At 50.2% G+C, this 72089-nt stretch overlaps 1 long non-coding RNA gene across 1 annotated transcript; it reads right to left on the minus strand.

The window, feature by feature from the left end:
- Nucleotides 1-19128: 19128 nt before the first annotated feature.
- LOC129393887 (uncharacterized) lies at nt 19129-57359 on the minus strand. The gene is made up of 3 exons (XR_008620996.2): nt 56434-57359; nt 24142-24247; nt 19129-23056 (listed from the first exon to the last, which is right to left on the minus strand). It is a non-coding gene; the product is annotated as an uncharacterized LOC129393887 (long non-coding RNA).
- Between the last annotated feature and the right edge of the window lie 14730 nt (nt 57360-72089).

Here is a 72089-nt window from a genome sequence, read left to right on the forward strand (position 1 = left end):
CGTAGCATCCATACAAATCTTCAACTATATTTAATCTCCAATAAATACAATCCGATCACAGTCCTGCCTAATCTGATACAACTATCGTACGTACAACCAAAAACACACTCATTCCTTCCCCAAAAGAGCTGGTCAAGTCCTTGAGTGATAGTCACTTTTCTCCTGATGTCCCGTAACATAAAAACCAAGATGTAAAATTAACAGCGTTTAAATACTGATACAAAGTTGTTACATTTTATGCTACATGCTAAGGAGATAACAGAGAAAACAAATATATTTGGTTAATATATGTATATATTCACACAAACATATAAGTTACAAAACGAGGAGGACATTCTGACAATGACAGTCCTTATTTCTCCCACCAGTCATGTAGTTGTCACTGGTATTAATAACCCCCTTCTTCCACCACCCAGTCCATATCCCTTTGCCCTTAGCAAGCGCCGCAGCTGGCCATGGTTCTTTACTGGTGGACTGACCCAAAACCTTCATTCTTGAAGGGTCTGGGCCACTAGAGGTCCTGCCTGAATTGTATTATTGTGGTTTCCAGTGACTTTAATCACAGAGCATGGCAGTGCCAAGACATGCCTGAGGATCTTCTGCCTCCCAGACACACTGTTCCTTCCCTCCATGGTGGAGTGCAGTCCAATTTCCCTCAGTATTCCAATCACCCCAGCCAGCGCCTTTATTCCCCTCTCAGCCTGCTGACTCTTGAGGCTTGAGGGTCCCAAAATGGCATACTAACTTTCTTTTTTTTTTTTTGAGACGGAGTCTCACTCTGTCACCCAGGCTGGAGTGCAGTGATGTGATCTCTGCTCACTGCAAGCTCCGCCTCCCAGGTTCACACCATTCTCCTGACTCAGCCTCCCGAGTAGCTGGGACGACAGGCGCCTGCCACCACACCCGGCTAATTTTTTGTATTTTTAGTAGACACAGGGTTTCACCACGTTAGCCAGGATGGTCTCGATCTCCTGACCTCGTGATCCGCCCGCCTTGGCCTCCCAAAGTGCTGGGATTACAGTCGTGAGCCACCATGCCCAGCCCTAACTTTCAATTCAATGGGATCACTGTTGTGCCTCCTGGTTGAAGCATTTCTGCCTCTGGAACTAAGACCCATAGGCCAGCAGAATACAAAGTTGCAGGGAGCACCTGGTCCCAGCCCTGCAAGGTATTGCCATCTAGTTGGTAATTGACCTTCAAAAGGCCATCGCATCATTCTATCACACCAGCTGCTTCAGGATGCAGCATGAGCATTGTTGCACTTCTTTGGCTGTGAAGTGAGTTCCTCGGTGAGAAGCAGTGCGGGGTGGAACAGCGTAACAGTGGGTAAGGCATTCTGTAAGTCCATGGATGGTGGTTTTTCCAGTAAGGACAAACCTCTGCCCCTTCCATGCTGGGGACCATTCAATGTTATCAACCTGCCCCAGGTAGCTGGCTGATCGCCTGGGAATGGTGCCATATCAAGGGCTTGGTGTTGGTCTCCGCTGCTGGCAGATTGGGCAGTCAGCAGTGTCCGGAGCCAGTTAGGCCTTGGTGAGTGGGAGTCCATGTTTCTGAGCCCATGTACTACCTCCATCCCTGCCACCATGCCTGCTTACTTTATGAGCTCATTGGGCCATGACGGGGTGGCTTGGGCAAGAGGCTGACCAGTGTCCACAGAAGGAGTCATTCTGTCCACTTGATTCCTAAAACCCTCCTCTGCTATGGTCATTCATTGCTGACCATTCAGATAGGACAGACATATCTTCATGATTTTTGCCCATTCTAAGAGGCCTATCCACATATCTTTTCCCCCAAATATCTTCTTCACCAATTTTTCCAATCCTTCTTTCCATGTTCCTGACCATCCAGCATAAACATTGAGCACGGCCCATGAATTAGTCTATCACTGCACAACTGCCCACTGCTCCTTCCAAGCAAAGTGCACAGCCAGGTGCATTGCCCGCAGCTCTGCCCAGGAGGACTTCCCTTCCCCACTGTCCTACAGGGATGTCCCAGGAAGGAGCTGTAGTTCTGCAGCATCCACTTTCAGATGGTGCCTGCATATGGAGCAGAGCCATCTGTAAACCAGGCCTGAATCATCTCTTACTCTGTCAAATGATCATGGGGAGCTCCCCCACGAGGCCACAGGCACAGGCTGGGAGAGAGGATCTCAGCTGAGAAAGGCGGTGGAGCAGGGGTGGGGACCGTGGGCACTTTGGCCCCTTCATGTAACCTACTTGAGCATTCAGGGTCTGGTTGGACCCAATCACATACGTACCACTTCCATTTGATGACAGAGTGTTGCTATGCATACATAACCATGTGGCTTGGTGGGTCAGACAACACCCTCTGACACACAGACGTCTCACCAATAAATGTAGAGTAGTTGCTACTTCTTGCTCACTAAGTCCAATCAGCACAATGTCATCAATGTAATGCACCAGTGTGGCATCCCATGGGAAAAGCAGCCAAGATTCCTGCAGACTAAATCATAATGTAAGGCTAGAGAGTTGATGGGACACTGTCCCTGAGATGGGACAGTGAATGTGTATTGCTGGCCTTGCCAGCTGAAAGAAAACTGCTTCTGGCTGGCCTTCTGGACAGGGATGGACAAAAGGCATTTGCTGGATCAGTAGCCGTGTACCAGGTAACAGAGGATGTGTTAATTTGCTCAAGCAATGAAACCACATCTGGTACAGCAGCTGCAATTGGAGTCACCACCCGGTTAAGCTTGTGGTATTTCAGTCATTCTCCAAGATCCATCTGCGTTCCTTACAGGCCAAATCGGAGAGTCGAGTGGGAATGTGGTGAGAATCGCCAGCCCTGCACCTTGCAAGTTCCCGATGGTGGCATGATCTCCACAGTCCTTCCAGGAATATGGGATTGTTTTTGACTTATAGCAGTCACCGCTTATCCCTGGTTTCACTTTCCACATTTTAAGTGACCTGTTGCACAGTACAAGATATTTTGAGAGAGAGAAATCACATTCGCAGAGCTTTTATTGCAGCATATTCTTCTAATTGTTTGATTTTATTATTGTTGCTAATCTCCTACGGTGCCAAATTTATAAATTAAACTTTATCATTGGTATGTAAGTATAGGAAGAAACATAGTATATATAGGGTTTGGTGGTTTATTATATGTCCATGGTGTCAGGCATCCACTGGGGTCTTAGAACATATTGCCTGCAGATAAAGGGGGACTACTGTATTATTTTCCTAAGCAGTTGCAATGGCTTCTACTTGGTCTTCTTCACTGTAATAGTCCTTACTCCACAGGTCAGGGACCCAGTGTGTAGATGCTACCAGCTCCTCAATTACGTCTCTTCCAATTATGCATTCTGGAATGGGGAAATAACTACAGGATGGGTTTGGGGACCCACTGGGCCCACTGTAAAATGAACCTGAGCTAAAACCCCATTGATCATTGAGCTCCATAAGCCCCTACTCTGCCTGGATGGCCACAGAGACCTTTTCAATCTTCTGGAGTCAATGTCAGTGCAGAGCCAGAGTTCAGCAGTCCCTGAAAGGTCTGAGTATTTCCTCTTCCCCAGTGCACAGTCACCTGGTAAAACGTAAGGTAGGTCCCTTTGGGAAAGGCTGGGGAAAAGATTAAGAGTATACATTTCGGGTAGTGTACAGAGTTGTTTCCCAGGGGGACACTGTCGTCCCTTCATTCGCTGGTTCTGAGTCTGTAGATTGGCTCAGGTCTGAGAATTAGTTGAGGGGCCATGACTCTGTGCTTTGAGAGTCATGATTTTATTATTTGAGTTAGATTTTTGTTTTTAGAGACTGGATCTCATTAGGTCATCCAGGCTAGAGTGCAGTGATGTGTTCATAGCTCACTGCAGCCTCAAACTCCCAGGCTCAACAGATGCCCCTGCCTCAACCTCCTGAGTAACTGGGACCACAGGCTTGTGCCACTATGCCCAGATTCGACTTAGACTTTTGTTCACTTGACCTAAAACTTTCCTGCTTATACAGATCATGTAAGGATTTAGTAGGCTTCTGATCAAATTCCTTTCCAGGAGCCCCATGATAACGGGCCAGAGCCATGAGTCTCATGAGCCAGGTTGTTCTGATTGCTGCTGTGCCACTCCTGCCCATTGCTATGCCTGCACCCACCTTGCCTGTGGGCTCCCCCACCACAGGATCCAGTTGCTCCCCTTGCACTTAGGTCTCCAGCTGAGTGGCTGTGGTTCCCACCATAAGGTCTGACCTACAGGGAAGAGTTATGGCAGAGCTCTTCAAGGAAGCTGGGACCCCCTCACACAGTTCTTTCTCGAGGTGTTGGTGAAAGGCCAGTCTTCCAGATCCCCGCGTGTGGGCAAGTAGGTCTGAAATGACAAACCCACTCTAACACACCAGCTTCCCTGAGCCCTTTAAACCCCCTCTACATTAAACCAGGGGAGTTTGGATCTTTCCAGTTTGCTCACGGCAGGGCAGACTATCTTTTGACCCCTGTTCAGCCATCCAACCAAACTGAGTCCTTTCTAACTCGTTGACCTGCAACATTAAATCCAGAATCATTGCTTACTGAGCCCATATCAATAAATTTGGCCTGATCCAACTTTATGTTCCTTCCACTACCATCCCACACCCTTAATATTCATTCCCATCCATGTTCCCTGGATTTCTGCTCGTATAAATTAGAAAACCTATGTTGTTCTTTTGGAGAGCAGCATACCTTCTCATGGGTCACAGTTTGTCCCTCACCTTCAGGGCCTACTGGGGTTTGGGTCTAGTTATAGGGCTAGAGGCAAAGAGGGGCGGTGAGGGTGGGTCCCGAAAATAATCAGCATTGTCCTGCTTGGCCACCACCTCAGAGGAAGATATTACTCAGGATGCAGAGGACTCCTTCAAGTCAGGTGGAAAGGCTACACGACTGTTGGCAGGGATGCTCCTGCCACCAGGGATGTGAAGGCCACTTTTGTTGAGCGTGGGGGGACCTCTTCCACTGGCAAATAATAAACATCAGAATTTAGGGGCTTGATACCCCCAGCTTCATCAGGGTCTTCCCACATGTCCCCATTGCAACTTACAGTATCCCGTTCTTTCCCAGTCCATTTCCCCACTCAAGAGTAGACATTCTAGGAGGCTGGGAGCTCAACTTGCATTGTATTAATAATTTGGCCAATTGCAGGATGAGGTCCTGAGTTTGATTTTCAGAAACTTCAGCCCTGTGGTTGTATGAGATAAGGCTCCTGGGGCAAACATAGAAACTCTTAGGTCATTTTTGTGGCTCTTGAGCTGGGAATTTGAATCCCTGAGCTCGTCTTTTTCTTTTACCACTTTGTCCAATGACATTAGAAGCAACCAATGTGATTATATTCCTCAGTTTTCCTAAAATGTTCAAAAGTATCATATACAGAGTCATGTAGCTCCTCGCTTCTTACAAGTAGTTTATTAGAAGGATCCAATGCAGATATTTTGCGTATCTCTATAGTTTGTGCCATGGATGATCAGTGCTGTCTTTACTACCGGAAATACAGTCATTAGTGTCTTCACATATAGTCAGATTAACGAGCCAATTCCAGAAACTCCAGAAAGAATTCAGAAAACTCGTCCTCAAAATTCTGGTCTTCTAGATCCACTCTTGGTACCAAAATCTATATTAGTCAGAGTTCTACAAAAAACAGAATTAATAGAATATGAATATATATATATACACATATATATGAGGAGATTTATTATAGGAATCAACTTATGTAGTTATGGAAGCCAAGAAGTCCCACAATCTGCCATCTGCAAGCTGGAGAACCAGGAAAGTCAGTGGTGTTATTCAATCTGAGTCCAAAGACCAGAGAACCAGAGGCACCAATGGTCGAGGGCAGGAGAAGATGGATGTCCCAGCTAAAGAAGAAAGTGAGTTCACCCTTCCTCAGGCTTTTCGTTCTACTCAGGCCCTCCTTGGATTAAGTGATGCTTGCTCACTTTGATGAGGGCAGGTCTGTACTCAGTCCACTGACTCAAATGTTAATCTCTTCCAGAGACACCTTCAAAGACACATCCAGAAATGTTTTATCAACTATCTAGGCATCCCTTAGTGCAGTCAAGTTGACACCTAAAATTAACCGCCACAAGCAGGGAAGATGGTGTGGGAGGTGAGATGTGTGTCTGTGAGCAGAAGCTGGGTGGGTCTCTGCGTGAACATGTAGAGAGCAGAAGCTGGGTGGGTCTCTGCGTGAACATGTAGAGAGCAGAAGCTGGGTGGGTCTCTGCGTGAACATGTAGAGAGCAGAAGCTGGGTGGGTCTCTGCGTGAACATGTAGAGAGCAGAAGCTGGGTGGGTCTCTGCGTGAACATGTAGAGAGCAGAAGCTGGGTGGGTCTCTGCGTGAACATGTAGAGAGCAGAAGCTGGGTGGGTCTCTGCGTGAACATGTAGAGAGCAGAAGCTGGGTGGGTCTCTGCGTGAACATGTAGAGAGCAGAAGCTGGGTGGGTCTCTGCGTGAACATGTAGAGAGCAGAAGCTGGGTGGGTCTCTGCGTGAACATGTAGAGAGCAGAAGCTGGGTGGGTCTCTGCGTGAACATGTAGAGAGCAGAAGCTGGGTGGGTCTCTGCGTGAACATGTAGATACGGGTGCAAGCATGTGGTAGCTGTTGGTGGCAAAACTCAACAGAAGCAACTCGTACTTAGGAAGTGAATCGAGTGTCCCAACCTTTGGGCCCCATGACATTTCATGATATGGAACAATAACAGACTCTTAGAGCAAGATGTATAATAAAAAGCTAAATTTTCAAGTATGGTTTTTGGAAGAATGTGACTTCTGAATTTTAACAAAAAGCAGAAACAAACACTTTCTTTCACACTTAAGAATTGTCTGCCAGGCTTCTGGAGGCACCCGGGCCGTGTGGGTTCACTGTGGTCATTCAGGGAATGGATGGACAATGGTGAGTTTCTGGAGCACGGACATGACCTTTGGGGTAGAGGGAGGGCTCCAACACCAAGGCCCCCAGCACACATTTCACGAGGAAAAATGACCATCAACTCTGCTGAAACTGAGAAGGGAATTTTTTCTAATTAGAGGCTTCACATTAAGCATGCATTGGCTTCATCTGGAGTGTGCAGTACAGAATGATTCTCTTCCCCATTCCTCACCAAGAACAGTAATTAGAATGCAAGGTCATCTCCATATAATGCATTATGACTTTAATATCAGTAAACTCCCCTTACGTATTAGATGCAGTGAGGAAATATTAGTTAAATTATCACAGACTAGTATGATCAGTTTCCTCTAGGATAAAATGTGATAAACGGGTTTTAATAAACTGAGGAGAATTATAGGCACCATCTTCTTGGTTGCTGTCAATTTTATTTAGAGTAAAATGCCATTGCGATAATTAGTTGGTTTTTACTGTGTTCATTAAAAGCTTTTCTAACGACCGCTTGAGGAATAAGTAAAATTAATTTCTTTCTTGAACGTCGAAGGAATTAATCAAACAAACAAAAAGCAAACTTCAGGGATTGTGCGAGACGGGATGAGGGCCGGTGGTTTTCCGTGCCCACTGTGGGGAGAGCACTTTCCCGCCGTCTGTCATTGGTGTTGCAGCTCCAGGCCATTCCCCCGAGCTGTGCTGATGGAGAGGGATGCAGGCCCCGGGGCAGAGGCCCTGGCCGTCCTTCTCAGGTGCCATTGAGCTGTGACTCCCAGGCCGCCTCCTCCAGGCAGCTTTCCTTGACTGCTCCAACTTCAGGGCTCTCTTCTGCCTGGCCCACACACTTGAGCTAGGGCTCCTCAGTCTCAGAGGCTGAGGCCAGGTTCTCTCTCTGCCTGTGGCCCCTTGGAGTCCAGCACAGGGCTAGGCACTCTAGAGGGTTCAAGGGCTTGAGCCTGAGATCCTGGCCTGTCTCCTCTTGGACAGGACTCCTCGGGCCTCCCGGCCACTACCCTATGTCCCAGCCCCTGCAGTGCTTGCCCAAGCTCAGCCTTTGTTCAGCACACCAGCCCTGTGAACCACACTGTCCCTGGAGGGACTGAGGGATGTCCAGGGGTCGTTGGTGGCATAAAGGATGAAGCCACTGAAACGCGGTGGGTGGACGCAGGAAGAGGAGGGCTGCCCAGCAAGGCCACACCTGGCCTGGCTCGGAGGATGCCAGAAGAAGTCTCCAGAAGGCAGGCGTGGCCAGAGGGGCCGCGGGGTAGCCAGATGGAGTCTTTGTGCTGACCCCACAGTCCACAGGGAGGAGCAGAAAAGCGGGTGAGGCCTGCGGAGATGCTATCACCTGGCTGGGGGTACTCAGTGGCGAAGGGAGAGACAAAGCCAGACACCGCTCTGGCTAGTGGGAAGAGCAATGGTCCTTCTGACCTCCTGTGCCAGGTACAGCACTAGCACGGGCCTGAGAACCTGGCTGGTGAGCACATCCACCTGCACCTGTACCCATCCCCACTCCCCACACGCGCCACACACACACACACACACACACATGCTCATCACACACACACCTGCACCTGCACCCATCCCCACTCCCCACACACGCCCCCCCACACACACACACACTCATCACACACACACCTCCACCTACACCCATCAGCACTCCCCACACACGCCACACACACACTCATCACACACACCCATCACACACACCACACACTCATCACACACATGCTTATCACACACTCACACACCACACACACGCTCATCACACACACCACACACACGTTCATCACACTCACACACACACCAAACACATGCTTATCACACACGCTCATCATACACACACCTCCACCTGCACCCGTCCCCACTCCCCACACACATCACACACACCATTGCACACACACCACACACACACTCATCACACACATGCTCATCACACACACTCATCACACACACCAGACACATTCTCATCACACTCATCACACACCACACAAACTCATCACACACACCACACACACACTCACACACACCACACACGTTCATCACAGACACACACACACCAAACACATGCTTATCACACACTTGCTCATCACACACACACACCTCCACCTGCACCCATCCCCATTCCCCACACACATCACACACACACTCATCACACACACCCATTGCACACACACACAATCACACACACACCTCCACCTGCACCCATCAGCACTCCCCACACACATCACACACACACCCATCGCACACACCACACACTCATCACACACATGCTTATCACACACACCACACACACGCTCATCACACACACCACACACACGTTCACCACACTCACACACACACCAAACACATGCTTATCACACACGTGCTCATCATACACACACCTCCACCTGCACCAGTCCCCACTCCCCACACACATCACACACACCATTGCACACACACCACACACACACTCATCACACACACCACACACACACTCACACACACCACACACACGTTCATCACAGACACACACACCAAACACATGCTTATCACACACTTGCTCATCACACACACACACACCCCTCCACCTGCACCCATCCCCATTCCCCACACACATCACACACACTCATCACACACACCCATTGCACACACACCACACAATCACACACACCTCCACCTGCACCCATCAGCACTCCCCACACACATCACACACACACTCATCACCCACACCCATCGCACACACACCACACACATCACACACATGCTCACCACACACACTCATCACACACATCACACATATGCTCATCACACCTGCTCATTACACACTCATCACACACACCACACACACAAACTCATCACACATACACCTGCACACAGCCACACACACAGGCCCATCACACAGACACCATGCACCACACACACACTCATCACACATACACACAAACCCAACCACCTCACACACCCATCCCCCCATCACACTCACACCCTCACCTCTGCTGGATGGAGCCCCACCATCCTTCAATGCCCGGTTGACACCTCATCGTCCTTGACGCTTCCCCACCCCACCGTGGCCTACTCTGCGCCCCACCACACTTCCCTCTCCCGCCCACAAGGACCTCGGTAATGTCGCCCCTAAAACTGCTGCGGAACCTGCAGCCGGCTGTGACGCAGAATTGGCATCCCAGCTCGGCCCCTGCACACCCGATGCCCGGAGGGGTGCCTTAGTCCTGAGACTCCCCTGGTTCTTCTCCCTCTCCAGTGAGGTGAGAAGGTCAATCCGGCCCTGTGGGGTATGTTGAGGGTTGAGACCCTGGTGCTCATGAAGAGGCCAGGCAGGTCCTCTGGGAGTGCCACAGCCCCAGGCTTGTGCAGCCAGCTCACGGAGGCCTCCCAGGCCCTGAGCACACACAGGACAGGGCTTTCTTGCATTGCCACCTGAGTGACACTGCTAGGGGGCTGCTCTCTGGATGTCACTGCGGCCGGGTGCCGGGACGGCCGGCTGCTTGACTCCAGGACTCAGAGCTTGACTTGGCCTTTTAAGCCTCTGTCTCAGTGCCCTCGGGTCCCTTCCGCCCCCTCTGTGGCTCACCTACCTGTCCCTCGGCCTCTGGGGTGGGCTGGCAGGGCTTGTTCTGGGACCCAGGTGGGGTGGCAGCAGTGGCTGTCATGGTGTAGCACCAGCTTCCCAGAGTGCCCGGTCTGGGGATCCCCAGCGAAGGCACCGAAGCTCTCTTCTTGGCTCCCGGGCCTGTGAGGCCCAGCCAGCTCCACCCCAGCCCCACCCACCCCAAGCCTCACAAGGAACCCCTACCTGGCAGCTCAAGCCCAGCCCCCTTTCCTGGGGCCCTGGGAGTTCCCACCACCACCTTGTGGCAATCAAAGGTAATGTGTGGGCTGCTGGGCCCTTGGTCCCTGTCAGGGTCACTCAGAGAGGCCCGGGTGGACACGAAAGTTCAAGTCTAAGCCGCATCCAAGCCAAGACTCAGGAACAAGCAGGGACCCTGCCTGTAGCGCCCCCAACTCACAAGCAGCTCTCCGGCTTCTCATTCCCCTGGCTCTTTCTGGCTGAGGGGGCTTCTCTGTGTAACTCGGCCAGGTCCTCTTTCCAGCCTTTTTATTCTTCCTGCAGTCAGAGGCAGGGGCAGAGGGGGCCTCTGGTGCCAGCTCTGAGGCCTCTCTTGAAGCCCAGCCTGAAGGTGGCTGACCCCACCGGCTGCCACCCCCACCCTGAGATGGGGGCTTAGCGCCTTTGTCTTGGTGGCTTGCCCTGCTGGGACCCCTTCCTCTAATCTCAGAATGGCCGACCCCTCGCCTCCCTCACGGTGCCATTTCAGAGCTACATTCTCACCCAGACCCCCGGCCTGGCGCTCCTAGTTCGCCCACCCACCTGTGCTCCGTGTTCCCAGGCATCCACCACCTGCAGCAGGCCACCCGGTCACGTCTCCCTCCTGGCGTGCTTTCATCCTCGAGCCCCTTCTGGCCCCATCCTCCAGCTCCCGCCATGTTGCTCAGAGCAGCTCACGGTGGGCACGAGGCGACTCTGAGGGATGGGCGTTCCCACAGCTCCCCGGCTTCCATGACGGCCATGGCCGGCTCTGCAGGGCAAGCTGGCCTCTGCAATCACCGTGCAGTGGCCCCTCACAAGTAGCATTTTTGCACTTGGCAGTCTACACGCTTTTTCATTTTCAAGGGAGTTTGTCCCTGGTGTTTGAGAAATATGCCCAAGAACACAGCCCTTCTCAGAGAGTCTGGATTCTTACAAGGAAAGCTCTTGGTTACACAGGGGAGTCCACGGTGGTGCAATGTCGGCTGAGGCATGGCCAGCGCAGGGCAGGAGCTGGGGGACTGGCGCCTCTGAGGACAGGGAGACACTCATCGGAGCTGCAGCACGCTGCTTGCACCTATAGAGGCCTCAGGCTCAGCAGAGCTGCCCTCACGATACTGGTGATTTCGGGAGCTCTCTCTAGAGGGCCGGGAGATACTGCAGCCTCAGAAGTGGCTGCCAGGAGTGGCTCTGGCAGATTTAGACGGTGATTTAGTCGGTGATCCTGCTGCCGTCCGTGTTCATTCTCCAGCAGAAGCCACACCTCACTCTCTCCTTAGAGCGAGGGAGAGATATGCTCAATTAAGCTGGGGGCAAATGGCGTCTGCACAGCCAGATCCAGGGGCCAGGAGGATGGGGGACTGCCCGGGAGGAGTCTCCACGCCATGTGAGTCAATCAGGGAACCCTAATTGGAAAGCAGTAATAAAAAGTAATTGAGTTTAATACATAATTTAGATCGTTACCCGTTAAGCTAATGCCTCCCGCTTAGGTGTGGGGAGAAAATTATTTATCTCGTAGACGGGGAAGATTTCATTTGTTTTTATAATGGAATGCTCGCCAATTGACTTTAATAAGAGCAGTTTGTTAAATCAGATTTTGAATTGGTGCATAGATTTGAAGTTCATATGTTAATATTTGACATGATATACTTAGCACCTCCCTTCTCCCCTTAAAGTGGCTGGATTTATTCTCCCGTGAGGCTGCGTGCTCATTGTTGTCCTACATTATGGAAATTAAATCGGTTCTCTCTGGTGTCTTGATGGGAGGCAATTTGGCTCCTGACTTCTACCTTTTTTTTTTTAAATTAAAGAAGGGACATTAAAGAGTCTCTTCTTGCTTTTTTGCAGGGCCTTTTTCCTCTTGAAAACAGTCCCAGGGCTGCAAACAAATGCTTTGCTTAAATACCAGAAAGGAACTTACTAACAACTCCTTACTTGGGTCCAGCCATCTGCCATTCCTTAACCATTTGATTTTCTCAGCAATCCTATGAAGTCAAGCGGCCACTAGGAACCCGGCTCCTGCGTGTGCACATCGAGGCCCGGGGCCTGGTCCCCACCCGTAGGTGGGCGCCGGCCTGGCAGTGGGGACCAGGCTTTTCACACCCACAACGCAGGGCCGCCTGGGCCTGGACCCAAGCTCCTCTGGCCAGCCCATTGATGGAGACTCTGGGACTCAGTTTCCCTATCAACAGAACAGGGATAAGATACTGAGTACCTCAGAGGGGGTTTTAGGATGGAAGGAGGTGCTGCCTGCCCGGGGCACGGAACACAGCCAGTACCAAGAGCTTAACTGTGAGCACTGCAACTACCCCAGTGGAGTGGCTCCCGGACCCCTCCCCAAACCAGCTCCCCCCACCCCAACAGCCGTACCATGAGGCAGACAGCATCTGACCGAGAGGGCTCCACCTTCACATCTGCCTCTCACCAGCTGTGGGGCCTCAGGTGGGCATCCCTGTGCTCCAGGCCTCAGTATCCTCGGCTATGAAACAGGCTGCTGAGGCCTCCCTAGGGCACCCAGGGTCCCTGTCGAGGGCAGAGGGGATCTTGCTGACAGGCTACAGGAGACCACCCCAGGAGCCAGGGGTTTGCGCGGTCTCCTCTCGGGGCAGCCGTCCAGGCAGAACCTCAGCCCCCAGATGGCAGGATCGGGGCGAAAGCTAAGTCATCAGGACCCCAGGTCTGGAGGCCGTCCCTGCCCGGTTCCTGCAGCAGCTTCAGTGGCAGGTGCTGGGGAAAGCCCTAGTGCCGGCAGCCTTTATCTCGGGTCCCCCCGGACTCCCAACCCCTCCAGCTCCAGCCTCTGTGTCCCACAGAGACCCCCCAGCACATTGCAGAGAGAGCTTTCCACAGCCCCAGCTGCACCCCCACTTCCAACTTGCCTCTGGAAACAGCCATGAATGGCAGGGGAGGGCACCAGAAGGAAGGCCTTTAGGGAGAATGAACACAGGTCTCCACTTTCAGAAACAGAAGTCTCCACAGACCCTGGAAGTGTCCACTGCACACTGCAGCCACCTCAAGAGCCATGGGGCTTGGAGCCCCGCGGTCCTGGAGAAGCTCTCCCCGGTGGAACATTGGAATAAATGTGTGTAGCTGTGAAACCCCACTTTACATAAAATCAGAAAGAGAGCCTGTGTAAAACAGATTTCTAAATACCCAAGGCCTAAGACACAAGCCTCTCCTGCTGAGCACCTGTGCAGCCTCTTCCTGCCCTTCTCGCCTCCAAGCCGGTGCAGCTCCTTCTAAAACACCTTGGTGCACCCAGGGTGCCCAGAGGAAGGTGGGAGCCCATGGCAGCCATGTGGACGGGAGCGAGCCCCTCCACCAGCATGCTGGGAGGCAGACGGTCGGGGAAGGGGTGCCCTGCCACTCTGCTGCGGAAGAATCTGTTGCCGTGGAAGCATCCGGAGCAACAAGGAGGAGGTGACTTTGCACCCCAGGAAGTGGGGCCCTCTGCCCAGGGACGAGTGAGCTCATGTGCAAGGAGGGCCCTTAGGACTGAGGCACCTGGGGTGGGGGTGCAAATCCCGGTCCTGCCCCCAAGGGCACTCGGCATGGATGCCCTCAGCAAACTCTCCTCAAGACCAGGCACAGGGCGAGGCACCTTAGGACTGAGGCACCTGGGGTGGGGGTGCAAATCCCGGTCCTGCCCCCAAGGGCACTCGGCATGGATGCCCTCAGCAAACTCTCCTCAAGACCAGGCACAGGGCAAGGCAGGGCCTGTCCTGGAGCTCCCAGGCTGGGCAGTAGGGACGGCCAGGGCGAGGGGCCCTGGTGTGAAAGTCCAGGTGGGAACCGCCCTAATCGCCCCCCCGTCCCAGACCTGAAGCTGCCCCTGGGGCTGAGGAGCCTCACTCTATCCCTGGGCCAGGGTCCCGGGCTCCCCCGCCTGTGGAGCAAGAGCCGCAGGGCAGGGATGGGCAAGCACCAGCACCCACGGCTGCGGCCGCAGTCCAGCCACCTCAGAGTCCCCAGACCTTCACCCAGCCTCGCAGGCCCCGTTGCCCACACCTGGGTTCATGGATTTGAGCCAAGCTCACCCATCTGCCCAGTGGCTTTGGATTTGAGAGCGTCCATGGCTCCCCCTACGCCCAAGCCATGCCTCATAGTCCCCTGGGGTGGGCTGAAGGTCTCTGACGGAAACCTGCTCTCACTGTATGGAGCACAGGCCCTGGCCCACTGAGACACCCAAACAGAGTCACTCAGTGGTTCAGAAACAGGGTGGGCAGGACTCTCAGGTGCAGGGGCGGTGGGGATTCTGAGCCCTCCAGGAAGGGGTGTTGGAATCATTAGAGTGAATGAGGGAGGGGATTGTGTGGTTGTTGGAGGGCAGCCACCCAGCAGGACTTTCTAGGAGGAGGAAACAGTTTCTTTCTTGGCTCCCCATATGGCGCCACGTGGGCCTTGTGCACCTGGTGCGTGGCTGGCACCCAGCGTCAGTTCCTTTCATTCACTTCCCTTTAAGCAGCTCCGTGGACGAGCAGCCACCGTCCTGGACTCACACAAAGTCTCAGCCGGCGTGTGAAAGCCTGGGGGGAGCTCAGCCCCTCCACTCAGAGGCGGCGGCCGTGGCCACTGCCCCGAACAAAAGGAAGAGCTTGTTTACAAATTGTCCATTGAAAATTGAGTTGCAAACATCGGCATCAGGCCTCGCCTGCCAGGCCACCCGGATTGGAGAGTAATTTATGAAGATTGCTTTACCTGGGGCCGTGCTGGTCTGTGCCTGCAAGTAATTCACACCAGGCTCATTTTGGATGCAGTCAAAGACCCCCGTATTTCACGGTGACAATGTAATCACAGAGCCACATTAAAAAGTCATTATTGTTTAGAATCCAGCTTGGTTTGAAAAACACTTACTATAAAATTCAACAGCCTTTGTAAATTACCGAAAGGTTTACTCAAGAATCCTAGGTGCCGTGATTTAGACCGGGAAGTTACCACTTTATTGATTCTGTGGGATTTTGTTGGTCCCCGCATTTATAAGGAATGATTAGTGAGTGATCAGAGTAATAAACTCCTCTGTGCTGGTTAATAAATAATGATGAATTGAGTTTGCGTCCTCAAATTTCTCATGCAAACCACTCCTATTCCGAAGAGTTCCAGATGCAACTTTGGGGCAGTGTGGCCGTTAGCCCCCATGGGGACAGAACACAGGGGGATCTGGCTTCTCCACTTGCCTCTTCATAGGATCCCAGCAGGCCTGGCCACTGCATCCCAGGATAGCAGCCGTGGAGCCGGACTCCATTTCCCCCCAGCTCGAGGGGTGCTGGGGGCCACTGGCAGAGCTCCTGCAGATGCAGATGCTCCTCTGCCTCCATCATGGCAGTCCAGGGAGCAGATGTGTGTCTGCACAAGCCCTTGTCACTCACACATGGTTGAACAGGCAGGACATGGCCAATTCCTTGTCAGTTTTGTCCTGAGAGGCAGAAAGCTTGCCCCTGGCGGCCTTGAAATGAGGGGGTCATTTGGGGCTCCTGAAAGCTGAGACTCCAACCCAGGAAGTGCCACAGAGCCAGGCAATCCTGACACACTCACTCTCCTTCCACACTGGGAGACAGCAGCTCTGCTCTGCCCACCGGCCCAGCTGGCTTCCAGCCAGGTTCTGCCCTCTGAGGCCCTGAAACTACACTTGTCCCTTTTTAGAAGTTGTCAATGCCCATCAGTGCCCAGGAGACTCTAGGAAGGACTGCAGTGAAATGCTCAATGTGTTTAATCCATGTTTCCCACTGGCCCAGCCATGCCTTTGACCCACAGGACAGCAGCCATGGGTATGCTTGGGAAAACCACCATGATGGGTCCAGGCAAGAGCACCAGCCTGAGCATGGGTCACGCTAACGTGGGTGGCTCAATTAAGGAACAGGGATGGACTTCTTGTTCTGTGGCCCCCACACGCTCCTGCTTCTTCTGGTGGCCATTTCTGGGTGAGGCCTGTTCCCCCACATCTCTGCAGTGGGTCCCTCTGCCCAGGCTGCTGCCAGCTCCCACCTCCCTCGGTGCCCAGCGTGAGGCTGGGGCACAGTGGAAGGTCTATGAACCTGTATTAAGCAAAATAGAAACTAAATGTGGACTTGAACTGGACTGAAATGAAATTGAGTTAGACTGAATGAAAATGGATTGGAATGGAATGGAATTCGGATTTGAACTGAATGGAATTGAATTGGAAGTGGATTAAAATGGAATTGAACTCTAATCTAAACACCAGTCAGGCAGGAGAGATGGACGGGTGAGCCAGGGGAGCTGCCCTCACCCCACCTGCCCCCTGCCCTGGGGAACCCTCTGGTCAATACTGCTAATAGGAACTGAAAATTAAAGAAAATGGTGCTGATGGATTTCCTTTAATATGCACAGACGCAGCTCAAAGAGAGTGTTTCTGGAAAAGCAGTAACGGAGCCTGCAGAGGTCACGAGGCACCTGGACCAAACCCTGAGATGCTCCCAGGAACAGCATGTGAGTCGTGCAGTTTAAATTTGAAGTGCTGTCCACCTTCAGCAAGCTCCTCTTGTCCGACTATTTATAGCACCTGAGCCACAGAAGAGGCCCCCAGAAGCTGCCTCCAGCAGACAGGAATGAGGAGGCACTGCGCACGGGCAGGGTGCATGCGGGCCTGCAGTCTGAGGAACACACCTGACGCGGGGCAGCAAGGATTTTCCACCACAGGGTCACTCTGTCTGTTCAGGGTCCCAAGGGCACCGAGAACACCGAAGACTTCAAGGGCCTGACATCAAACACTGCTCTAAGGGGTGAGCAGACACCTGCCAGGAGCAAAGGGAGGGCCCCTTGGAGAGCAAGAGGACTCAGCCTTCCAGCACTGGCCGAGACGTGGAGCTGCGAGGCCACTCACCAAATAACACAACAGCCTCTAGAAGTGGGAACGGCCCTAAGCCGACAGCGGCAAGAACACAGAGACCTCAGTCCTGCAACCTTAAAGAACTCAGTCCTGGTCACAGCCCTTGTCACCAGTGGGATCTGGTCTTATTTTTACAGGAAATAAACATGGTCTATGAGAATGTTACCAGGTCCATGCCTTTCACCCAGCACCCTTCGGCATGCTTCTCCTGCACATGAGAACATTGTTTTAATCAGCACCACACCATCAGCATGTTCAGGAGACTTACAGGACCCCATTCTGGCATCTCTCAGGGCATGGTGTTGGTCAAGAAGGTGTTTCCGGAGCAAAGCGTGCCCTGCTGACCCCCAGGCAGGTGGCATTCTCTGCTTCAGGGACTGTCTTCATTCTCCTGCGTCTTTTGGGCTGGATGGGCGGTCCAATGTCCACTCCACATTTCCCCAATTTCAAGTTCTTTCCTGCATTGAGGGGGAGAAGCCAGGAAGGACCCCCAGGCCCTGTCCCCTGGATGGCTCCAGTGAGGTTGGCAACAGGAGGAGTAAGGTGAAATTTGGAAGGTGGCGGGGGGACCCAGGGCCTTTTCACCAGCTGGTGGCTTCTCCGGCTTTTCCACCCACTCCCCCGTCACCACTACTGATGGCGACTCGAGATTTGTGGTAGTTTCCTGGGTAACCCCTGAGGACCCCTGCCATAGTGATTCAGGCTGGGCCCATCTAGGCTTTCTTTCCAGCCCCTCCTACCTCACCTCCCTGTGCTGGACCCTCTGCTCTACTGCTTGGAGCCCTCCATCTCCCAGCCCCACCCAAACCCATCCATGCTTGAATTCTTTTCTGCTCTATTTCTTGTTGTTCTTCTTTCATTTTTCTTTTTCTTTTCTTTGGAGGCAGAAACAAAAAGATCCCTCTTCTCCCTAAATGCCTGTATCTCTACTCTCCTCCGCTTTCTCTGTGGCTCCGAGGCCACGCCATGGCATAAGGTTGCCATTCTGATGTTTCCCAAAGCTTGAGGCTGCCTTTCCTGGCTGGGCTTCCCACTTCCCAGGAAGCTCACTCTCTACCCATGGCTCCCCCGCATGTCTGGGTGGCCCTGACGTCCTTGCTCCAACACCCATGGAGATCACCTTTTCTAGCTCTGGCGAGAGCTCCGGGTCCACACCTTGGCTGGAGCGGACTGGAGCCTCCTCTCATCCCCCAACCAAGTGAGCACCTTTCTCTTTCCAGACCTGCCAAGCCCCCTGCAGCCAGTGCTGCATCGGCCACTCCCACTGCCAGCACCAAGCTGGGCAGGCTCTGAGCACCGCCCCTGCTGCCCCGGGTCCTGGGTCCACCCCTACAGAGCAAGCCCACCCATCCAGTCCTCACTGTACCACCAGGCACAGCCCTCCACAGCCCTCAGCAGCACAATCTGAAAGCTTCTGGATTTGCTCTTCCTGGCTGTTTGCCTCTCTCCCCACGGGGAGGCTATCAGGGGAACCCACCCCCAATATTTCAACGTAGGTTCTTTCTATTTTCCCTACGTTTTGGCTGGCTGAGAAATAAAAAGAAAGAGTACAAAGAGAGGAATTTTACAGCTGGGCCTCTGGGGGTGACATCACATATCGGTAGGACCATGATGCCCTCCTGAGCTGCAAAGGTTTTTATTAAGGACTTTCAAAGGGGAGGGGGTGTACGAACAGGGAGTAGGTAACAAAGATCACATGCATCAAAGGGCAAAAAGGAGAACAAAGATCACATGCTTCTGAGGCCAATAAAGATCACGAGGCAAAGGGCAAAGCAAAGATCACAAGGCAAAGAGCGAAATCAAAAACTCCTGATAAGGGTCGATGTTCAGCTGTGCACGTATTGTCTTGATAAACATCTTAAACAACAGAAAACAGGATTCGAGAGCAGAGAACCAGTCTGACCTCAAATTCACCAGGGTGGGTTTTTTTCCCCCACCCTACTAAGCCTGAGGGTACTGCAGGAGACCAGGGCATATTTCAGTCCTTATCTCAACTGCATAAGACAGACACTCCCAGAGCGGCCATTTATAGACCTCCCCCCAGGAATGCATTCCTTTTCCAAGGTCTTAATTATTAATATTCCTTGCTAGGAAAAGAATTCAGCGATATCTTCCCTACTTGCATGTCCGTTTGTAGGCTCTTATAGGCTTTCTGCAAGAAGAAAAATATGGCTCTATTCTGCCCGACCCCGCAGGCAGTCAGACCTTATGGTTGTCTTCCTTTGTTCCCTAAAATCACTGTCATTCTGTTCTTTTTCAAGATACACTGATTTCATATTGTTCAAACACACATTTTACAATCAATTTGTATAGTTTAAGACAATAGTGGTCCTGAGGTGACATACATTCTCAGTTTATGAAGATAACAGGATTAAGAGATTAAAGTAAAGACAGGCACAAGAAATTATAAAAGTATTAATTTTGGGAACTGATAAATGTCCATATTAAAATGAAATCTTTACAATTTATGTTCAGAGATTGCAGTAAAGACAGGCGTAAGAAATTTATAAAAGTATCAATTTTGGGAACTGATATATGTCCATATTAAAATGAAATCTGCACAATTTATATTCCTTTGCCACAGCTCCAGCCGGTGCCTCCATTCAGGGTCCCTGACTTTCTGCAACAGAGGCACCTCTCTGAGTCCCCAGGACCTGACTCTCACAGTGCTCAGTGATTATTTGTTGAATGAATAAATATCCTTGACACCACCTCCAGCAGTCTCCCCTGCTTGCTTCTGAGACGGTTTCTCTCTTTCACACCTGTCCTGACTCCACTGGCTCGCTTTCCCACCCTATTCTGCGACCCTAACATCTTTCGTTTTCTTGTATTTCTTCTTAGGTTTTGTTTTTCTTCATGATCTGTGTTCTTTGCTCCAGTGTTTTATTATGGGATAGTTCCAACATTGAGAATAAATTACGTAGGATAATATGAACTGAACCCACCACCTGGGCATGACAAATATTAGCATTCTGCCATATTTGCTTTAGGTAATCATTTTTAGAAGTAAAGCATTATGAATAGAGCCCTGGTATATCATTCAGCAATCCCATTTTCCTCTCTCCTCCACAGCCTTCTCAATCATGTTTGATATCTTTACCACAATCTATCCTGTTGTTTAGTAAAGATATGTTTTAATACTTTACACAAATCATACCCCACGGTGCTTATAATGTGTGCCACTTGTTTCTTTTTTAACTCAACATTGCATTTTCAGGTTGGTCTGCATCTGTGCAGGACCAGCTGTTGCAGATGCCTCTGTCTTACTAATTTCTGTGAGTTCTTTATACATGCTGGATGATGAACACTGGTCTTTCATGTGCATAACAGACCAACTACTGGATAGTACTTTGTACACATATGCCATGGATGTATAGCCTGTGCTCACTTGCCAGCCTTCATTGTTTTGATGGGTCACTGTCATAAGGGGGGCAGCAGCGCACATTCCCGGGGAACCTTTCTTGTGCAAACATGCAACACAGTCCCTAGTCTAGGAGAGAGGGACTTTGCCAGGTGGAGGGACATGCCTGGTTCCAGCTTCACTAGGAGTAGCCAAATGGCTCTTCGAAGGGTGGAGCCAATGAACCTTCCCTTCAGCATGGGCTAAGTGCTCCCTCGCCCACTGCCAGCTTTGTTACTCTTAGATCCCTAATCTTTGTTAATCTGATGGCTATAAAACAAAAGGTTACTTTAATTTGCATTTTCCTGGTAACTGGGGAGAGTCTGCATCTTTTCATGGTCATTGCATGTCTCATTTCCTTTTCTGTTAATTGTGAGTTTGTATCATTCGCCTGGTTTTCACTGAGTTCATTACACAGTAAACATGCATAGGTAAGCACATATATCTTTACTGAAACAACAGGATACATTGTAGTAAAGATTTCAAACATGATTGATAAGACTGTCAAGGAGAGAAGAAAATGGGATTGGTAGATGACATACCAGGGCTCCACTTTATTCATAAATGTTTCACTTCGCTTTGTCTTATTGATTTGTGTGAGCTCTTTATATGAGATGGATAATCATCATCTGCCTGTTAGGTTTATAGCAAACATTTCCTCCTGAGTGTGGCCGGTCTTTTGACTTTCAGCTTTGTTTATCGCATCTTTTGTTGTATAGAAGCTATTAATCATAACATAGTCAACTTTATCAAACTTCAGTTTTATGGGGTTTACGTTTGTATGTCTTACTTGAGAAACTTTTCTGGGCCAGGCGCAGTTGCTCACACCTGTAATTCCACCTCTTTGGGACGCTGAGGCAGGTGGATCACTTGAAGTCAGGAGTTCAAGACCAGCCTGGCCAATATGGTGAAACCCGTCTCTACTAAAAATACAAAAATTAGCCTGGTGTGGTGGTGTGTGCCTGTAATCCCAGCTACTCAGGAGGCTGAGGCAGGAGAATCACTTGAACCTGGGAAGTGGAGGTTGCAGTGAGCCACTGCATTCCAGCCTGGGCAACAGAGCAAGACTCCATCTCAAAAAAAAAAAAGAAAGGAACTTTTCTGTATTTTGACATCATAAAGCTATTTCACTGTAGTTTATTCTAAATGTTTTAAAGTTTTGCATTTCGTATGTAGGACTTTAACCCATCTGAGCTTTATTACCAGTGCAGTGTTAGGTAATAATGTGAATATTTTACCTTTCTATCAGTGGCATTTGACCAACAAACCCCCATTCCTGTTGACGTATGGATCCCTGTGGTGCACAGCAGGTTTCCACTCCGTGCAGGTCTGCTTTTGCCTTTCTGTTCTGTTCTGCTGATCTGTTTATTCTTGAATAGTCTTTATCAAAACTCTAGAGGAAATCGCTGGCTATTTGTTAGAGAAAACATCTCTACCCTCTGCTGCTTCTTCAAACCTGTCTTCACCATCTTTGGTCCTTTGCTATTCCATGTGAAGGAATAATCCACCTTATCAGGTGCCAGGAGAAAATGCTGCTAGGATTTGAATGAAATTGCATTTAATTTATTGATTATTTTACAGGAAAACAGAACATTTGAAACTGAGTTTTTGCATTCATGATGTAGCCTTCCAATTAGTTAAATCTTTGTCTATAGCCCTTAATAAAATTGTATTAGTTTCTTATTTAAGATGTCCCACATCTTTATTATACTTATTTCTAAATACCTCAGTGTTTTATTGCTATTGCGAATGGTGTGTTTTTTCTATTACAGTCTCCAATTAGTGTTGGCTATTGCATAGCCGTGCTGTGGACTTTTATATCTTCTTATATTAAACCTCATTAGCTCTCATTGTAAAGTCTTAAAAAATTTTATGCAGAAAGTTTTATTGTCTACCCCAAAAATATGAAAATGTATGTCTCCTCCTTTCCAATCCTCACTCCTCTTTTTCCATCTTGGCCTGTAACATTGGCTGGATCATCAGACCATGCTGAGTGATGGCTATGAGAGAGTCAACTCCCTGTTTTCCACTTTAATGGGACTGCATCTGGAGTTCTGCGGGAAGCTTGAGGCTTGCTGCAGGCTGGCCGTGGTGGCCTTTTATCAGGCGAAGGTCGTCCTTGTAGCTCTTGTTATCTACGAGCCTCTGCTGGGAAGGAGGGTGAAATAAATGTGGGTTACATCCTCTGAGATGACCATAGCTTCTCTCCTGAGACCTGCTGATGAGGCTGATGATAAAAGTGGATTGCCTAGCGATACTTTATGCTTATGTTCCCAGGACAAAGCCTGGTTGGTCATAATTGATTCTGCAGCCAGGTGCCCATCCTCACCCCTGGTGTGGCCAGCCAGGCTGGCGGTGTGCCAACCCTCTGCTGACCACTGGCTCTTGCTGATGACCCCCACCCCCACATATACACATAGCTCAATGGACAAAAAATTCTAGGAAGAGACTGGAGCCGTTATCCAGGTATCTATTACCAAAGAGCCTCCCATAGTGGGGTAGTTCCATCAAAAGTAGTAACCGACCCAGGGAATAGGTGGATGTATTTCTCTCCAGAGCAAAAAGGTTGATGCATACACATCTGTTCCACCAAATAGGCAATCTGGTGACTGTTGGGCTAGGGATCTGAGGGCCTCTCTGGGTTCTCCAAGTGCATTCTCTCCCAATGCCGGGATGCGGGGCCTGCCTCCTCTGAGTGGCTGTCATCCGCTCTGTCTCTAGGACGATGCACCCACAGCACCATCAGCCCAGCACAGCACCCACCGCGTTCCTTGCTGCCCTCTGACAGCTCAGGTGTCCCAGACGTTGGGTGCAGTCTAGCAATGGGGTGGCAGGGCCGTGACTGGACTCCTGGCATCTCTTATGTTAGATTTCTTTCCTCTGCTCAATGCCCCCCACCCCGAAAGGAAAAGATGTGTTCCAGGGCAGAGGATGCGAGTTGAATTCACGCATTGAAGTTAGGGGTACCGTTGACAGGGGCAGCGGTCAGACACAGCCGTGGGTCGGCAGTGCATAAAAACGATTTGGGAGTCATGAGGCTGAGGATGGCATCCGACGCCACGGGAGCATGTCTGACTCACTCACACGCCCGCCATGGGGCTGAGGGTGAGCTGATGAAGGAAGAAAGGAAGGAGGAGCTGGCAGATAAATTGGTTTTAAAATGACTTACAATGTTGTGATTCATTGGTTACTCCCTGGGCCTCCCCTCGCCTGCTCCTGACACCGGGACTCACCGTGGAGGTGTCTGGACCGTGCTCCAGGGGGCAGCTTCAAGCATCCCCAGGTGTCTCCTTCAGCCATTCTCATTACTCTGCTCCAGTGGTCTCTGACCGGTCACTGCTGTGGGAGAGAAAAGCTATCCCTTTATGTCACTTCGTTGCAGAATTTGTGACTCGCAAAATATTAACTGACTGATGTTTAGAGACACGTCGTCCTTGGCAGAACTGGAGGCACAACTTCCCTTGAAAAGCTTCAGAGGCAGGTGGCTTTGGCCACCTGGCCCTCCTAGTGGCACTGGTCTCTTTCTTTCAAGTCAAGGGCAGAGACTTGGGGCGTCTGATACGACTTTCCACTTTAAATCGTGGAAGAGGAATGCTGGAAGCACGGCTGTGTCCCTCCCTTCTCAGATCAACCTACCCACCTCTTCTGAAATGGATGCTGGCTCCTGGATGGACTGAGTCCTCCCTGCTCCAGACAGGGGGCAGTAGAAAGAGGTTGAGAGCAGCAGCAACTTGGAAGACTTACAAGGCTTACTCATAAACATGTAGATTGCCTAGTGATAATGTAGATAAAGGTATCACTAGCCAATCTACATTAGAAATACATATGCCTATGTATATACACCACTTTATATATATACATATATGTACATATATACACACATATATATCAGTAAGGATTCGTGAACATTTATTTTTATTTATTTATTATTTTTTTGAGACAGAGTCTCACTCTGTCACCCAGGCTGGAGTGCAGTGGCGTGATCTCGGCCCACTGCAACCTCCACCTCCCAGATTCAAGCGATTCCCCTGCCTGAGCCAACCGATTAGCTGGGACTACAGGCACACACCAGCACACACAGCTAATTTTTTTTTTCTTTTTTTCGTATTTTAGTAGAGACTAGGTTTCACTATGTTGACCAGGATGGTCCCGATCTCCTATTGTGCACTGCATGTGCTTTATTTTGTTGCTCAGATTATTCCAGGTTTGGCTATTGGGAGCTCTTTCAGTTGGTTCCTGTGTCCCTCTGGCATAATCTCATTCTTGTGGGGTTTTTAAACACTTCTTTACCTCCTGGCACTACACGATGCTCTAGGCCCCTCTTGTATAATCCTTACCCTAGCCCTAGAATCAGCCATTTATTTAAATATTTCTGATTCCTTTTATTGGAGAGAGACTTTAGAAACCAAGATGTGGGCACTGGGTGCACTTATTGTGACTGGAGTGTCAATGGAAATTCTGGAGATTAAAAGTATAATGATTAAAGTGGAAAATTTACTAGAGAGGTTTGATGGTAGATTTGAATTGGCAGAAGAGATCACCAACTAATTTAATGAATGACAAATCAATACAAAGTATTCAATTTGAAGAAGAGATAGAAAAAAACTAACAGAGCTTCCATGAAAAGTGGAACACCACTAAGCACCCTGACCTGCACATATTGGGAGTGCCAGAGGAGAGGAGAAATAGAAGGAGACAGGAAAAGTACTCAAAGAAATAATGGCTAAAAACTTTCCAAATCTGATGAAAAGTACTAGCCTCACATCCAGGAAGCTCAATATGGCAAGTGGGATAAAAACAAAGAGAAACACACCCAAACACATCATAATCAAAATGTTAGAGACAAACACAAACAGAAAATTTTGAAAGCAGTTGATGACAGAAAAATCCAAATGTTGCCAAAATATATTTAAAGAGGTTTACTCTGGGCCAATATGTGTGACTATGGCCCAGGTTACACAATCTCAAGAGGTCCTGAGAAAGTGTGCCTGAGGTGGTTGGGTTATAGTTTGGTTTTACACATTTCAGGGAGACAGGAATTGCAGGTAAAATAATAAATCAATATGAGAAGGGTGCACATTGGTGTGGCTGGAACAGGCGGGACATCTCAAAGTGGGGGCTTACAAGTCATAGGTGGGTTTAGGGGATTCTTCAGTTGCCAGTTGGTTGAGAGAGTTAAGCTATTGTCTAAGGACTTGAAATCAGTAGAAAAGAATGCCTGAGTTAAGATTAGGGAGTTTTGGAGACCACGTTCTTATTACGTAGATGAAGCCTCATGGGTGGCAGCTCTCAGAGATATGATAGCTGATGAGTGACTCTTTTCAGACTTTAAAGGTGTCAGGCTCTCCGTTAATCTCCCCTGGATCTGAGAAAACCTCCTGGAAGGGAAAATACCTGGTTATATTCATGGAGATTCTCTATAGCTGCAAATTGTCCCCATAAAAGATGGCTTTGCAGGGCCATTTTAATCTGTTGGCACTGTGGCAGCCATTGCAAAGTACGTTAAAGAAATATATTTTGTGGTAAAATATTTTTGTTAATATGTCCTTTACAGTCTGCTGTCATGTGATATTATACCAAAGTCAAGTGGAAAGCAAGCCACATTTAATAAAAACCTGTCTGATGAGATTTTTATGGTTTGTAGAGCATGACTCCCCAGTCCCCTTAGATAGGTATTTGGGCAAGAGAAAAAAGGTCCCCATTTAGTCCTCACAGCAAGAGAAAAAAAAAAAAGCAATTCATGCAAAGGGACACCAATAAGATTAACAACTAAATTCATTAGAAATAATAGAAGCCAGATGGCAGCGGAATGAAATAGTCAGTGTTGAAAGACAAAACACTGTCAACCAAAAATCTTATTTCCAGCAAAACCATCTTGAAATATAAAGGTGAAATAAAGACATTTCCAGATAAAAACTGAGATAATTTATTGCTAGCAAATCTGCCTTACAAGAAATACTAAAGGAAGTTCTTCAGACTGAAAGCAAGCAACACAAGACAGTAATTCAAATCCACACAAATAAACAAAAGTGTCAGTAAAGGTACTTATATAGATAATTACAAAAGATTGCATAATTGCATACTTTCCCTTTATTTTCTTGCCTTACTTAAAAAGTAATTACATAAAACAATATATGCAATATACAGGTGTATTGTTGGGCCTCAAAATGGCATCAAAAAATGGGGAGAGAATGGAGGAATATAAGGGTAAAGCTATATTTCTCTGGAAATAAGTCAGTATAAATCTGATATATTAAGATATACACTGTAAGCCCTAGGGAAACTGCAAAAAAAAAACCTCAAAATACAATGTAAACATTATTTAAGAAATTAGTGATATCTAGTGTTGCATTAGAAAATATCTACTTAATACAGAGTAAAACAATAAAGGATAAATCATGTAACAAAGATGATAAGAGACCTATAGAAAAAGGTAAAATGTCAGATGTCAATCTAACTATATCAATCATAACATTAAATATGAAAGAATTAAACAATCCAATCAAAAGGCAGAGATTGTCAGGCTGAATTTTTAAAAGATCAAGGCGGGGTGGGGTGGCTCATGTCTGTAATCTCAGCACTCTGGGAGGCCGAGGTGGGCAGATCACGAGGTCAGGAGATCAAGACCATCCTGGCTAACATGGTGAAACCCCATCTCTACTAAAAATACAAAAAAATTAGCCAGGCGTGGTGGCACGTGCCTGTAATCCCAGCTACTCGGGAGGCTGAGGCATGAGAATCACTTGCACCTGGGAGGTGGAGGTTGCAGTGAGCTGAGATCACACTGCTGCACTCCAGCCTGGGTGACAGAGCGAGACTCCATCCAAAAAAAAAAAATACAAAATAAAAAAAAGATCAAATTACATGTTGTTTACAAGAGACACATTTTACAAGCAAAGATACAAATGGGTTGAAAGAAAGGGTGGAAAAGAATACACCATGTAAACAACAATTATAAAAGACTTGGAGTGGCTTTCCTATGATCAGACAAAATACGCTTTAAAACAAACAAGTGTCTGGGCACGGTGGCTCACGCCTGTAATCCCAGCACTCTGGGAGGCCGAGATGGGTGGATCACAAGGTCAGGAGTTCGAGACCAGCCTGGCCAAGATGGTGAAACCCTGTCTCTACTAAAAATACAAAAATTAGCCAGGTGTGGTGGCAGGCACCTGTAACCCCAGCTACTTGGGAGGCCGAGGCAGGAGAATTGCTTGAACCCAGGAGGCGGAGGTTGCAGTGAGCCAAGTTCGCACCATCGCACTCCACCCTGGGCGACAGAGCAAAACTCCGTCAAAAAAGAAAAAAACAAAAAAACAAGTAAAAAGGTTACTAGAGATAAAGAGGAACATCTTACAATGATAAAAGGGTTAATTCATAAAGAAGCTAAAACAATTATAAACATATATGCAACTAGCAAGAGAGCCCACAAACATTGGAGATAAAACTGACAGAACTGAAATGGGAAATAGATCATTCAACAATAATAGTTAGGGACTTTAATATCCCACTTTCAATAATGAATAGAGCAACTAAAGCAGAAGACCAATGCGGAAATAGAATTGAACACTGGAAACAACTAGACCTAAAAAACACCAATGAATATGCCACCAACAGCTGTAGAATATGCATTCTTCTCAAGTACACGTGGAACGCTCCTTGAGATAGATCATTAAACACAATTGTCTTGTGTTAGACAATTAAGCACATCCCCATAAACTTAAAATATTTAAATGATACAAAATATTTTCTCCACCCACAATGAAATTAAATTAGAAATCAATCATAAAAGCAAATTTAAAATTCACAAATAGTGGGAAATAATATACCTCTAAATAACTAATGCGTCAAAGAGGAAATTTCAAGGGAAATCGGAAAATTCATTTAGATGAATAAAAATGAAAACACAGCATACCAAAACTTGAGATGCAAATAAGCAAATAAAGACGCTCAGAGAAAATTTATACCTGCATCTATATTTTAAAAGAAGAAAGATCTCAAAATAATTACCTAGCCTTCCAATCTCAGAAAGTAGAAAAGCAAGAGTAAACTAAACCCAAAGCAAACAAAAGGAAGGAAATAATCAAGATTAGAGTAGAAATAAAGGAAATAAAGAATATAAAACAATAAAGTCGACAAAACCTAAAGTTTTGTTCTTTTGAACACAGGTTTGGTTCTTTGAAGAGATGAACAAAAGTGACAAATCTTTAGCTGTACTGGCCAAGAAAAAAAAGAGAGAAGACTCAAGCCACTAAAATCTATAAGATGTCTGATCTTACAGAAATGAAAAGGAGAATAAGGGAATATGCTATAAACAACTGTCTGCCACCAAATTAGACAATTTAGATGAAATAGACAAATTCCTGGAGAGAGAAAACTACTGAAACTGGTTCAAGATAAAATAGAAAACCTTAACAGACTTATAACAAGTAAAGAGATAGAATTAGAATTAAAAAAACAAAACAAAACTTTGCATTAAGGAAAGCCCAGGTCCTAGATTCACTGCCAAATTCTACCAAATGTTCATAGAATTAATATCAGTCTATAAGTTCAGTATTAACCTGATACAAAAACCTGACAAAGATATCATAAGGAAAAAAAATAACTGGTGAATCCTCTTCTGAATAGAGATGGGAAAATTCTTTAAAAAAAAAAAATACTAGCAAACTAAATCCAGCAACATATAAAAAGGATTATGTACCATGACCAAGTGGAATTTATCCCAGAAGTACAAGGTTAATTTATTATTAAAAAAATCAATTAATGTAACACACCATATTAATAGAATAAAGGACAAAAATCACATTATCATCTCAATGCAGAAAAAGTACTAAACAAGCAACATTTTTGTGATGAAAAATTCAACGAACCAGATATAAAAGGGAACTTCCCCAGTCCGATAAAAAACATGTACACGGCCAGATGCAGTGGCTCACACCTGTAATTCCAGCACTTTGGGAGGCCGAGGTGGGCGGACATGAGGTCAGGGGTTTGAGACCAGCCTGACCAACATGGTGAAACCCTGTCTTTACTAAAAATACAAAAATGAGCCAGGCATGGTGGCACAAGCCTGTAATCCCAGCTACTCAAGAGGCTGAAGCAGGAGAATTGCTTGAACCCAAGAGACAGAGGTTGCAGTGAGCCAAGATCATGCCACTGCACTCCAGCCTGGGCAACAGAGTGAGACTTTGTCTCAAAAAAAAAAAAAAAAAAAAAAAAACTTACAGCAAACTTCATACTTAATGGTGGAAGATTAAAAGCCTTGCCCTCTACAGTCAGGAATAAGACAAGGATGTCTGCTGTTGCCATTTCTATTTGACATTGTACTAAAGTTTCTAGCCAGGACAATTAGGCAAGAAAATAAAATAAAAGCATTCAGATTAGAAAAGATGTAAAACTATCTCTGTTTGCAAATAATATTATTTTGTATGTTTAAAAAACCCCAAAGAAGCCACAAAATAAAAATCATTAGAGCTAATAAGTGGCTTAAACAAATTTGAAGGATACAGGATTAACATATTAAGACAAAAATCAGTGTATTTCTATACACTACAAATGAACACTCTGAAAATAAAATTAGGAGAAAAATCCGTTACTAATTGCATTCAAAACATAAAATATTTAAGTATAAATTAAACAAAATAAGTGTAAACCTTGTACACTGAAAACTATAAACATTGTTGAAATAAACTGAAAACAATCAACATTAATGGAGACATATCATGTTCATGGGTCAGAAGATTTACTATTGTTAAAATGACAGTACTGCCCAAATCAACCTACAGAGTCATCTCAATCCCTATCAAAATCCCAGCTGACTGTTTTATAGAAATTGACAAACTGACTCTAAAATTCATTTGGAAACACAAGGGACTCAGAATAGCAAAGAAAACAAATTGAAAACAAAGAATAAAGTTGAAAGACTCACACTTCCTGATTTCAAAACTTACTACAAAGTGACAGTAATCAAGACAATGTGATACTGTCATGAAGACAGACACACAGATCAATGGAATAGAATTGGGAGTCCAGAAATTAACCTTTTCATTCATAGCCAATTGGTTTTCAACAAGGTGCTGAGACAGTTAAGTCGGGGAAAGAATAGTCTTTTCAATAAATGGCATTGGGACAGCTATATTTCCACATGCAAAAGAATGAATAACCCCTAATTCATACCATACACAAAAATTAAAACTCAAAATAGATCATAAACCTCAATGTCTATGAGATAAGAGTTAAAACTACAGAACTCTTAGAAGAAAACATAAAAGTCAATCTTCATGACCTTGGGTTAGGCAATGGTTTCTTAAATAGTACACCAAGAGCACAAACAGAAACATCAACCAAAAATAGATAAACTGGGCCATATCAAAATTTAAACTTTTATGCTACAAATAATACCACCAAGAAAGCAAAAGTAGAACACCATAGAATTGGAGAAAATATTTTCAAGTCATATATCTGCTAGAGGCCTTATATCCACTATATATTTAAAAATTCTTGGTCGGGCACAGTGGCTCATGCCTATAATCCCAGCACTTTGGGAGGCCAAGGCGGGCGGATCACGAGTTCAGGAGATTGAGACCATCCTGGCTAACATGGTGAAACCCCGTCTCTACTAAAAATACAAAAAATTAGCTGGGCGTGGTGGCGGGCGCCTGCAGTCCCAGTTACTCGGGATGCTGAGGCAGGAGAATGGCATGAACCCAGGAGGTGGAGTTTGCAGTGAGCCAGGCTGCACTCCAGCCTGGGTGACAGACAGAGCAAGACTCCATCTCAAAAAAAAAAAAAAAAAAAAAAAATTCTTATAGCTCAATAACAAAAAGACAAAAATACCATTTAAAAGGGGGCAAAGGACTTAAATAGACATTTCTTCAAAGTAAATATACAAAAGGCCAATAAGCACGTGAAAAGCTGTTCAATATCTTTATTCATCAGGGAGGTAGAAACCAAAACCACAACCAGATTCTACTCCACATCCTGAGGACGTCTAGGATCAAGAAGACAGACAATGACAGCTGCAGACGAGGATATGAAGGAACTGGAAGCTGATGGGGTTGCAACATGCTGTAGCTGCTTTGGAAACAGGTTGGCAATTTCTTATAATGTTAAACATAGATTTACCATATGACCTGGTAATTCCACTCTTAAGTGTATATACCCAAAATAAATGAAAACACATGTCCACAATTTTTGTATGCAAATTTTCATAGCAGCACTATTCGTAATAGACAAAAATTGAAATAACTCAAATATTCATCAACCAATAAATGAATAAATAAAATGCATTCTATCAGTACAATGAAATATTATTTGGCAATGAAAAGGAAATGAAATACTGATAAATTCCACAAAATGTTGATAGTGATGAACCTTGAAAACATGCTAAGTGCAAGAAGTTGGTAACAAAGAACCACGTATTATAGGATTGCAATTGTAATAAAGTGTCTAAAACAGGCCAATCCATAGAGACAGAAAATGGATTAGAATTTTCTTAGAGCTGGGAAGTGAGCAGAGAGGAATATGAATGACTGTTAATGGATAAAGGGTTTCTTTTATGAGAAACAAAAATGTTCTAAAGTTAGATTATGATGGTGGTTGCACAACCCTGTGAATGTAGTAAAACACATCAATTTGTATACTTTAGGTGACTCATATGGCATGCAAATTATATCTTGATGAAACTGTTTCTTTTTTTAAAAAAAGTCACCAGGTTTAAACAGGTCAAAGCTGGCTTTCTCTATATAATAATACAAATAATTTCAATGTTATTTTGAACATTCTGGGACATGGGAAAAGATGGGAAATTTTAATTGTATAAGTGAAACTTTAATTGTATAATTAAAAGAGAACATAAAAAGATAACTATAAACCGACTCACAATATATATGTAAAAAGAATCTGAATAAAATATTAGAAAATAGAACCCAGAAATATATTTCTAAAAATCTGCTATGACCAAGTATTATGTATTGGTTTTCAGGAATGCAAGGGTAGTTCAATACCAAGAAACTAACTACAAAATTTAGTATATCCATCAACCATATGATCCCATCAATAGACACAGAAAAAAGCATTTGAGGAAACTCAGCTATCGGTCCTGCAAAAAAATCTTGAGAAAAGTAATACTAAAAAGAAACTATTAAAAAAGAGATCTCAAATCCCAGCCGCTATTTGTAGGGGAATGGCTCTCCCATGGTGCCCCTACCATGTTGCATATCTCCTTACAGGCCTCCTAGAGGAGGCTTGGCCACAGTCTAAGCTGAGTCCTGGGTATGATTCCTCCTGAAGCAAGAGGAGATTAGGCTGGGGAGGAGTCAGCAAGGGCAGCCCCCGATCCATGTGAGAATGCCTCCAAGGGTTGCTCATCCATCTCCCTGGTTTCCGTTGAGCACAAAGCTCTTCCTCACCACTCCCCTGTCATGTGGAGCTGCTGGCTTCTGTGTAGTCTGTACAAATGCTTGGCCATAGTTTAGAGAGGACTCCTCAATGGCAGAGTGACCCAACACTCAAGCCGACGATCACCAGACCTTTCTGTTTCAGTTGACCTGTGGATTAGGGGCACCGGGACCTGACACTGCACTGGTTGTGGCTTTGCTGTCTGTGTGAATAATGAACTGTCTTGAATCCTCTTGGCCGCTCTGTCTTCTTGGCAGCCAGGTCTATGGGAGTGAAGCCTGCTGACCTCACAGCCGCCGCCATGCTCCCTTTAGGGATGACTTGGCCACCTGACACAGATAATATCCAAATCATGAAACACCAAACTAATACAATTAAAACCAGAACTTAGCAAGGGAGGTCCACCATTTTTATTTGATATTGCACTGAGGCTTCAAGCAGATGCAAATGGCCAAGAAAATGAAACACATACTTTAAGCATTGGAAAAGATATAACTATTAGTTTTCACAACCCAGATATTGTATTAAAAAATTAGAATTAAAAAGAAAATGTGATAGGATGAGATGATGTCATATAATTATGCAGAAACCAATGCATTATCTCTTTTCAAATGATAAGCATCTAGAAACGGAAAGGGGAAGAATCAGTCTGTCCACAACAGTGACAAAACTGTGAGCTACTTAGGGAGCAATGGAACAGGACCCGGGAACTGTGTGCCCAGCATCTGCCCACTGCTGCTCAGAGCCATTTCCTGTCCTGCCCTGCTCCATACTCCAGGCTCCCCTCCCTTCTGTCTTCCAGTAGATTTGGCCAATGGGCGGTGCTGACCCAAGATTGAAGGGTGGGATGAAAGGACACGTGAGGCCCTTCTCTCCCTCTCTCTGTTCCAGTGGCACCTCCAGCTGCAGCTGGGTCTCCTCAGTGGCTGTGGGCTCCCACCTGAAAGCTCCTTTCTCCATGGTCCCAAATGGGGCTGAGAGTCTCAATATGATTAGAGCATGCTCCACACTGACCCTCCAGGCCCAGCCCTGGGGTAGAAGTGACCTCACCACCATACAAAGTAACCCCTACAACCAGCTCCCTGCATTAAATTCCCTCTGCTTGAAAGATCTAGAGTGATTTCTGGTTTCCAGGTCAGAACCTGACTGATACAATCCCTATGGGATAAAAAAATGATAAAATCTTATTTAAAGACACAAAGCAGACACATTTTTCTGGATAAGAACTTTCAATTTAAAAATGTCAATTCTCTTGAAATTTATCTTTTAGTCAAATGCCATTTCATTAGATTCCCAACAGAGTTTTAGGGGTTTTGATGTGGTCTTGTTGGGTAGAATTATGTAGACATTTTTATGGGAGGATAAATACTCGTGCAAGATGAGACAACCCTGCCACTGTACACACACTGACAACACGCCACGAGTTAGGTCAGAAAACCAGAAAATGACCTCAGGATAAGCAAGAAGATAAGACCAAGCTTCATTTGTTTCAGGGTAAACAGAAGCATCATTTAATTAATGGACTAGCACACCCAGCTGCCATCTAGAAGAAAGTAAAAGTGGATCCACTCCTTCATCTTAATCAAAACTAAATTCTAAGTGGATTAAAGACTTAAATGTAAAAGAAAGTAAAAATAAAATAAAAATGCTGCAAGAAAATCTGGAAGACCATGCCATCTAGGGTAAGGATTCCTCATTAAGCAAGACTGAAAACTCAGAAATTCTTAGAAGAAAGTATAAATATGATGGACTATAAAACAATTTAAAACTCATCTATGAATAGATACCTAAAACCAAATCAACAGACAAAGTATAAGTTTAGAAAAACAAAAAGTGGGCCAGATGCAGTGGCTCACGCCTGGAATCCCAGCAATTTGGGAGGCCAAGGCAGATGGATCACCTGAGGTCAGGAGTTCAAAACCAGCCTGGCCAGCATGGTGAAACCCTGTCTTACTAAAAATACAAAACTAGCTGAGCGTGGTGGCATGTTCCTGTAATCCCAGCTACTTGGGAGGCTGAGGGAGGAGAATCGCTTGAACCCGGGAGGTGGAGGTTGCAGTGAGCTGAGATCAGACCACTGCACTCCAGCCTGGGCAACAAGAGCGAAACTCCATCTCAGAAAAAAAAAGAAAAAAGAAAAACAAAAACAAAAAGTGATTTATGATGAAAACAACAGTGAGAAAGCTGTTATCTGTAAGATATGAAAAGTGCTTACAAATTGATAGGAGAAAAAAATCCAATAGGAAAAGGGTCAAAACAATACACATTCACAAAAGAGTAAATCCAAATGGCTAACATCATATAAGAAATGTTCAAAACTACCAATAATTGGTGACATGCAAGTTAAAGCCACAAGGAGCTGTCACTTAAAACCCACCTGACCAGCAAATTGAAAGGGCAGCAGGACCGATTGCAGGAGAGGATGCGAAGAAGAGAGAGTGTGCATCGCTACTGCTGGGAAGGGGACATTCGGCAGCATTTTTGGAAAGTTATCTAGAAACGTCAGTTCAAAGAAACACCATCCATGCTTTTAAATCTCCAAATGCCAATCTGTAGTATCTGCTTGGGCAGCCACAGCACAGCAGCGCACATGGTGCCCTTCACGGGAGGAAAAGGGGTTCTCACACTCTCGGCGGCTGAAGGTCCGAGGTCAAGGTGGTGGCAGGGCTGCTTTCTCCTGGGCCTCCCTCCTGGGCATGTGATGTGGTCTTTTCCCTGGGTCCTCACATGGTTGTTCGTGTGTGTGTGTGTGTGTGCGCGCACATGTGTCCTAATTTCCTGTTCTTATAAGGAAACTAGTCATTAGGGTCCACCCTAATGAGCTCATTTTAATTTATTACCTCCTTAGAGACCCCATCTCCAAACTCAGGCACATTTTGCTTACCAGAGTTGGGGCTTTACCGTAGGAATCTGGAGGAACCCAGCTCAGCCCCTTCCGGAGTCCTTGCGCTTGTTTCTGTAGAAATGAAGGCACTAGTCTGCCAAGATGTAAGAACAAGGATGTTTCTACCCACAGCGTTGTTTGTAGAATCAGGAAAAATAACCCTAAAACTGAAAACAAGGGGATCCCCAGAGATGCAGTAAGGAAGGTCGGCTCAGCCGCGGAACAGGAGACCATGATGCTAAGGTGGCCGGAGGCGTTTCCCAAAAGGCCCACAGGGGCCATGCCATGATCTTGGGCTTGCAGCCTCCAGAGCTGTGAGGAATAAATGTCCATCACTCATAAACCCCGCGTGTGTGGCACACAGTCACAGCAGCCCCGAGGAACTAAGAGAGGGCTCAAGCTCTGGGCTCTGGAGGCACACACTGTGTGACCTCAGTCAGGTACGTGACCTCTCTGGGCTCTGGAGGCACACGCTGTGTGACCTCAGGCAGGTATGTGACATCTCTGTGCCTGGTTTTCTCAGATGTGAAGTGGTGGTGGGAATCACTACCTAATAGGGTTGTTGTGAAGACGGGTGTGGGAGGCCCGCAGCACCTGCGCAGGGGAAAGGCCGGAAAGGCAGTGCGGGGTCAGTCCAAGCAACAGTCAGGGCTGAGTGGCCACCCCTGGCTGTGGGAACCACAGGGCTGGAACTCTGCCTCTGGTGACCGTGTGACCCTGGGTGGGTCTCCCTGGCCCCGGCTGCAAGAAGGCTGCAGCATGCCCCCCTACCCCGCACCCGGGTTTCCTGGTGAGGGCACAGGAAGGGGCTTCCTGGCCGTGGATGACATCAGAAGGGGCTGTGAGAGCAGCTGGGGCAGGGAGGATGCCAAAAGCAGCCCGACCCCCCATGGGGCCTTCCCCAGGCCTCCCCCACCTGAGGATCGGAGATACGCCCTCTCCACCCAGCTAGCTCCCACCCACCTCTCCCAGGACCTGGGAATAGGAAAGCTGTCAATCCAAACACGCCTGGGCACCCAGGCACAGAACCCGGTCAGTGTCCCTGGGGGCAGCACCAAGGGTGGCTGGGGGCAAGCCGAGGCCCAGCCCTCCTCTCTGGCGTTGGGCATGTCTGGAAGCCGTTTCAGCATTCATCAGCCCGTGGACTTCCCCCTCAGTGGCTTTGCAGGTAACTATCTCTAGGTTGATTTGTGTTCTCTGCCTCTGTGGAGAGCCTGGGGTCTGAGGCGACTCTCAGACTGTCAGGCAAATGATGCTACCGGAGGTGTCAACCCCTCTCCCAGTGATGAGAGTCACACGCCTGGTCAGTGGCCACCCTGGAGTCGGGCCCGGCCCTGCCTTTTCTGCAAAGTGTGGACAAACCTCAGAAAGCCTGGAGAGAGAGGAGCTGCTTCCTGTACTCAGGGACCTGGGGCTCCAGGGAGCCAGGGACAGAGGAGGGGACGAGAGAGGAACTGGTGTTAGTGGATCCAAGAGAGAACAGGGCCCCTGGCTCCATGCCTTCCAGCGAGGTCAAGACGGTCCCCTCACACACAGCTTTTGCCTCCAGAGCCTGGAGTTTGAGCCCTTGCTGTGAGCCCTCTCTTAGCCCCTTATTCAAGTCCACAAAACTCCTAGGAGCTACACGTCAGCAGCAAAAAGACAAACAACCCAACCAGGCACTGGGCATAAGAGTTGCAAAGACACTTCTCTGAAGAAGACCTACAAATGGCCAGCAAGCACATGAAAAGATTCAACACCATTAGTCACTAGAGAACCCACCAAAACCACAGCAACGCCACTTCTCACCCCTCAGGATGGTGAAGAGGAGAAGGGGAAGGAGGAGAAGGAGGGAAGAAAGGAGAGAGGGAGGGAGAGAAGAAAGGAAAGAAGGAAGGAAGAGGGGAAGGAAGGAGGGAGGGAGGGAAAGAGGGAGGGGGAGAAGAAGGGAGAGAGGCTGGGAAGGAAGAGAGGAGGAAGAGAGGGAGAGAGGAGGGAAGGAGGGGTGGAAGGAGGGAGGGAGGAGGGAAAGAAGGAAGGAGGGAGGGAGAGAAGGAAGGAAGCAAGGAAGGAAGGAAGAAGGAGGGAGGGAGGGAAGAAGGAAGGAAGGAGGGCAGAAGGGTGGAAAGGAAGGAAGGAGGGAGGGAGGAAAGAAGGAAGGAGGGAGAGAGGGCAGGAAGGAAGGAGGGCAGGAGGGTTGGAAGGAAAGAGGGCAGGAGGGTGGGAAGGAAGGAGGGAGGGAGGGAAGAAGGGAGGGAGGGCATGAAGGAAGGAAGGAGGGAGGGAAGGAGGGAGGGAGGGCATGAAGGAAGGAAGGAGGAAGGGAGGAGGCAAGGAAGGTAGGAAGAAGGGAAGGAGGGATGGAAGGAGGGATGGAAGGAGGGAAGGAGGGATGGAAAGAGGGAGGGAGGGAAGAGGGAAAGAAGGAAAGAGGGAGGGAAGGAAAGAAGGAAGGAAGGAAAGAAAGAAGGAAGGAGGGAAGGAAGGAAGCAAGCAGGGAGAGAGAGAGGGAGGGATGGAAGGAGGGAAGGAAGGAAGGAAGGAGGGAGGGAGGAAAGGAAGGAAGGAAGGGTCACAGGAGGGACTCCAAGGCCCTGGACTCCCATTAGGGCTGCTGGGCCGGCAGGCTGTGCTGGAAATGCAGGTGACACAAGCATGGGATCCCGGAGGCAGGAGATGGCCACAGCCCCAGCTGCTCTCTGAAAATAGTGAGTGTTGGCGAGGACATGGAGGAACTGGAGCCTCACCTGCTGCTGGTGGGAATATAGAAGGGTGCAGCCACCGGGCGGAACCCGGCAGGAACCTGGGAGGCCCTCAGTGTGATTTGGCAACCAGCAGAGTGAGGCACTGACCACACGCTAACAGGGGCCAAGCACACACGGCGCTGGGTGAAGGCAGCCAGTCACAAATACCACATAGCAAATGGTCCTGAACAAGCAAACAGAACAGGCCCAGAACAGGCAAACCTGTTGAAGACAGAAAGTAGCTTCGTGGTCGCCGGGGGCTGGGGGTGGGGTGGATGGGAAGTGGCCGCTGGATATGGGGGTTTCTTTTGTGGGTGGTGACAAGGTTCTAACATCAGATGATGGTAATGGTTTGATGGTGAAGCTCTGCAGATATACTAAAAACCTTTGAATTCTGCATTGACCAAAAGCCTGGGAGGTATGAAACAGTAGAATCAACATCTTACAGAGGAGGAAACTGAGGCTGAGGCACTTTAAATGAAAGTTTTCTTAACGCTGTGCCCGATGCCTTGAAAAGGCGGCTAAGATTTCTCATGGGAACTGTCTCCTCAACAGGCCTTGGCTGGCCCCTCTGCAGCCCTTCCCCAGGGAACCCTCCCTGCCAGAGCCCGCCCTGACCACCTGCTCACAGCCCACGCCTCACCAGGAGCAGGTCTGGGGACAGTAGTGGGTGGCTGCATATCCAGCTGCCACAGCTCTGACTCCTGCAGCCTTCTCCTGTGAAGGGGAGGGAGGTGGTGCTGCAGGGGAGGGGAGGGGGCTAGGAGATGTCACTGGCAGCAGAAACGGCCGCAGCCCCAGCTGCTCTCTCGGGAGTGCAGAGGGGCTGAGCCCCCACACCAATGGCCCTGCCCTCCTGGCCTAGAGCACAGGGTCTCTCTAGCGTAGGACTGGAGGGACTCCAAGGCCCCGGGCTCCTGTCAGGGGCTCCTGGGTGGCAGATTGTGCTGGAAGATGCAGGTAGGGACAGGCCTGGGGACCCTGGAACAAGGCAGGTCCTGCCTTTCTGCATGAGCCCCAGGACAGCCATGGCCCCTGCCTGTGAACCTCCTGCCTGCTCTTGGTTAAAAAGCCCCATGTCATGGAGGCGGCAGCCTTTTCAGGCATTGGGGTCCCCCCAGACAGAAAGAAACCCCTGAGGCATGGAGCCAGAATCACCCCAGACATTCTCTTTCAGATTTTTTCAACTTTATGTTCACTTACATTTAGGCAAATGGGAAAAGGTTGGAGGTGCCCAGCCTGCCCAGCCTGCCCAGCCTGCATGGTTTTGCGGTGGTCCCACACTGAATCACCTGTCAGAGGGCTGTCCGTGGTCCCTAGGGGCTGGGGTCTTACATCCCCTTGTCAGGACTGCAGGCCTGGCACTGCTGTGTGGCTCAGGGGTGCCGCCGTCCCGCACTGATGAAGGGCTGACCGCGCCTGACGCCATTAATTGAGCTTCCTCCGAGTGGGACGAGCGAGCGATCTCATTTCTAGGATGATCAAATCCTGCCAGGGCTTGAGCAAAGCTACTCAATCATGGGATCGGAAGGAGGGAGCCCCGTGCGGCTGGCACTTCATTCCCATAGACAAGATTGTTCCCGAGAGGCCCCAGGCCCAGCTGTGGAAATAAACGCAGCCACACTCCATTCCCCCGGAGATGACATGGACTCCCCGGATGTCCCGCTGTCCGCCCAGCGCTCAAGTTGATGAGTTTCTCTCCCCCGGCTCACCCCGCGAGCCTCTGCCCTGGGTGCCCCCTGGAGCTGACAGGGCCACAGCCAAGGCACCATCCCTTCATCCTGGCTGGAGTGGAACCTCTTTGCACCCTGGGCAGCACTTCTCAGAGGGCCAGGGACTGCTGCGTGGACTACTGTCCCGCACAGGGCAAAGAGTGCTCCATGTTGGTGATGCTGATGTGGGGGGCGGTAGCCAAGGATCTGCCGGCTTGCCTGCCTTGGGATGTTCTGGGTTCTCAACTAGACACTGCCTGGACTTGTGGAGTGGCCCCAGGCCCCCACCCACACTGCCTGGGCCCTGCCAGCTGGGGCTTCCAGTCTGCCGGTGCGTCCTCCCTGGCCCCTGGAGCTAGGGTCTCGTGGGTCAGCCATGGGAGGCAAGGGGGCTCCGTGAGATGCTACTTCTCACCCCTCAGGATGGCAAAAACTCAGCCCTGAGGGAGGCTATGTCCAGACACCACATTTAGGGCACTGGCGCGTGACAGGTGCGGCAGTGGGTAGAGCCGCCCCTCAGTGGCCTGGACGGAGAGCAGGACCCAGGCCCAGCAGGAATCAGAGAAATGTGAGTGCCAGGCAGGAGGCCCAGGGGCTGGGAGGGGCCAGGGTGCTCCAAACCTCCCATCTACCCATTCCAGGCTTCTAAGATCTGCGGCCAGGCCCAATAACAGGCAGAGAGGAGGCCCCTGTGGGGTCGCTGCACCGGAGGGAGCCGGGTGATCTGCCAGCAGCCAAGGCTCACAGGAGCAGGACCTCCCGGGCAGTGCAGGGGCCACGCAGGGGATCTGCCAGCAGCCGAGGCTCACAGGAGCAGGTGACCCCTCCCTAGTCTGAGTTGTGGCTTCTAGGAGACCAGAAGCTCCTGGGGTCCCCCAGGTGTTAAAGTCCCGGAGGAGAGACTCTGCCTAGCCCCTCACGTGGGACATCCTGAAGTCGAGGCCCAGCCCAGAAGCCTTCCTGAGGGTTTGGAGTCCCTGCTGGAGGACAGTCACCCCTGCAGGGAGCGGTCCAGCGGAGGTGGGGCCTCTCTGGGGCAGTGGCCTGAGAGGCTGGGCCACCCAGGGCCACCACCCAGGAGCCCCAGGACCTTAGGCATGTCCAGCTCATCTTGCAGAAACATCTCTGACTGACACGGTGGGTCTGGCTGCAGAATTCCCATCCGTCTCCACGCTCCTTTGAGAGCGCACAGCAGAACTCCTGCCCCCGCAGCCTCGCGGGTCCCTCCTGACTGTAGACAAGGCGGGCTCCTCCTCCCTGACCACCAGGTGCTCCTGGGACCCGGGTTTAGCACGCTTCTGCATGAGACGTGTTTCATGATCACTCCGTGCCGTAATTAGATATTAAAAATCTCACTGTGCCTTCATAAAATAACATGGAACCAATAATAAAATATCATAGTTAGAAAGTCATCAAAATGTAATAAAATGGTGTTATTACAAAGGCTTAAATTTTAACGATGGTTTTTTAGTATGTCACTTACTGTGTAATTAAAGTTACAAAATAACATCGAGTAATTAAATGGAGACTTGGGGCTTTGCGGGGGGCTGGGGCTGGGGGCCTCCCAACTCTACCCAGAGTGAGCACTGGAGGGGGAGCAGCCAGCCTCCTCGTGGCGGGCCTCAGTTGGGGATGTGGCCAGTAGTGGACTGACCTTCTACTGTCCTGGAGATGAGGGACTTGGGAGGACAAGGGCTTAGGGCTTGTAGGGCCCCCCCCCAGTATCTCAGTACACAGGGCTTACCTCTGACTGCCAGTGCCCACAGCTTTTTGCCAAATGCCCTGGGACCTCCTGCTGTCTCTGCCACAGGACAGAAGTGCCAGGAAGTTAGCCCCCTCGGGAGCTGGCCTGGAATAGGGAGCCCTGGGATGTGCAGCTGGATGTCCCAGCTCCCGAGCTCTCAGGCGGACCCCCTCCCCCAGGGAGCCCTTCGTGGCTGCCCTCCCTCCTTGTCTCACTTCTCTCACGCAAGCCCCTCACCTGACCCATGGTCCCCGGGGACCCAGGGTGCTCAGTGGACACCCAGGGAGTCTGCTGTGTGCCAGCCATGCTGGATGCAGGGCCCACAGGGGACCAGTGTTCAGGCAGACTATGGGCAGGGTGTGCTGAGAGAAGGAGGTGATGACCTATGGGTTGACTCCACCCTGCCCAGGAAGAGTGACCTGGCAGGGGGAACAGTAGCAGAGCTCGGAGTAGCCAGCTCGGGAAGGACGAGTCATTCTAGGAGGGCAGAGGCAGGGGTTCCTGAATTAAATGACAGCCAGGTCACTTCACACTGAGGAAAGCTATCCTGTGCACAGATTGAAACTGAGACCTCCTAATTAACTAAGGGTGGGCCCTGGTCTCAGGCTGAGCCTGAATCCTGATGTCAGACAGAGCCTGAATCCTGTTCCCAGACTGAACACTGGTATCACTCAGACTGAGTCCAAATCCTGATCTCAGACTGAGCCTGAATCCTGATTTCAGACTAAGCCCTAAAAATTCTGCCTCAGATTGAGCTCTGACCCTGGTCTCACACTGAGCCTGAATACTGATCTCAAACTGAGTCTGAATCTTTATCTCAGACTAAGCCTGAATCCTGATTTTAGACTAAGCCTGTATTAGTCCATTTTCATACTGCTATAAAGAACTTCCCTGAGACTGGGTAATTTATAAAGGAAAGAGGTTTAATTGACTCACAGTTCCACATGGCTTGTGGGGAGCACTCAGGAAACTTATGATGATGGAGGAGGGCGAAGGGGAAGCAAGTGCTTTCTTCACAAGGTGGCAGGAGAGAGAAGAGCGAAGGAGGAACTTCCAGACACTTATAAAAGCATCAGATCTCATGAGAACTCACTCACTGTCATAAGAACAGCGTGGGGGAACCGGCCCATGATTCAATCACCTCCCTCCCTCAACACGTGGGGATTACAATTCGAGATGAGATTTGGGTGGGGACACAGAGCAAAACCATATCAAAACCCAAATCCTGATCTCAGAGTGAGCCCAATACTGATTTCAGACTGAGCCCTGAATCCTGATCTCGAACTAAGCCTGAATCTTGATCTCAGGCTGAGCTATAAATCCTTGTCTCAGACTGAACCCTGGCTGTGCTACATTTCCAGACCTTTCTCACCCCCATTTTTGTTGCCACCTGAGGTCCCCTGGGAGCTTCATTCTGGGCTGGCAGATGCCCTGATGTTCTAGAACAGGAGCTCTGGAGTACCTGTTCACTTTCCAGTCCCCTTTTCCCATGTCCCCTCCCAGTTGTCCTCTTGCAGCCTGAAGAAGTCTCATGGTTCTAGACTGCAGACTTCTGCTGGGGCAGTTTGTTTACCTAGCAGAGGTGGCCAGAGCCCAGGTGACCAGGGAAGGAGTTCCCTGCAGTGTAACTCCACCTGGGGACTGATCATTCACCATTGCCTGCCACCTGGGGAGGAAAGGCTCACCTCCACTTCCTTCTCAGACGGCCCCACCCTTGCATCCTCTGGTTGCCATAAAATTCTTTTGCACCGGAGGTTCCTGCTTAGCCCTGTGTCACCTCTGGGACCAGCCTGCAGGCCTGCCCAGTGCTGTGACTCTGCCCAGGACAGCAAGGTGAGTTCAGAAGCAGAGGTTGGGCACTCTCAGGCTCCCGGAGGCCAGGTATAGCAGCCCTGGCTCAGGCAGCTGCTGTGACCGACTGGGATCCCAGGCCGCTTTCCACCTCTTTCCTTCCTGGGAAGCACTGCCAGTCCTTGTCCTTCCAACTGACCAGGACAGGAGGTCAGAGGGGAGGTCATCCCCACAGACAGGGCTCCCAGGACGGCACCTGCAAAGCTGCCCTCTGTGGTCCCGAGAGCCAGTGCCTGGCACGGCCGCCCGCTTCAGACTGTGGCTGTGGGCAAGTGTGTGCTTTCCAGGAAGAAGGGGCCTGTTGCCTCACTGTAGATCAGCCTTACAAAGAAACTAGAGACACCCCGGGTGCCTCTCTGCGGCCCCATAAATCTGGAGAGGAGGGAGCTGCACCGAGCGAGCTTAGGCTTTTGAATTTTAAATGGCCAATTTGGTCAATGAATCAATTTCACTGGGCTGAGGCGGCGTGGAGATGAAAGCGGTTTTAAGACCTATTGAAGGCGGTGAGAGCCTCTTTGTCCACGCTTTTCTCAGGCTGCCGCCCTCTAATATTTCATCTATATTCATTTTTATGGCTTTCCAAATTATAGATGTCAGCTAAAAAACTGAAAAAAAGAGAGGGTGAAGAAAGGAGGGGGAAATTCACTGCTGTTGAATAGAAAGGCGAAGTTATCCCTCCCAAAGCCAGCCAGTGTGCTGGGACGTGACCCAGAACTCACAGCCGGTCCTTCCATATCTGGGCCTCATTCCTGTATCTGGTCTGTGACCCAAGGCTGGGCCTTTGCTGCCCATGGGGCAAAGGATGAGGCAGACAGTTGTCCCTCCAGTGGGGAGCTAGTGGGAGAAGGAGAGAGACCTCCTAAGTGAGCAGAACAGAGACCCTGGTACTCAGGGCAACACAGAGTGGGCGAGGCAGGGCCGTGGAGGAGGGAGTTGAGAGCAGGGTAGGAATGACCTGCCCTTGTGCAAGCATTTTCTTTCCAATTTCCACCATGCTCAAACCGTAACCTGAGGTTATGATGCCCATTCCTGGGAATTCATGTTCTACTGATGTGGAATAATTCTGACCTAACTGGCTAAAAATTAATGTGTACATTATCTTTGATAAAGGGCTCGCTCTGCAATTTGTAGTATAAAGGGATCACAAGGTAAATACTTTAAACCAGGGCTCAGCAAACTTTTTCTGCAATAGGCGGGCTAGTAAATATTTCAGCCTTGGTGCACCATGCAATCTGTTGCAACTACTAAACTCTGATGTTGTTACATGAAAGCCGTCATAGACAGCAATACGGTTTGGCTGTGTCCCCACCCACATCTCAAATGTTAGCTCCCATAATTCTCACATGTTGTGGAAGGGACCTGGTGGGAGGCCATTGAACCATGAGGGCAGGTCTATCCAGCGCTGGTCTCATGATAGTGAGTAAGTCTCACAAGATCTGATGGTTTTACAAATGGGAGCTCCCCCGCACATGCTTTCTCTCTTGTCTTCTGCCATGTAAGACAGAACTTTGCTTCTCCTTCACCTTCCACCATTATTGTGAGGCCTCCCCAGCCATGTGGAACTGTGAGTCCATGAAACCTCTTTTTCTTCATAAATTACCCAGTCTCAGGTATGTCTTCGTTAGTAGCATGAAAATGGACTAATACAGACAGTACATAAACAAGTGAGTGTGGCTGCATTCCAGTAAAACTTTATTTATAAAAATGGGCAACAAGCTGGATTTGGCCCACAGGCCACAGTTTACCAACCCCTGCTTTTAAATACTAAAGTGAATTCACTGGTTTTTCTGCAGTGTACTGTCCCATCCAGTGAACTTTTCACTTCAGAGATTGGCACAATTTGCCACTTCTAGAAATTCCACTTGGAATTTCTGTGTCCCCTATTTCTCTCCTCACTCTGTTCATGTTTTCCTTTAAGTCCTTGAGTATATGGAACATATTTATAACAAGTGTTTTAACATCCTGGTTTGCCTTTTCCATCACCTCTGTCAGTTCTGGGCCTATCTCTATTATTAATAACTAATTTTTTCCTGTCAATAGGCCCTACTTTCCTACTTGTTTGTCTAGTGATTTTTGATTGGATACTGGACATTGTGTTGAATACTGTATATTGTTGAGTTCTGAATTCACTTACGTGCCTTTAAAGAGTGTTGGGCTCCATTCTGGCAGGCAGTTAAGTCACCTGGAGAGAAGTTTGATGCTTTTGAGGGTGAGTCTAGAGTCACCTTTCCTCTTGGGTGAGTTAAGCCCCACTACTAAGGCAAAACTCTTCTGAGTCTCTAGTGAATGCCCATGTCTTCAATAACTTCTCTCCATTCTGGCTGGTGGACACTTAGATGGTTCTAAGCCATTCACCTTGCAGCTCTCTGATAATTGTTATTTCTTCAGCATTGCCCTTGAAGTTTCATGCCTTGAGTGGGACAATTGACATTCAGGCACAGACCTATGGGAACCCCTATGCAGAATTCTGGCACTCTTTTTCTGCCTATTTCCCTCTTCTCTGGTATTCTGCCAGCAAATTCTAGCCATCTCAGCCTCCCAAAATTCTGATCTCTATCTCCTCAATCCAGTGAGACCACCAGGCTCCGTGTGGATCCCTCCTCTCATAAGAAGACAAAGAGCTGTCAGCCTTAAGGAAGCACGGAGAACTGAAAAAATGTCCAGCCATCCTAAAGGAATCTCCAAATCAGTACCAAGGAAGCAGGTCCACCACGACTTGACTAAGGCCTTCCTTCCCCATCACAGCCCATTACTCCACAATCCAGTCCTCAGCATAGCAGCCCTCCTGGACATTGTCTCCACACAGAAAGTCCAGGCCTCAGAGGGCTCACTTTATTTGTTTCCCTCTGAATGGGTGTCTCAGTTCTGCACTTGCTGTGGTTTGAATGTTTTCCCCCAACCTCATGTTGAAATTTGATTCCCAGTTTTGGAGGTGGGGCCTAATGGAAGGTGGCTGGGTGGTGGAGGTGGACCCCTCATGCATAGATCATGCCCTCCCTCAGGGAGGAGCGAGCTCTTGCTGTTAGTTCTCATGAGAGGGGCTTGTTGAAAAGGGCCTGGCACCTCCCCCATCTGGCTTCTTCTCTTGCCATGTGGTCTCTGCACACACCAGCTTCCCTTCACCTTCCCCTGTGAGTGGGGAAGGTGGCGCAGCCTGAAGTCCTCACCAGAAGTTGAGCAGATGCTTGCACCATGCTTCTGTCCAGCCTGCAGAACCATGAGGCAATAAAGCTCTTTTTCTTATAAATTATCGAGCAGTAGGTATTCCTTTATAGCAACAAAAATGGACTAAGACAGCGCTTACTCTCCAATGTCTGAGAACAGTCATTTCATACTTTTTTGCCCAGTTTTCTAGTTGCTTAACTCAGAAGAGTGAGTCTGGAAGCTGTAGTAGGCGACTCTGCCCATGGATCTTAAATAATATAAAAGTACTCATTTCTATCTAACCCGTCTTTACCACTTTAATATAACTGTGGTGAGTTGGCAGCATCACAGACTTTAGGTTGGACGGAGCTTAGAAACCACGTGGTGCTAGCCTTTCACACTGCAGACAGAGAAAGGGAAGCCCAGGGAGTGGTGGGGCATGGCCGTTTAGCAGCTGGTGGCAAGCAGGCTGATACAAGACTTGTCTATCCCTGCACCACCCTCAGCTACTGCCCACCCATGTCCTCCTGCAGCCTGGGCACCCAGGTAACAGCTCTGAACTCCGTGTTTCCAACCCCCATGCCAACACACATGCACACTGCTGCATAAGCATCAATTTCCTACCAAGTTGGTCCATGGGCCAGCGGGCTGCACCTAGAGGAGATCTGTCCACACCAGCCCGCCTGAAAACAACCAAGCCACAGTGCTGGGCCCAGAACCCAGTGCAGCCCCCTTTCCTCTCAGGCCATCCCAGCCTACCAGACGAGTGTAGTAATGCCAGCCCTCCAAAGCAAGGTTCCTCAGGAAACCACACCCCGCCCACACCACAGAGCCCTCAGGCCACAGCATAACACACATAACACAGCTTCTCATTCATTTAGGGGCTGAATGTCAGCAACTGCAGGCACAGGTCTCTGCTGGGGCCAAGGTATTAGACCTGCTGGGGAGAGGGAGGAGCAGTTATCAGCCTGCCCTGAGCTGGAGGTGGGTGTGCCTCAGACCTCGTGCCAGCCTGGGTCCTGCCGCCCTCTAGGTGTCACCGGCCCCCTGGGCCCCCACACACAGAGTGAGGCTCGTTCAGCAGGAAGGGCTGAGAAAGCGGGGAGGGGCGGCCGGCAGCTGGCACAGCACTGGCCCCTCCACGCATGCACTACCTCCCAGGGTTGCCTGACTGACTGTTGAGAGTCAGGCTTCATCCTGGTGCTGCAGGTGCCCTGGAGACATGAGCTGCTAAGGTGAGGCTGCCACAGAGGAGGGCGGCTCCCCATCCCTTTGCCTGGGACTGAGGGGTTTCCCAGGGCGTGGGACTTTGAACGCCAATGCCGGGAAGGCCCCAGGCAGACTGGATGAGTTGGTCACGCCACCCTAGTGTAATAGCTGATAGGCTGACATCTCAAAGATTCACATCCTGGTGTCTGGGGCCTGTGAATGTGTGACTTCACATGGCCCCTGCCGGTGTGATTAAGTCAAGGACTGGAGCTAGGGAGTGGCTCTTGGATGGGGTGGACCCTGCATGCAATCACGGGAATCCTTTTAAGAGGAAGCAGGGGCAGATTTGGCAACGCAGAGGAGGAGACCGCGCAGACAGAGGCAGAGATAGAGGGGTGCAGCCACTCCAGGGCCACCCGGGGTCCCCGAAGCCTAGAGAGACAGGGACGAGATTCTCCCTTTGAGCCTCCAGAGGAAACCAGCCTTGCTGACATCTAGATTTTAAAGCCATGAGACTTGTTCTGAATTCCTGGCCTCTGGAAATGTGGGATAATAAAGTAACGTTTTCTAATAAGGCCAGACCTCCAAAGCAAGGCTCCTCAGCAAACCACACGCCACCCACACCACACAGCCCCTCAGTCTGCGGATTCACAACACAACCCAGGAGATAGGACCCGGGAGACGCCGGCCCCCGCCTGCAGCCAGGCTGAGCTTGACGGCCACAATAGGGGCAGCCATAGCAGAGGGCTGCCTCAAAAGTTCTGCTTCACCACAGGGGAAGTGCCAGGAGGCCTGGCACGTCCCGGGATAGTGAAGACGGGTAGCCACTGGGCCACCTGGAAGGTGACCGCGGCACCTGCAACCCCCGCATGGTTGCCCCCCACCCCCAGAGCTGCTGCAGGCACACCTGGCGCCTGCCCCAGCCAGCCTTGGCATCTTCCTCTCTGCTCCTCCCTCCGGGCAGGGCAATTGGGCAGGCTGGACACCCAGCTGGGGAGCTGGCCACATCAAGAGCTCCCCTTCTACTACCATTTCTGGGCCACGTCCTCCGCCCTCAAAACAGCAAACCCGTCTCCAGTGCCAGACTCGGGGCTGCACATGACCAGGGCAGGAGTAACTGAACTCGCAGAGGACAGAAAGAAGAAAGAGGAAGGGAACCCCTTCAGCGCCACAGCTGAGCTGTGTTTGCTGTAGTTTCTCCAATTTCTTTGTGAAAATGTAATCGCGGTCCCGGAGCACGTGGGACCCTCTGCACACTGACAGTGGGAGGGAGACTCACTGCAGGGGCTGCCGAGAGCCCCCGCCCGGGGTCCTTGCCCTGCTGGGCTGGGGGGCTGGGGAGAGTCTGTGGGTGCAGAGAGCTGAGTCTCTGGGGCTGGGGCCCCTCCTCCTCCATGTCTTTCAGACAAGGTGTCAGGCCCCCACCTGGGACCACATTGACCTGTCATAGCCAAGGTGACCTTGGCTGGCTGGCCCCTGAGTGAGGCTGGGGAAGGAGGCAGGAAGCAACGGGCCTGGATTTGGGATGACTGCCCCGCTGGGAGCTCCTGGAAGGTGCCACCCTGAGGGGCCAAGAGGGAGGTGAGCCTCAGAGCTGAGGTCCACCTGCAGCCTTTGCCTGACCTTTGGTTCTGGGGGCAGCTTGGGGACCCCCACCTGCCACTGTCAGCCTTTCCACCTGCAGGATCAGGCAACTTAAAACCTGAGGACATCACAAAGCAGGAAATGAGTTCCTAATTAGAAACCCCCTGGGGTCTCCCACCTACTACCACCCCTCCTCCTCTCCAGCCTCCCTGCTCCTCCTGGCATGCTGGCTCCCCCAGCAACACCGCCCTCCTCTCAGACACACTCCCTACCTGCCTGCACCCTTACCCCACCCAGCCTCCTCTGGCCTCCCTGGCCCCCAGGTTCAGCCTCCTCGTTCCCTGTCCCTGCTCTGTCCCACCCAAGGAGCAGTGTGCAGCCCCTCCCCTGCACCCCTCCCTGGCGACCTCACCCCACATCTTGGCGCCAGGCACCTCCAGACACTCTCCCCACTTGTCTGCCATTAAGGAGACCTCTTGTCCTACAAGCTTCCAGCAAGGCAACCACCACATTGCAGACCCCCTTCCTCCTGCCCCCTGCCCCAGGCCCAGGTTTGGAGCAGCTGCCCACTGCAGGGCAGCCACCGTGGGGTGTCAGCTGGCCGGGGTCACCTTCTCAGTGTTTGGCCATTTCCTCACTGGCAGGACCCTGAAGCTTCATCCAAAGCAAGAGGAGAAGACAGGTAAGGACTGCAAGCCACACTGGGCGCTTGGATCTGGAAGAGAAGGGCAGAGACTTGGCTGGCTGAGGGTGAACCGCTCCTCCAGCGTGGGCAGCCCAGGCCCTGCCTGGAGAACAAGCAGAGGGCGAGATTCTCCCTCAGGAGAGAGCGGAGGGGGAGATTGCCCCCAGGTTGCCATGGGGCTGGGATAGAAGATTCTGTGACCAGGAAATGGCCCAGCCCGCTGCTCTACCTGGCTGCAGCCACCCCTTGCTCCAAGACCAGCCTTATGGGTCTGTCTCCCTGCTGCCTCCCTCTGCCGTTCTGCAGCTCTGGGGAGCTCTGTAACTGGGGGGCCCAATTCTGCCATTCTGCAGCTCTGCAACTGGGGGGTCTGGGTCGGTGGGGAGGTGGAAGTTGCCCCTGCAGAGAGTGTGTTCTCTTTTCGGGGAGACCTGGGCCTCCTGCTGCTGGAGGGGCTCCCAGCTGTGAGTGGGCAGGCCCCGTGTAGCAAGGAGACAGCCCGCCATGTGGACCCACTTGGGTTTGGTGATTGGTCACTGCCCACTGGCGTGCACTCAGTGCGTTGCTGGGCCCACCCAGGCTTCTTGATCTCTTGTGATGTTTGTAATCTGGCATTTGGGAGAGAGTGAGGTAAAGGCAATTTTGCAACTGCAATAAAACCAGCAAAGTGATCCTCTGATGGTTCTTAATGAGATCCGTCTATCTCCCCTGACTGAGCCGGCAGACTGCAACCCCATGTGTGAGGTCAAAATGAATGTCACATGGTCCCCCACAGAACCAGAGAAGCCATCACCATGGCGCCTGGCCTAATCTGCTCCAGCATCCGACAGGAGTGATCAGAAGATACTCACAGGAAATTGTTTTTCCTGCCTCGTAACCATAACAACAGATGAGAGCTGGTCTTGCTCAACTTTCCGAGTGAGCATCTTTGTCAACATGTAGCCAAACCCAGGACACAAAAGCAGAGACCAGGGCTGGCAAAAGGGCACTTCGGAGATATCAGGGTTTGGGGCTCCTGTGAGGTCTGGATTCTCCCCTCTCCTGCCCCACCCGACAGGGATGGCTTAGAACGTTCCTGAGTGTGGACTAGAAGGTGGGTGGAAGAACAATGGGCCCCCTGGAAGTGTGCATACCTGGCATCACAGTGAGCTGTGGCTGCTTCCTGGGCAGAAGCTGAGAGGCTGCCTTGCTGCCCAGAGTCCCCACAGGCCTGCAGGTGGGCACCAGTCCTTGCTTCCCAGATTACAGTCAAATGCTCTGCCCATATCATTCCCTAACTCTGACAGCACCAGGTCCAGATCTATCCCCTAAACTGCAACAGTATTGCTGAGAGAAATTAAAGAAGAGCTGAATGAATGGAGAAGTATACCAAGTTCATGGATGGGCAGACTCTCTGTGGCTAGGATGTTCAGCCACCCCAAAATGATCAGTAGACCGAATGTGATCTTCATAATAATTCCAATGAGCTTTTTAACAGAAATTGACAGATTGATTCTAAAATGCATTTGCAAGTGCAAAGACCTGGAAAAGAAACGTGATCCCGGACAAAGAGCACCGTTGGACTCATACGATCTGATTTCAGGATGCTGCAAAGCCCAGAAATCAGGGCAGTGAGATACTGGCAAAGAAATAGACACTTAGATAATGGAAGAAAATGTAGAGACAAGAACTAGACCCATAAATACATTTCCCATTGATTTTTAGCAAAGGCTGCAAGGAAATTCAATAAAGAAAGAAAGTCTCTTTGACAAATGATGTTGGAGCAACTGGATACATTTATGGGGGAAATAAACCCCAACCCCTTCCTCACAGCATACATGAAAATTAATTTAAGGTAAACCACAGATCTAAATCTAAAATATGGACCAGGAAATACCTAGAACACACAGGAGAAAATCTGCAACATTGAGGTAAACAAAGACTCTTTAGAGAGGACACAAAAGGCTCTGGCCAATAAAGAAAAAACAACAAGCAGAAATTCATCAACATTTAAAATTTCAGGTCATCAAGACATTGTCAAAAAACAAAAAGGTATTTCATAAAATTAGGGAAAAAATATATACACATATATATACACACACATATATTTTCTCTAACTCTATTAATATATATGTATATATATGCACACACATATACACATACATATACACACTCACACACACATACATCTTATATCCAGAATATATTAAGAGTTCTTACAAATCAACAATAAAAAGACAATCCACTTCTCCAAAATATATAAAGAGTTCTTACAAATCAATAATAAAAAATCCAATTAAAAGATGCTTCATAAAAGAAGACACATAAATGCTGGATAAGCACATGAAAAGATGTGTAACATTATTAATCATCAGGAAATAGATATGAAAATCTCCAGGAAGTAGTTTTTTGCCCATCGGGTTGACAATACTAAATGTCAGTATGGATATGCAGAAGCCGGAACTCGCCTATACTGCAGGTGAGGGTATAAAACGGTGCTGCCACTTAGAAAACTGCTTGGCAATCTCTTACATAGTTAAACCTCCACCTGTCCTATGGCCCTCCTAGCTATTTATCCAAAGGAAATAGAAACATTTGTACCCCAAAAATACTTGCACAAGAATGTTTATAGCAACTGTATTTATAATAGTCAAAAACTGGAAACTACCCAAAGGTACACTGGCAGGAAAAAGCATAAATAGATTCTATATTTATAAAATGGAATACCCTTCAAAGATAAAACGGATAAACTACACAGATAAAGCTCAAAACCACTTGGTTGGGTGTTGGTTATGTGTGCGTATCTGTCAAAACTCATCAGGTTGTACCCTTAAGATTTGCACATTTCACTTTATGTAAAATTTATTTCATAAAAAGCAATTTCCCCAAAACAATATGATAATAGCACAAAAGGGCTGCCCTCTCCCCTCAGCCACGGCCAAGTGTGATGCTGCACTCAGACCCCACCCGAGCGTCCTGGCTTTGAGTCTCCTTCAGGATGCCCAGGTGTACACTTTGCTCGGAGCTCCGGAGCAGCAGACAGGGTCGCAGGGGTGGGGGGCTGCTGCCCTCCAGTGGTGCATGGCCCTAGCAGGTCCCCCCTCACCACACTATAAGCTCCCCACTGGAACCCTGGAGCCCGCATGCCTCCCAGAGGGCTCGTGCAGGGACCCCCAGGCAGCAGATACGGGCACCCCACGAGTGTGGCCACAGGAGGCCCCGTGAAGGGCAGCAGCCTGCAGCCATCACTCTGCCAGTCTCCCCGAGACACCCCAGTGTGCCCCGCAGTAGAGCTGGCTGGCCAGGCTGGGATCCGCAGACAGGTGGCAGCTCCACCTGGAAGGATAGAAAATGCAGTTGGGATTGCCACTTCTAGGTCTTGCCTGACTTCTGCCCTTTCCCAAACACAGGGCCTTGTGGTGCCTTCAGCTGGTCCCTCCTGCTGGAGTCCCCTCCCACCCATCCCAGCATCACCTGCAGCACTGTCCCGCCAAGGTCAGGCTCAGGCAGGGCCTCCCACCCCCATCCAGGAGGCTTGGCCAGGCCCATCCTCTAGGGAGCTGGGGACCTGGTCTTCCAAGAGCCACCAAGACATGTCTAAGAGGTAGATGGGGGCTGGGCCGTGAGCCGGAGCCTGCCCCCTCCCCTCCTGCCCCAGGGCCAGGGGCAGCAGCATGCAGCCTCCTGGTCTCCCATCCATTCCCTGGCCAGGATGGAGACACCCTCAGGGCTGGTGCAGGCCTCCAGCCCCCATGCCTCGTGGCCTGGGAGACAGCCAGCCCCACCAGATGAGGATGTGAGCCACACAGGCAATTTTCTCTAGAAATAAATGGAGAGAAATTGCTCTAACAGGCAAACGGCCTCTGTTTCAAAGCTAATTTCCACATAATAGAACCAAACTACTTCCCTTTCCTCTCCACTGTCTCTTCTGCATAATTTGACAAATTGCAAAGCTATTTGATTCGGGGGCTCAAACACAAGCACTGACTCCAATAGTCAGGGACAGATGGGGAGAGGCGAGAAGGCAAAGCTCCCCAGAAAGCGCCCGCTGACTCCAGGGCTCTGAGAGGACATTTCCGGGACTGGCAGCTCAGAGTGCAGGGGTGGGGCAGTGTCCAGGGCTGGGCACCTCCGCATTCCGCCACCATCTCCCCAGGCGAGCAGAGGCCCGTCTGGGAAGGGCTGCCGTGGTAGCTGACGCACAATATGTCCCGCGGGGCTTGCCAGCGCGCTCCTGGCTCTGATCTGGTGCCTGGCAGGGCCAGCCCTGCTCCCAGCCAAGACCAAGGACTGTGCTTGTGCTGCCGGCTTGGCCACGTGCTGAGACCGAGCCAGACCCAGCCAGGAGAAGCAGCTGGTACCTGAGCGCCCCAGCCAGGCCACGGCGCCCGTCACCAGCGCCGCACAGCCCGCCCCATCTTCAGCTCCAGCCGCCGAGCTTGACTGCTCTGACCCTGGAATCCCCACAGGCGCTGTGTGTCTCTCCTGCATCTCCTTCCCTGTCCATGTCCTCCTGGGAACTCAGAACTCCCCCTCGCCACCCGGGGACCTGTACCTCCCTACCACACACGCAGCCCACAGCCGGGCACGTGGTACGGTGCATCCTGTGTGCAGGGGACGCATGAAGAAATGCACGCAGCTGGGGCTGAGGACACGGAGGCCTCCAGGCAGGGGTCCGGGCCAGCCTCCCGCCCACACCCCACGCAGGTGGGCAAGTCACGGAGCACAGGAGACAGAGAGCAGTGGCATTTCCTAAAAGGACTTTCTATTATTTAACCTATTAAAAGATGTCTTTAGGCTGGGCATGGTGGTTCACTCCTGTAATCCCAGCACTTTGGGAGGCTGAGACAGGTGGATCACCTGAGGTCAGGAGTTCGAGACAAGCCTAGCCAACATGGCGAAACAGTGTCTCTACTAAAAATACAAAAATTAGCTGGGCATGGTGACGTGCGCCTGTAATCCCAGGCACTCAGGAGGCTGAGGCAGGAGAATCATTTGAACCTGGGAGGCAGAGGTTGCAGTAAGCTGAGATCATGCCACTGCACTCTAGCCTGGGCGACAGAGCAAGACTCCATCTCAAAAAAAAAAAGAAAGAGAGAAAGAAAGAAAGAAAGAAAGAAAGAAAGAAAGAAAGAAAGAAAGAAAGAAAGAAAGAAAGAAAGAAAGAATTTAAATGAGGATGTTATTTTTAACAATATTATTTTACAGCTATACAAATACTACACGAAAGCAGGCTTGATATTAAAAAGTGAGAGCCTCCTTCACCTGCACCCCAGCCCCCCATACTGTTCCTTCCCTGAGATCCTCCCCGCAATGCACCTGTGAGCACCTTCCAGAGCTGTCCAGGTACCTGTAGGCAGGTCTGAGTATGCAGACATGTGGCTCGGGGCAGTCCCAGGAGGAATCCCACTCGCCTGTGATCCCCTGCCCTGCGTTTGTGCTTCTCATGTACTTCCACGTAGAGAAACAAGGGTCACACACGGACCCTCGGCAAGACCATGGACAACAAGTGCAAGACCCAGGACAACCCAGCCCAGCAGATCCTGCCCACCCACCAACTGCCATGCAGTGCGCAGAGGCTGGAAGTTGAGGGTCACTCGTGCACCACCCTTACCTGCAAAGAGCACCCATCCAGGGGCACAGGGCACAGGAAGCTCCGGCCGAGAGGTGTGCAGATGGGAGATGCCCTGGGGAGTGGCGGGGAAACTCCTGCCACAGGGGGCCTTCAGGGGCCCTCGGAACCACAGAATCCTTTTGGAAGCCAAGGACATCAAGAGAGAAGGATCAAAAGAAACTGAAGCACAGGCTCGCGATGAGCCTGGGTGACATGGCGAGACCCTGTCTCTACCAAAAACACAAACATTAGTTGGACATGGTGGCACACGCCTGTAGTTCCAGCCACTTGGGTAGCTGAAGCTGGAGGATCACCTGAGTGCAGGAGGTCAAGGCTGCAGTGAGCTGTGATGGCACCACTGCACTCCAGCCTGGGCGACAGAGCAGGACCCTGTCTCAAAAAAGAAAAAGCACAGAAGCTGCAACAAGCCAGGCATATCAGGTGTCCCCCAAGAATACCCCGCCAAGGGAATGGTGAGGTGAGGGAGGCAGCCACAGGCTGCTGAGGCTGAGCCTGACAGTGGGGCCTTAGATGAGAGGCTGGGGTGGTCAGGGCTCCCCCGTGGTCAGCGCAGAGCCAGGCAGCGACGGGGAAGGAGAGCCGGGACGGGGAGCCTGGTAAGGTGGCTTCGGCATCGCCAGCCCCGCGACGACAGGGAGCCATGGGAGGGGACAATGCAGAGCCGTCCTGTGGGGGACGCAGACGTTGTGGAGGCTGGCACATGCTCGGAGCACACGCTGGTTGAAATAGCAGCCGAGAGACATAATTAAGAAGGTGAATCTGCTGCCAGAACATGCACCGTGCTTCAAAGCCAACAACGTGTGGCTTGGGGGACAGCCTGTTTCTGGGATAAGTTGGCCCCTGCAGGGCAGCTCACAGGGAGTGAGCATGGCGGGGACGCCTTCAGTCACTCTCTGGCATGGGCACCCCACACCCCGCCAGGCCAGGGAGGGAGGGGCAGCCGAGGGAAGCATGCGCCCAGTGCCACATCCTCCAAACCCTGGCTGCAGACACACGGGACAGGCTGAGCAGGAGCTGTCGGGCTGGGCTACACCATGCACACCCAAGCACAAGCACTCCTCGGGCTCAAGAAAGGAGTGGAGGGTTAGAACATTCTAGAAGGCCTCCCAAGGGAGAGGGGCTTGTGCAGATGGGGCACTCCAGGCCAGGAGCCCAGCCTATACAAAGGTGCGGAGGTGTCCTGTGCTGGGGAGAGGGACCAGGCCAGGCCAGGTGGCTGGGCCCGGGGGTACAGAAGATCTGGGTCAGTCGGGGACCAAGGGGGCCAATGTTCAGGAGAAGGCGTCGATGGTGCAGCCCAGCTGCCCCTAGCTGAGCTGTTCCCTCAGGAGTTCACCAGAAGCCCATCGCGTCAGCAGCTGCCCCCTCGGGTTTGTTCAGCAGCATCCATGCAACCACATCAGCTCAGAGTGGGGATTTCAGACCCAAAGGGCCACTATCAGGGGGGATTTGTCCTGGGATCAGGGACCACCGCTCCTCAGCCTGGACCTTTCACATCGAGTGCCCAGAGAAGCAGGGGCTGGTGGGCACCTGGGGGTTCCCTGAGATTCCTGCCCTCCAGTTGCTTAGAGATCAACCCCTGGCCCAAAGGTCCTGCCTGACAGGTGCCCCAGATTCTGTGAGTTACTTAAGATCAAGTAACAAAAAGATCACCCTCATGGCAGATGAGAGGTCAATTCAGTCACATCGTTACTGATGACAGTCCCACAAATGATTTATTGATTTTTTTTTTAAATAAAAATATGTCACATCCTCTGGTATGGGTATAGACCAATTCTGTGCTTGGGCCAACTGGATAAGAAGTTACTAGTTTGTACCAGATGCCAACTCGCTATTCCATGCCAAGCAGAAACAGCACTACCCACGATACAGCACTGCTACCTGGCACTTCCTCACGCACCACACACACACGCCCCTCCAGGAGTCCGCACAGCCTGCAGCGAGCACCTCCTCCGTGCCAGGCGCCCTGGCAGGGTTGCTGTGTACTGTGGGGGTTGCCAAGACCAATCAGACTTGGCACTGCCCTTGAGGAGCTCAGGCTGCAGAGGCGAGAATGGGAGGATAACTCGGCCCCACGTGCCATGCTTGAATGGGTCCAATGGGGCCCACGGTCATTGCATGTGGCTGACGTGGCATGACTAGGAGGCTGAGGAGGGTGCCCCCATGGAAGTGACATTCCAACATGGACTGGAAGGATAAGTACAGCCCAGTCATGGGAAACAGACAGAGATGCTCAGCCTGGGCAGTGAGAAGGCAGGCGGGAAACTGAGGCAGGACAGAGTGTGGTGAGGTGGAAGATGGCAAGCAGGGCGTGGAGCCAAAAAGGATGAGGGTGGGGTGGTGCAGAGGAGTCCCCAGGGGCCCCAGGGCTGGGCCACAAAGAGGCCTGTAGATCTTGCTAAGCCCCTGGAAGGTTCTGAGCAGAAGAGACTTCACCAAATGAATGCTTTAAGAAGCTCCTTCTGGCCCGATGTCCATCGCGGATGAATGGATGAACAAATCGTGGTCTGGCCACACAACAGAATATGTATTATTCAGCCATAAAATGAAATAAAATACTGATTCCTGCTACATGGCTGAAGCTTGAAAACTTTCTGCTGCGAGAAGCTGGACACAAAAGTTCACGTGTTGTATGACTCCTTTTACATGAAATATGCAGAATAGACAACAAATCCATAAACAGGAAGATGAGGGGTTGCCGGGGGCTGGGGAGAGGGGCAGTGGGGAGCGACTGTGTCGTGAACACAGGACTTCTTTTTGGGGTGGTGATCACGCTTCGGAGCTCGGCGGTGGTGCTGGCTGCACAGCACTGTGAATATACCAAATGCCACTGAATTATACCCTTTAAAATGATGAGTTCACCTCATTGAGAAGGAGGAGAAGGACAGCAGCTGCTCCCTCTGACAGCCGTGCAGACACAAGGCTGCAGGCAGCTGGGTAGGAACTGGGAAGAACGGACCGAGACCCCTGCACTGGGCCAGCCCAGAGGGGACGATGGCCCCAGCCAGTGTGACAGCTGTTGCGGGGAAGGGCAGAGAGAAGTGGGTGGGTTTGATGTACTTTTAGGAGAAGAGAACACGAGGAATTCACAATTGCCCAGATATGGGGAGGAAGGAGGAGGATATGAGATGCATCTGGCCCAGCACCCGCCCTCAGGATGCTCATACATCCCTAAATGACAAGAGGTGGGCAGTGGTGATGGACTGCATTCCAGTCATGCTGGAGTGAGGCCCTCAGGAGGCTCCTGACTCAGCTGGGCATCCAGGAAGGCTTCCTGGAGGAAGCATGGCATGGAGACAGACACAGGGCTTGGGGAACACAAGCTGCCTCATGAACTGCGTTGTGAGGGAGTGGGAGACTCCCACCTGGGGACGTCTGCATGTCCTGTCACTCATTCATTCATTCACTGTACACATCCACACTGAATGCCCACTATGTGCCAGGTGTCCTTCCAGGCATTAGGGAGAGGGTCGTTTTGCGAAATGCCTGCCAACATTTGAACGAACTCTGAAAACCAGTGGTTACCCGGATAGCTCGGAATAGTAGCTGGACTTGAGTTTGGTGTCATGGAACCAAGGTCAGAGGCCGCTGTTGTTGTTGTTATTACTATCATCGGCACTTACACAGCATGTTCGGGGGCCAGGCACTGTTCTAAGGCCCTAGCAGAAGTCAGCTTGTTTGCATTTGGCCTGTTCCCAGATATGAGGCCTTTCATAGACATGAGGGTCTTGACTCTCGGGCTCCAGGCCTTTCCCACCCATGAGTGGACCTCAGTTTCCCCCTCTGAAAAACAAGCAGGGTAAGTGTAATGGCCTCCAGGGACCCCCGGCTCTTCAGTTTCAAAACGTGGTAGAAAGACCCTGGCTGAGTCCAGGGAGCTGCACACAGCAGCTCTCCCAGGCTGGAGGGGCTCCGCCGTGGACATAGAAGGGCTGGGGTGGAGAGTCTTGCTCTCCCAGAAGGCTGGGCTGGGAGGGAGCCATCCTGGTGGAGGCAGGGGTGCATGCTACCTGGCTCAGCATGTCCTGGAGCAGGGCCAAGGCATGGACTACGGTGATGCTTGGAGGGCCCAGTGCTGGTCCCGCACTCCACCCTGCCCAGCACAAAGGCCTCACAGAGGCAAGATCCTGCAGCAAGGAAGCCGAGGAAAGTGATTCCCGCTGGGGAGGAGATGGCCCAGCACCTGGCCCCTCTCAGCAGCACCCATGGTTATCGCTGAACAGAGAAGCAAGAGGGTCTGGGGAATGAGAGTGGATGGCCAGAGGGCCTTCCCGTCTGAGGCCAGGGAAGTTGAACAGAACAGGTCAGTCACGTCCCAAGCAGATCTGCTGGGCTCAAAGTCCGCTGGAGCAGGGTAGGCAGGAGACTGAGGGGGAGGCAGGGCTGGCAGAGATGCTGGTCTTTGTGGAGACAGCATGTCGGATCTCCAGAGTCCCTTTCTTCTGACCCTCCTTCCCACCTAATCCACGGCCTCAGGGCCTCCCAGTTTCCTGTCCCCTCTCTAACTCTCCAGGCAAGACCTTCTACTATGCCCCCCACCCCAGAAAGTTTCCATGACATCCAAAAGATCTCTTATTTATTGAAGCCCTAGGGCGAATGTTGTTGAAATCAAATAGTGCAGTGTTTCCTGTCTCACAGCCCAACAGTGCTCTAACAGGCAACTTGTCTGCCAGGAGCTCCCCACGGGGTTCCACAGCCCGGCACCTCCCCAGGGGGCATTTCCCAGCACGTCATCTGCAGGGGTGGCTTCCCTGCAGCCCTTCCCACCCCTTCCCACCCACTTCGGCAGCATGGCATCCCAGCAAACCTCTCCCCCACCCTATGGGCCACACACACACTCTCTCCACTGGAGTTGGGATCACAGCCCGGGATGGGATTTGACCTCTCCAAATTTGCTTCTATTTGGGGAACTCTGTCTCCACCTAGAAGTAGCTGCTGCCTGTATCTGCTGTTCCTGTGGTTTTGGCATTCTCGTGCCACTCAACAGGAAACGCCCTCTTATAGTTAAGAATTCTTTACATTAAACCTTCACTGTTCAAATTGCTGCATGACGCCTGTCTCCTGATTGGACCTTGACTGATAGAGAGTCAGTACCAGGAGCCATCCTGAGGGACGCCCCACGAGGCTGGGATTGGATTGGTTTGTCTGTATTTGGGACGCGAGTGCAGTGCATAATCAATCAAGCCGACACCTGTGGTGGTTTCATGAAACGCCAGCTGAAGCGTGTGCCTCGGGGTTCCAGGAGGCTGCTGCTCTGACGTGTACAGTGGCAAGTGTGATGACAAGGACCACAGTGTGGGACAGTGTTCCTGATGCACTGGGGCCCCTCCAAAAGATGATGCTCAGCTAGGGGGCCCCTCCCCATGCAGACTATGCTCTGAAAAATAAAGTATTCATAGTTGCTCCAAAAGAATCCCTCATTCCTGCAGCCACAGGGAGAATACTGCTGAAAATCAACATGGAGCGTCTTGTAGTGCCAAAAAGTAAGGAAATGCCCACATCACACACAAACACATACAAACACGCACACAAACACAAACACACACGAACACACACAAAGCATGCACACACAAACACAAACACACATGAACACACACGCACACACAAACACACACAAACATGCACACACAAACACACACGAACACATACGTGCGCACACACACACCCATGCGCACACACACATGTGCGCACACACATGCACACACACAAACATGCACAAACACACACACACAAAACATGCACCCACAGACACACAAACACACACATGCACGTGCACGCACACACACATGATGGGGCATGTCAAAGGGACACCAAGGCCAACCTAAAGTACTCCCCACCAGGCGTAGTGGCTCACGCCTGTAATCCCAGCACTGTGGGAGGCCAAGGTGGGCAGATCACCTGAGGTCGGGAGTTCGAGACCAGCCTCACCAACATGGAGAAACTCTGTCTCTACTAAAAAAATACAAAAATTACCCAGGCATGGTGGCGCATGCCTGTAATCCCAGCTACTCGGGAGGATGAGGCAGGAGAATCGCTTGAATCCAGGAGGCGAAGGTTGCAGTGAGCCAACATCGCACCATTGCACTCCAGCCTGGGGTACAGAGTGAGACTCTGTCAAAAAAAAAAAAAAAAAAAAAAAAAAAAACAAACTCCCAACAGCCAAAGCTGGAACAATTTGAGCAAGAAAATATAGCATTAGATTTTAACCCAAACTATAAAATAAATATCCATAAATGCATATTGATAGAAACAAATGATTAAATAAATGAATAAATAAATAAGTGAAGGAAAAGAGGCAAAGCCCCCATGCTGAAGAACTCCACACCACTTCCGTAGCTGCCCCACACCCCTTACGTGCGGGCTGTGCAGACACTTCCCTCCAAAGAGGATGAACTCTACACCACTTCTGTAGCTGCCCCACACCCCTTACGTGCGGGCTGTGCAGTCACTGCCCTCCAATGGCAGTGCAGTCACTGCCTTTGCTATGAGAAAGAGCAAAAGAATGATCAGTGTGTGGAGGAGGCGTGGGCAAGGAAGCCTGACATGCTATCCCACCGGGTGATGGAGGCCCTAGCCAGCCACGAGCCACGTCAACTGTGTGCGCTCGTGGATGGCATGAGCATGGCACTTCACCACTGCGGTCTTCCTCCCCCAAACCTATGACTCCAGTCTCATCGCGAGAAAAACAGACACATCCTGGTTGAGGGGCAGCCTAATGCCTGAGCAGTGCTCTTCAAAACTTCAAGCTCGTCAAAAGCAAGGGAAGTCTGGGAGCTGTCACAGCCAGGAGGAGCCTAAGGAGACGTGATGATGAAAGGTCACGTGGGATTCTGGACGGGCCCCTGGGGCAGAAAATAGACTAGAGAAAAACCAGGAGAGAGGAAAGTGTGAATGAAATGTGGGCTCTAGTGAAAAATGTGTGGGTATTGGTTCATTACCTGGAACAAGCGCACCCCACTAAGGGGAGACGTCAACATGGGGGAATGGGACGTGGGTGTGGGAAGCAGGTTCACTCAACGCCAGTCCAAAGGGAGTGATGCAGGGCAGGTGAGCCCCAAAGTGGGGCTCAGCCCGTGAGAGTACTTGGCTTCACCCAAGAGAGAATTCAAAGGCGAGCTGGAGATGGAAGAAACAGCTCTATTGAAGCAGCCATGTCACAGCTCTGTGACTCCTCCTGCAGGGCAGGGCTACCCCGTAGGCAGAGAGTAGCCGTGCAGGGTGGCTCTGTGGTCGTATTCATGCCCACGTTTAATTCCATGCAGGTTAAGGGGCGATTTATGCAGAAATTTCTGCATCAACTTCTGGGTCGCTGGGTCATTGCCATGGAAAAGGGTGGTAACCCCGGGGTGTTGCCACAGCAACGGTAAACTGACACGGCACACTGCTGAGTGTGTCTTATGGAAGGCTGCTTTACCCCACCCCGGTTTTAGCTAGTCCTCAATTTGGTCTGGTGTCTGAGCCCCACCTCCAGAGTTGAGTCCCAACTCCCACCTGTGGAGGACAGCAGAGATCCTCACTCTGCCAAGCCCAGAACATGAGTCCAGACACTTCCCCCACGGCACTCTGCCTTTGCATTGGCTTGTGCCCCTGTGCCTAAGACTCTCCCCACTAGGCTTGAACACCCTGCAAGAACCGAACCCGGGCCAGATTAGGTTAGATTCAGGATGCCCTCTCTCCTCAAGACGCCCCATAACCAGCACCTGCCACTGGTTAAGCGGGGTCAGATCTCCAATGCTCCAGGCAGAAAGACACACACTAAGACCCAGGAGGGATTGATTTACACATAAAAAGAATCACAGTAATTTGCTAATATAAATCTGCAGTAACATGGGGAACATGTTTAAGAGTGGATTAAATGGGCGTTAGACCAAGGAGGGGAGGGGAAATATAACCTTAGATTAGGCCAAATTCCTTGACACAGGGGCACTTTGCAGAGAGCTTGGATTTCATGTGTTAACGCGTGCATCTGGAGGTGGCTCAGACAGCTTACTTGGTGGCTCGACTGAAACTTGAACTTTGTCGTGGCCTACAGTTCATGTAGGAGGTGTGATGTGGAGGAAAGAGCCCAAAAGCTTAGGGAGAAAGGACTATTGGGCTGGATTTATGTGCAACCTCACAGCCACCTCCCAGCTGTGGTCCCTGGGGGGCCACAGGACACTCTCTTGACTAAGGTGTGAAGGAATGCTTTCACCCTGGCTGTAGGCTCCCTGCAAGCTCTCTCTCTGGTTGTAGACCAGGTGTGACTGTGGAAGATGTCACCATGAGAAATTCCTCCCTTCAGTGGGGACGATGGTATCCTGAAGTAGCAGAGGCCAACACAGCACCTAGACATCAGAGACCAGGCAGCCCACCGACAGCGAGGGAAAGCAGGGACACACATAATCATGGCACCTTGATCACCAAGGTCTTTGGTGGCAACAAATTAATCACAGGGTCTCAAGGACAAAAGTGGTGGGCAGCCTACTAGGGTATTCTTTGGTCTAAATAACAGGAGAACCCCAGGTGTGCCAGCCAAACCCCCGACCTGAGTCACCGCAGTGGCCAGTCGCAGCTTCTCACTCATTTGCACACCCAAGTCAATGCACAATCCAGTGACCTGTGATTTGCAGCCCATGCTGGAAATACTCCTCCACGCCTTTCCCAAAGGGATGTACGACCATTCGTGGGGGCAACTGTGAGCTGGAGAATGGAACTTTGCAGGGCTTTCATGAATTACTAAACACAGGCTCTGAATTGATGCTAATCCTTGGGAACCCAAAACATGAGCACAGCCCATCAGTCACATGGGAACATACAGTGGTGAGGTCGTGGATGGAGCCCCCATTAGCTCACCTCTCACAGGGTAGGCTGTCCACGGACCCACAGTCTGGTTGTATCCCCAGTTCCCGAATGTATAATTGGAATAGACATACTGCCGACTAGCGGGATCCCCAGCATGGTTCCCTGAGCCCTGGAGTGAGGGCATTTGTGGTAGAGGAACTAGATGGAAAACGCTGGGACTTCCTTTCCTATCCATAAGAGAACCAGAATCAATATCACATTCCCGGGGAAACTGCAGAGATTAACGCCATCATCAAGGCTTGAAAGAAACAGAAGTGATCATTGCTCACACACACACACACATTTAATTCGGCTGTCAAGCCTGTGTAAAAGTTGGGTGAACCTTGGAGAATGACTGTGCACTGATGTAAACTGAAGCAGGTGGTGAATCCAGGTGCACCTGTTGTCCCACATGTATTATCTTTACTGTAGAAAATGGCATGGCCCCTAGCCCTTGTTATTCAGCTCTTGACCTCACGAATGTCTTCTCTGTACCAGTTTGGAAAGATCACCAGAGCAGTTTGGTTTTCTCACCTGGCCGGGCCAACAGTGCCCTTTCACAGTCTTGCTTCTGGGTCATGCCAGTTCTCCCACCTGCAGTGATAAGAAGCAGAGATTTTCCCACCTACAAAGCATCATGCTGGTCCTCTACACTCATGACATTACGCTGAGCTGACTGTGTCTGATGAGCAGGAAGTGAAAATAACTTTAAATGCCTTAGTAAGACACACACTAACTAGAAGGTAGGAAATAAACCCCACAAAACATCAGAGGCCTGCCCATCAGTGAAGTCTCCAGGGCCCAGAGGTGTGGAGTATGTCAAGCTCCTTCCTCCAGGGTGAATACAAGATGCTGCACCTCACGCCGTCTTTGTGAGTGTGCTCCACGGTCATGGTCTTCTGGGTTCTGTGGACCACACTGAGGGGCCAATTGTGCGGATATTGGCTGCTGTTTTGAAGATCGTCTGCCTCTTCCAGCTACTTTCAGGATTTTTCCATCTTCTGTTTTCCACATTTTAATAGACAGTTTTGTTGGTTCACTCTGTCGCTCTTACCTGGGTCTGTAGAGTCCCTGGGGGCTGCAGCCTGGCCACTGTGGCAGTGGCATAGAATTGGAACCCACTGTCTGTCGCTCCCAGGACTGCCCATCCATCAGTGTGGGCAGAGTGGGAGCCATCTAAGGAGGTTGTGCAGGGAGAGTCAGAAGTGAAAGCAACTCAGGGAAGGTTTCCTGAGCTGGGTCAGCACCACGCCTTGCCAGGATGCTGGGGCCACACAAAACTGAGCATCTGCTCAGCCTCAGAGGTGGACAGGGGCCTTCTGCTTCATCTCCTTGGAGCAGTTCAGGCCTCTCCCCATCAGCGCTACAAGGTCCCAGGCCACAGGCCTGGCTTTCTTATCCTCTCCCTGGCTGCAGATGCAGGCCCCCTCAGGGTACCTTCCCAGCAGCCATCCTGGTCCTGGAGATCAGGCTTGGAGCCTGGTTTCCTGACCTCCCATGGCCCTTTTCCCCTGTGGCCTCCAGGCCCCTTCCTCTCTTAGGATGGGAGCCCTGCTGCCACAAGTATGGCTCAGTGATAACATCCTGCCAAGGCCTCTGGGGTAAAGTCACAGGCCTGCAGTGTGCTGGCCTCCCTCACAGGTCTGTGCTCCCCCAGGGACTCAAGCGGGAACCCCTCCTGCTTCCTCCAGCTTCTGGGGGCTCCAGCATTCCTGGGCTTGTGGAGGCCTCCCTCCAACTCTGTCTCTGTCTCAATGTGGGCTTCTTCTGCCTCTGTGTGCCTCCTCCATGTTCTCTTACAAGGACATTTGCCATTGGATTTGGGGCCTGCTGGGTCAGCCAGGATGTTCTCATCCCAAGCACAGGAAGCCAGGAGGACAGTCCTGCTCAGAGCCCTGAGGCCCAGCTTGGGGACGGCAGCAGCCTCCACTAGAGGATGGGGTCTGTGGCTGTGGGTGGTGTGGGGACCCCTGGCCCTCAGTGCTGCCGCCTTCCAACCAGTCTCCTCCCACGCAGACCCGCACCGTCTCACCCCCACTGCATGGGCCTTCCCTGCACATCAGCCAGCCTGGGACCTGGGGCTCTTCTTCCAGGATAACAGCAACATCCGGATTGTGGCCGTGGAGCTGGGGCAGACACAAAGGTCACTGGAGAGGCCATCACTGGACGAGAGACCCAGAGCCCTCTGAGGCCCAGCACTCATCCACCTGATGAGCTCTGAGCCAGGTTTGTTCAGCTGGCTGCCCTCAGACAGGAGGCGTCGTGGCCTCCATCCCACCCGGCCACGCACAGATTCCACGGCCACCTCTCTCACCAACACCACTGCACCCGTCTGACAAATCCCAACACAAACCCCCAGCTGTATTAGGCCATTCTTCCATTGCTATGAAGAAATACCTGAGACTGGGCAATTTATAAAGAAAAATGGTATAATTGGTTCAGGGTTCTGCAGGAAGCGTGGCACCCACATCTGCTCGGCTCCTAGGGAGGCCTCAGAAGCTTTCAGTCACAGTGGAAGGTGAAGGGGGAACAGGCATACCACAGGGAGAAAGCAGGAGCAGGCGGGGCGGAGAGGTGTCCCACGCATTTAAACCACCCAGTCTCACGAGAGCTCACTCACTATTGCGAGGACAGCACCAATCCATGAGGATCCACCCCCAGGACCCAGACACCTCCCACCGGGTCCCACCTCCAGCACTAGGAATCACAATTCAACATGAGATCTGGCAGCGACATGCGTTCACACTAGATCCCCAGCTGCCTGATTCTCTGTGTCTCCACCCAGCTGCTAAACACTGTTTGAAAAGTCCCCCATAAGCCATGGATCAGGCCTCCTCCAGGGTGTGGCCTCCTGAGCAGCCATGCAATTGGCACTTCATTTATTATTATTATTATTTCTTTTTGAGACAGAGTTTCATTCTTGTCACCCAGGCTGGAGTGCAATGGTGCGGTATTGGCTCACTGCAACCTCTGCCTCCCAGTTGCAAATTATTTTCCTGCCTCGGCCTCCTGAGTAGCTGGGATTACAGGGGTGTGCCACCACACCCAGCTAATTTTTTTGTGTTTTTAGTAGAGACAGGGTTTCACCATGTTGGCCAGGCTGGTCTTGAACTCCTGACCTCAGGTGGTCTGCCTGCCTTGGCCTCCCAAAGTGCTGGAATTACAGGCGTGAGCCACTGTGCCCAGCCCTCATTTATTATTTATTGATTTAGAGACTGGGTCTTTCTCTATTGCCCAGTCTGGAGTACAATAGCACAGTCATAGCTCACTGCAGCCTTGACTTCCCCAGCTCGAGCAATCCTCCCACCTCAGCCTCCCTAGTAGCTGGAAATACAGGAGTGTGCAACCATGCAGGGTTCATTTTTTAAAGGGTGGGGCTTACTCTTTTAAAATGTACTAAGCAACTGCTGAGGAGATGTTCCAGACCCAGGAAACAAAAGAAACCTCAGACCCTGCTCTACACCACTAAATGGCAAAAGCAAGAAGATTGACAACACCAAGTGTTGGTGAGGCTGTGGAGCATCTGAGATTCCCGGGCCCTGAGGGTGGAGGGACATGGTCACATCCAGATGTTGACATCAGGAGCCAGCCCCGCAGGGCCTCATGAGGTGGCATACCCACCCCACAACCCAGGCACTCCTCTCCAGGGTGCCCGCCCAAGAGAAATGAAACCTGTCCACACACAGATCGGTGATAAACACCATGCAGCTTTATTCCTTGAGCCAAAAGGGAAAAGACCCAAACGTCCATCCACAGGTGAATAAACGTCCTGTCCATCCACACCATGAATGGTCCATTGGCAAGGAAAAGCAATGAAGGCTGATAAAAAGATACGCATGCCTCTCAAAATCAGCGTGCTGAGTGAAAGAAGACAGATGTAAGGGGATTGGTTTGGCTGTGTCCCCACCCAAATCTCATGTTGAATTTCCCACATGTTGTGGGAGGGACCTGGTGGCAGATAATTGAATCATGGGGGTGGTCTCCCCGTTACTGGTCTCATGAGATCTGGTGGTTTTACAAGGGGAAACCCCTTTCACTCGGTTCTTAATTCTCTCTTGTCTGACGCCACGTAAGACATGCCTGTCTCCTTCGGCCATAATTGTGAGGCCTCCTCAGCCACATGGAACTGTGAGTCCATTAAACCTCTTTTTCTTTATAAATTACCCAGTCTCAGGTATGTCTTTATCAGCAGAGTGTGAACAGACAAATACATAAGGGGACACTTACTCTACAACTCCCTGTACAAGAAGCTCTAGGGCAAAATGACTCTATCATGAAAGACATGAGAACAGCAGCTGCCCCTGGGTGGGAAGGACTGAACAGGAAGGGCCTGGAAGAACCTGGGGTGTGGAGTGTGCTACATCTTCATGGAGGTGGGGGCTGTGCTCAGATACGCGTGCGTCAAAACTCCTCAAACTCTACACTTAATATCTGCACATTTCACTTCAATTTTTAAAAACAGATGCTACACCAAGAGGACATTTTCCTCCGTCAGAGTGGCAAGAACCCAAAAGCTTGATAGCACCCTGCCTGGCCAGGCCGGGGAGAGACAGCCCTCCCTGGCATGAGCACACACAGGTGCAGCCCCTCTGGAGGGCAATGTGCACACTTCCATCAAAATTACAAATGCATGTTCTCTTTCACCCAGCAACTCCACTTTTGAAAACGTTGCAGTCTATAAACACTCTCGTTCACGTGCCCAGCTAGCGGCACATGTAGAGGCCTACTCCTCACAGCACAGTGTCTAGAGGCAAAGTCTACAGCAGTCTATAAACACTCTCGTTCACGTGCCCAGCGAGCGGCACGTGTAGAGGCCTACTCCTCACAGCACAGTGTCTAGAGGCAAAGTCTACAGCAGTCTATAAACACTCTCGTTCACGTGCCCAGCTAGCGGCACATGTAGAGGCCTACTCCTCACAGCACAGTGTCTAGAGGCAAAGTCTACAGCAGTCTATAAACACTCTCGTTCACGTGCCCAGCGAGCGGCACGTGTAGAGGCCTACTCCTCACAGCACAGTGTCTAGAGGCAAAGTCTACAGCAGTCTATAAACACTCTCGTTCACGTGCCCAGGGAGTGGCACGTGTAGAGGCCTACTCCTCACAGCACAGTGTCTAGTGGCAAACTCTACAGCAGTCTATAAACACTCTCGTTCACGTGCCCAGCGAGCGGCATGTGTAGAGGCCTACTCCTCACAGCACAGTGTCTAGTGGCAAACTTCACAGCACCTGCAAAGGAACAGGTGTACTATGCTACCTATGCTACCTTTTGCATAAACATGGGAAACATGAATAGATTCAGATTTGCTTGTAATTTACTAAAGAAACTCTAGAAGACATTTGAGACGTTGATAATAGTGATTATCAGCTGATGACATAGGGGCTGTTGTCTAGAAGCCTCTATAAGCCACAATTAACGGCCTGCACTAAAGGCTGAAGGGGTGTGTGTCCACCAGGAAAGGAAAACAGATATTGTGAGAGAGCCCTTGAGAAAATAAACCAGAGTGGAGGCGTGGCCTGCAATGGCCACACACACAATTCACACACACTCACACACAGTCACACACTTTCAGACACACATACACCCACACACATTCACACTCTCTCACACACATACACACATACACACATTCACACACAGACACATATACACACATTCACACATATTTTCTCACACACATCCACACACATGCACACACTTTCACACACATACACACTTACACACATACACACCAACACATTCACACTTTCACACATACATCCACACACTTTCACACACATACACCACACACATTCACACTCATACATTCAGACACACACTCATACACATTCAGACACACAGACACACACATACACACCCACACACATACACATTTAGACACACATTCACACACATACACCCACACACATTCACAGTCACACACACATTTACACACATACACACACATTCACACACATACACACCCACACTCTTTCATAGACATACACCCACATTTTCACACACACTTTCACACATACATCCACACACGTTCACACACATACACCCATACACATTCACACTCATACACATTCACACACACATTCAGACACACATTCAGACACACAGACACACACATACACACCCACACACATGCATTCAGACACACACCCACACACATTCACACTTATACACACACGTTCACACACATACACCCACATTCACACACTTTCACAGACATACAGCCACATTCACACTTTCACAGACATACACTCACATTTTCACACACACTTTCACATACATCCACACACATTCACTCTCACATATATGCACTCATGCACCACTCACACACATTCACAAACACATTCACACACACTTTCTCACACACACACATTCAGACACACATTCACACACACGTTCTCTCACACACACATTCAGACACATGCTCACATATGCACCCACACACTTTTGCACACACTTTCATGCACACATCCCACACACTCCCACACATATGCACTCATGCACACACACACACATACACTCACACACATACACTGTCTCCCACACCCCCAGCAGATAGCTCTCCCCTATTAAAGACAAGTTACTATTAGGAAGTGACTTCACACCTATGCATAAATACTTCAAAAATTAAAATGAAGGAATTATACATAAAAGACAAATGAAAAACATTCACCCCTGGGAGAATGACCCAAGGAACACAGGCAAAGTTTAGACAAAAAGGTTTCTTCTGCTTCAAGACAACCTCATCTCCTAAAAGGGAGAAGCGCTCAAAAAGGAGATGTGTGGTTTCAAAGAAGAGATGATAAGATAACAGAAGGTG

This window comes from Pan paniscus, chromosome 15 (assembly GCF_029289425.2).
Source record: "Pan paniscus chromosome 15, NHGRI_mPanPan1-v2.0_pri, whole genome shotgun sequence".
NCBI lineage: Eukaryota > Metazoa > Chordata > Mammalia > Primates > Hominidae > Pan > Pan paniscus.